Genomic DNA, 55,250 nt, shown 5'->3' with positions numbered 1-55,250 from the left:
TATTGGATGGTACAAATACTTATTTAAAATCTAAGCATTTGAGAAATGCTAAAAAAAATGCTTGAGAGGGTTTTGAAAATGAAGTTATCACAAAAGTTTTGAAAAAAAGAAAAAATTCCAAGCTTCATCTAATTTTCATATTTGAATTCTAATTGTTCCACTTAAATAAGAAGATAACGAAGTATTGTGCAAGGTTATTTGTCAGATGTTAGACATACTTATTAAGTTCAAAAATTACTTTTTCTCTTCATTTTAATGACAAATACATGTACAAGCAAAGTCTGAACATTGTGTTTTATTTATGAAGAAAAAGAACAGACTGCGAAAAGGGGGCCTTTTGTCCTTATGCTTGAAATTAGACTTTGAAATTAAACAATGAAAACGTGTGTGCACATCATAGTAATGATTAACCCTTTCAGTGCGGGAACCGAATTTTGAAGGCCTTTGCAAACAGTTTGGATCCTGATGAGACGCCACAGAACGTGGCGTCTCATCAGGATCCAAACTGTTTGCTATTCTGATAGTATTCTTTGAAAAAAATCGAAGAAAATGCTTATTTTAGAAATTCAGCAGACGACATTTTAGCAGAAGACAAATTACCCAGCATGCAAAGGGTTAAGCATGTACAATGGGAATACCCCTGTCCCACAATTCACTCTATACATTCTCTTCCAAAAAAAATGCAAACTTTGTTTGTTAAATTCTAAAATACAATCATATCAATATTTGCATAATTTGGATTTTTATGCCCCCCTTAGAAAAAAGGGGTAATATTGTCTTGCACATGTCGGTCGGTCTGTTGGTCGGTCCGTCCACCAAATGGTTTCCTGATGATAACTCAAGAACGCTTAGGCCTGGGATCAGGAAAGTTCATAAGTACATTGATTATGACTGGCAGATGACCCCTATTGATTTTCAGGTCACTAGTTTGGTTTTAAACATAGAAATCGTAATTATACTGGATTTGTAGGGTAATGGATAGAGTTGGAACATCTATGTATCTGGCGATTAACACATACGGTAGAGGTAATTAAAATATTCATTGGAATAAATTGGGACTTCAAACTTTGTCTGGGACGTCCAAAATTAAGGGCTTGGAAGTCAGGACTTCCAACATTTGAAAGCTAATGGGAGCACTGCTGCCTGCCTTGTCGAGTTCTCGGTAAGGGAAGTTAGAAGAGGACAGAAGAAAGGATTTGAGAATAGCTCTGTAAGGAATGGAGCTTAATGCATTAACTGTCGTCCCAGGTTAGCCTGTGCAGTCTGCTCAGACCAATCAGGGGAGACGCTTTCAGCTGTATGGAATTTTTTGTTTGGAGACAGTGTTTTCTAATGGAAAATCCTGTTTAAGTGGAAAGTGTCAACCCAGACTATTATGTGTGGACCGTACAGGCTAAACTTGGACAATACAACGCACATGAAGTAAGCCCCTTTTTCCAAGAGCAGGACTCAATTGTGTCTTAGTTCAGAGGTTATCCTACAATGTAAGAAGTTTGAGCAGAGTCACTTAACGAGATCGCCGTGATGTAGTGGATATGGTGTCCTCCTAGCGATTGGGGGGGATATGGGTTCTATCCTCACTGTGGGAGTGTCATCTAGACATCTCCCAAAGACACCAAGTACTGGTTCTACACAGGCCCAAGACTCATTGAATAGTCAAATTGCTTCCATGCTCCAAGGGAGCGCTGCAATTAAAGGGGTAACACTAATTTCACAGACTGAAGTTCCTACTGTGATTTCATCTAGTGCTCTCGCTGGGATAACGATTTCAGTCACGAAATCTAGCGACTGGTAGGTCATGGGTTCGATCCCCATTGTGGGAGCGTTCTTTCGATCTCCCCTATAGACACCATGTACTGGTTCTAGTCCCGGAAAATGGACTTGAAGGCGTTTCAAATAAGCCTTAGGTTTTCTATGCAATCAAGCTAAATGTACACTGCTAAAATAAATAAGTTAAAAATAATATAGGGCTATCAGTTGTACTTATTGGATGAAAATCAGCACACTTAACTATAATATTAATTGTTAAAGTCTTATAGTACTATAAAGTAACAAGAAAGAAAAAAATAATTGAAACCACGACAGAACTTTTGAATTGGACGAAAATATATCGTTTACAGAAATAGAGATGCAAAAAAATTAAAAGGATATGCAATTTAAGAGCCAAATGCAATGCAGGCTTCATTCAAAAGTTAAATCCTTCCACACTTGAAATAATTTTATATAACTTGTTTTTACCCCCATTACAATTGGTAATCGGGGCTATATAGGAGTCACTTTGTCGGTCTGTCTGTCTGTCGGTCTGTCGCCAAAATTTAATTCGATCTTCACCAAACTTGGTCAGAAGTTGTATCTAGGTGATGTCTAGGTCAAGTTTGAATATGGGTCATGCTGGGTCAAAAACTTGGTCACGGGGTCACTAAGTGCGTTTTAAACTGAAAGTTTGTCTGGACCATAACTATGTCATTTATGGTTAGATTTTAAAATGACTTCCTATATTTTTTCACCATCATGGGGTGGTGTGTCATGCGAAAGAAGTACATCGATATCTCCAAGGTCAAGGTCACACTTGGAGTTGCCCATAAATGAGTTTATCCTGGCCATAACTTCGTCATTTATTGTGAGACTTTAAAATCATTTGGCACATTTGTTCACCATCATTGGACGGTGTGTCATGCGAAAGAATTACGTCGATATCTCCAAAGTCAAGTTCACACGTTGAGTTTAAAGGTAAAAAATGGCCATAATTGAGCTTGTCCGGGCCACAAGTATGCCGTTCATTGTGAGATTTTTAAATTACTCGGTAAATTTGTTCACAATCATTGGATAGTGTGTCATGTGAAAAAATCAGTCGATATCTCCAAGGTCAAGGTCACACTTTGAGTTCAAAGGTCAAAAATGGCCAAAAATGATCTTGTCCGATTCATAACTATGTCATTCATTGTGAGATTTTTAAATTACTGGGTACATTTGTTGTACAATCATTGGACAGTGTGTCATGCTAAAGAATTACGTCCATATCTCCAAGGTCAAGGTCACACTTTGAGTTCAAAGGTCAAAAAATGATCATAAATGATCTTGTCCGGGCCATTACTATGGCATTCATTGTGATATTTTAAAATTACTCGGTACATTTGATCACAATCATTAGACAGTGTGTCATGTGAAAGAATTATGTCGATTTCTCACAGATCAATGTCACACTTGGAGTTCAAAAGCAAAAAATGGCCATAAATTAGCTTGTCCAGGCCATAACTACATGTATGTCATTCATTGTGAGATTTTAAAATGACTCGGTACATTAATTTTGTTCAAAGTAATTGGCGTGTCATGCGAAAGAATTCAAGAGTTCAAAGGTCAAAATGGCCATAAATTATAATGGCATAATAATTCTTAAAAATCACCATAAATTAGCTTCTCTTGTTTTGTGAAGACAGCATGCAAAATATTTCTGTGTCAATGCAGCATGTGGGGGTATACATCATGTCTGTGACAATGCTCTAGTTAGTAGCTGTAATTAGCATCTTTTTTCTTTTTATGTCCCCCACTATAGTGGTGGGGGACATATTGTTTTTGCCCTGTCTGTTGGTCTGTTGGTTTGCGCCAACTTTAACATTTGCAATAACTTTTGCAATATTGAAGATAGCAACTTGATATTTGGCATGCATATGTATCTCATGGAGCTGCACATTTTGAGTGGTGAAAGGTCAAGGTCATCCTTCAAGGTCAAATGTCAAATATATGGGTCAAAATCGCTCATTTAATGTACACTTTTGCAATTTTTCAATATTCAAGATAGCAACTTCATATTTGGCATGCATGTGTATCTCATGGAGCTGCACATTTTGAGTGGTGAAAGGTCAAGGTCATCCTTCAAAGTCAAATATATGGGTCAAAATCGCTCATTTAATGTACTATTTTGCAATATTGAATATAGCAACTTGATATTTGGCATGCATGTGTATCTCATGGAGCTGCACATTTTGAGTGGTGAAAGGTCAAGGTTAAATATATGGGTCAAAATTGCTTATGTAATGTCACTTCTGCAATATTGAAGCTAGCAATTTTATATTTGAAATGCATGTGTATCTCATGGAGCTGCACATTTTGAGTGGTGAAGGGTCAAGGTCAAGGTCATCCTTCAAGGTCAAACGTCATATACGGGGACAAAGTGTTTCACAAACATATCTTGTTATTTGATGTATAAGTAAACCACAAGTGACCTTTTGAAACTTGTATAGACAGCCTTTTTGCAGGACATACAACCAGATGCTTGCTTAATAAGATTTAACAAGATGAGTTTGTGAAACAAAGAAGGGACTTACTAAAAAAAAAAAATAAGCGGAAAGTGTCATCCCTGATTATTTAATGTATGCTTTTGATATTGACACACATAGTTGCAATGGCAAAAAATGGATATTCAAGACACACAAACTACCACATCTGTTTAATTTTAGGTGGTTTTCAATGGTCAAGACATACTTATAGACTTAGTTGCGCGGTGGCCAGGGTCAACCCATGACAGCCGGATTCTGAGGGGTTTTCCAATTGTTTTGAGAGTGGACATGTAGCTTGCAAGCACAAATATCTGCTTGGGAATTAGGGTTCGAGTGAGGTTGACTTGAATTGTGTTTGTTTTATTATTATATCATTCACATATTGAAAGGCATTGTCAAAAACTACTTGACTGCAATTGAGTGTTTATAAACACCAAATATATGATGGTATTATGTATTTATCTGTTTTGTTTTTGTTGTCTTTCATTAATTCTTTAATACCTGCTGCCTTAATCCGCTGATTCACTTTGCCCTGCAAACATTTACATGTACTGTGTATGGGAAGGTATTGCTATGAAAATAGTTGGTTTCATAAAGCGTATATTTAAGCTAACAAATGTAGCAAAGTATGCAAATAAATTGGGGTTAAGGTTTCAATAGTTTTTTTATTATAATATTAACTTATTATTCAAAAAGAAATGTATGATGAGATTAGCATGCATTTTTAACAGTTGTGTTTATACAGACAATCAATGAGAGAATGGGAACAAGCATATTTTCACATCAAACTATTCCTTCCATTACTCTAACAAGGAGTTTGATTATTGCAACTTCTTTTAGCCAGGACAAATATTTTACACAGTGATGATTAATGGCACGTGGAATATTTATCTTTTACGAATAACAGTTTATTGTCAAAAAATGTACAGAAACAAATGTATGTTCAATGGTGAAATTGCAAAATCTGCTAGACACAAAACAACATTCACTTTTAATTTGATTACCTTCCGTGAATCTGTGTCTCATCGGACCAGTGTTACTCGATCCATGCAAAAACGCAACACAACAGTCTTCCCCCTTTCTGTTCCCTCTTTATTTGACCCACTGTACTTGTCAACTTGTCGAATGTTTACATTCCGTGTGAAATGTACTATTTTTAGAAACGGGAATTCCAATTCTTGACGAAGATGAATGGTTACAAAATGACATTATCATGAAATAAATATAAAAGCACATTATTCCTAACATACCATTATGCAACCATCCGATTTCTTTTCACGATTGAAGATTGTTTAGACACGTAACATTGTAATGAAGATTGTTTAGACACGTAACATTGTAACAATCGTTCCACATTCGCGCAAAATTCGATGCACATTTGAACTGTTACTCTACTCTGAACGTTTAAGCGATTTCATTATTTTCGGCTTCAATGCGATGAAGATGGAATTACGTCCTAAATTAAATTAAAATAATGTATTTGAAGCCTTAAAACACATTACAATCACGTATTTGCATGACACACTTTGTTCATCGAAGTTGACATTGTTTTGCTTCGCAGTAGTAAACGCGCATGCGCACAACTGCAAAAAGCGCTTTTTTTTTCTGTCGATAATACAAATTTTTTACGAACGAAAATAGTTTTTTTTCTAAGAACGTTTTTTATCTAAGAATGATCTTAGACAAATTCTTAGATGAAAATCTTAGGAAAAAACTTTCTTAGTGAAAATCAAGAATAAGAAAATTCTATTCAAAATATCAAAGAAAGTTTCAAAATACCGAGGTAGCTTTAAAATCAATTGTCACATGACTGGTGCCATTAAAATTTTGTTTGCTGGAAATACATGTATAAACTTGCCAACAAACTTCAAGTTGGTATTTATTTGACTCTTTTAGCTGAACATTATGTTTTTATAGATATTGGACAAAATCTAGATTGGTGTGTTTAGTTTAGTTTAGTAATCTATGAGCCTTAGGATACATGTACCTTATTTATTATTTGAGTTCAATCAAAGATCTTGAGATAAGAAGCTTTAGGTCATAACACACTAAATAATTTCCCTATATAATTCAATGTAAATGCGACAACTTTGAGCGAAAATGAATGCAACATTTTGCACATAGAGACCCCCATAAACATACCTTTTCTTAAAGGCCATTCTAAGCGGAATCGATTTATGCAATAAAAAAGATATGTCATGTTCAATGCAAGAAAGAACTTGACACAAATCAAAATCGACTGTTTTTGCAACTTTTTTTACGGCCGTTTCTTAGTGGAATGTAACCTTTTCTAGTGCAATGGTTTACGATAGTCTTCACGTGTATCATATTTCAGGGATTCAGTAGTGAACACCTATTCATGCCCTACCATTATCACCGCAAGATAACACCCGAATAATGGTAAAAAGTGTAAAACATGCCTTCCTGTCAACTATGATATTTTTTTAGAGAGTACAGCCCTACATGAAGCGATCATTTAGTGTATTGTAACCTATAAGACAACGTTTACTGTTAACATCGCGAAAAATAAGCACTTCTCAATAATTATAAACCTATTTTCTATGTGCATGCCAATTTTCAGACCGATCTTTCACGTAGAAATGCTTGAAAATGCATTTTATTATAACGCCTGATAAGCCATGTGGCTTTCGCGTTCGGAGCTTTGATTTATAACGGGCGTTCAGGCGTAAAACGATTACCCTAAATAATTACAATCGGTCAAAATACTGAAATATTGTTACAAGCTATGTAGAAAAAGAAGTAAACAACTATTAAAACGTGTTCATGAGCTCTTTCAGCACAAATTGTTGCGATTTGAGATGCTCAAGACGAGTTTTTGTACGTTTTTTTTTCTTATTTTCCTCTGAAAACGTATTTTCCTCTTAAAAACTCACGATGCTCCTTAAATTCGTGAAACAAACGCATTTATTCCGTGAAATTTGCCAAAACGCGTCATATCCCACTAAAAAAATGATGATTTTCTGTAAATACAGCTCCTTTGTGACTAGGCCTGGTTTTGCGTATAAGACAACGTTTACTGTTAACATCGCGAAAAATAAGCACTTCTCGATAATTATAAACCTATTTTCTATGTGCATGCCAATTTTCAGGCCGATCTTTCACGTAGAAATGCTTGAAAATGCATTTTATTATAACGCCTGATAAGCCATGTGGCTTTCGCGTTCGGAGCTTTGATTTATAACGGGCGTTCAGGCGTAAAACGATTACCCTAAATAATTACAATCGGTTAAAATACTGGAATATTGTTACAAGCTATGTAGGAAAAGAAGTAAACAACTATTAAAACGTGTTCATGAGCTCTTTCAGCACAAATTGTTGCGATTTGAGATGCTCAAGACGAGTTTTTGTACGTTTTTTTTTCTTATTTTCCTCTGAAAACGTATTTTCTTCTTAAAAACTCACGATGCTCCTTAAATTCATGAAACAAACGCATTTATTCCGTGAAATTTGCCAAAACGCGTCATATCCCACTAAAAAATGATGATTTTCTGTAAATACAGCTCCTTTGTGACTAGGCCTGGTTTTGCGTTTAGGACATAATACACTAAATAATTTCCCTATATAATTCAATGTAAATGCGACAACTTTGAGCGAAAATAAATGCAACATTTTGCACATAGAGACCCCCATAACCATACCTTTTCTTAAAGGCCATTCTAAGCGGAATCGATTTATGCAATAAAAAAGATATGTCATGTACAATGCAAGAAAGAACTTGACACAAATCAAAATCGACTGTTTTTGAAACTTTTTTTTCGGCCGTTTCTTAGTGGAATGTAACCTTTTCTAGTGCAATGGTTTACGATAGTCTTCACGTGTATCATATTTCAGGGATTCAGTAGTGAACACCTATTCATGCCCTACCATTATCACCGCAAGATAACACCCGAATAATGGTAAAAAGTGTAAAACATGCCTTCCTGTCAACTAAGATATTTTTTTTAGAGAGTACAGCCCAACATGAAGCGATCATTTAGTGTATTGTTACCTATAAGACAACGTTTACTGTTAACATCGCGAAAAATAAGCACTTCTCGATAATTATAAACCTATTTTCTATGTGCATGCCAATTTTCAGACCGATCTTTCACGTATAAATGCTTGAAAATGCATTTTATTATAACGCCTGATCAGCCATGTGGCTTTCGCGTTCGGAGCTTTGATTTATAACGGGCGTTCAGGCGTAAAACGATTACCCTAAATAATTACAATCGGTCAAAATACTTGAATATTGTTACAAGCTATGTAGAAAAAGAAGTAAACAACTATTAAAACGTGTTCATGAGCTCTTTCAGCACAAATTGTTGCGATTTGAGATGCTCAAGACGAGTTTTTGTACGTTTTTTTTTTCTTATTTTCCTCTGAAAACGTATTTTCTTCTTAAAAACTCACGATGCTCCTTAAATTCGGGAAACAAACGCATTTATTCCGTGAAATTTGCCAAAACGCGTCATATCCCACTAAAAAAATGATGATTTTCTGTAAATACAGCTCCTTTGTGACTAGGACTGGTTTTGCGTTTAGGTCATAATACACTAAAAAATTTCCCTATATAATTCAATGTAAATGCGACAACTTTGAGCGAAAATAAATGCAACATTTTGCACATAGAGACCCCCATAACCATACCTTTTCTTAAAGGCCATTCTAAGCGGAATCGATTTATGCAATAAAAAAGATATGTCATGTACAATGCAAGAAAGAACTTGACACAAATCAAAATCGACTGTTTTTGCAACTTTTTTTTTCGTCCGTTTCTTAGTGGAATGTAACCTTTTCTAGTGCAATGGTTTACGATAGTCTTCACGTGTATCATATTTCAGGGATTCAGTAGTGAACACCTATTCATGCCCTACCATTATCACTGCAAGATAACACCCGAATAATGGTAAAAAGTGTAAAACATGCCTTCCTGTCAACTATGATATTTTTTTAGAGAGTACAGCCCTACATGAAGCGATCATTTAGTGTATTGTAACCTATAAGACAACGTTTACTGTTAACATCGCGAAAAATAAGCACTTCTCGATAATTATAAACCTATTTTCTATGTGCATGCCAATTTTCAGACCGATCTTTCACGTAGAAATGCTTGAAAATGCATTTTATTATAACGCCTGATAAGCCATTTGGCTTTCGCGTTCGGAGCTTTGATTTATAACGGGCGTTCAGGCGTAAAACGATTACCCTAAATAATTACAATCGGTCAAAATACTGGAATATTGTTACAAGCTATGTAGACAAAGAAGTAAACAACTATTAAAACGTGTTAATGTGCACTTTCAGCACAAATTGTTGCGATTTGAGATGCTCAAGACGAGTTTTTGTATGTTTTTTTTCTTATTTTCCTCTGAAAATGTATTTTCTTCTTAAAAACTCACGATGCTCCTTAAATTCGTGAAACAAACGCATTTATTCCGTGAAATTTACCAAAACGCGTCATATCCCACTAAAAAATGATAATTTTCTGTAAATACAGCTCCTTTGTGACTAGGCCTGGTTTTGCGTGTAGGTCATAATACACTAAATAATTTCCCTATATAATTCAATGTAAATGCGAAATCTTTGAGCGAAAATAAATGCAACATTTTGCACATAGAGACCCCCATAACCATACCTTTTCTTAAAGGCCATTCTAAGCGGAATCGATTTATGCAATAAAAAAGATATGTCATGTACAATGCAAGAAAGAACTTGACACAAATCAAAATCGACTGTTTTTGCAACTTTTTTTTTCGGCCGTTTCTTAGTGGAATGTCTAATGCAATGGTTTACGATAGTCTTCACGTGTATCATATTTCAGGGATTCAGTAGTGAACACCTATTCATGCCCTACCATTATCACCGCAAGATAACACCCGAATAATGGAAAAAAGTGTAAAACATGCCTTTCTGTCAACTATGATATTTGTTTAGAGAGTACAGCCCTACATGAAGCGATCATTTAGTGTATTGTAACCTATAAGACAACGTTTACTGTTAACATCGCGAAAAATAAGCACTTCTCGATAATTATAAACCTATTTTCTATGTGCATGCCAATTTTCAGACCGATCTTTCACGTAGAAATGCTTGAAACTGCATTTTATTATAACGCCTGATAAGCCATGTGGCTTTCGCGTTCGGAGCTTTGATTTATAACGGGCGTTCAGGCGTAAAACGATTACCCTAAATAATTACAATCGGTCAAAATACTGGAATATTGTTACAAGCTATGTAGAAAAAGAAGTAAACAACTATTAAAACGTGTTCATGAGCTCTTTCAGCACAAATTGTTGCGATTTGAGATGCTCAAGACGAGTTTTTGTACGTTTTTTTTCTTATTTTCCTCTGAAAACGTATTTTCTTCTTAAAAACTCACGATGCTCCTTAAATTCGTGAAACAAACGCATTTATTCCGTGAAATTTGCCAAAACGCGTCATATCCCACTAAAAAAAATGATGATTTTCTGTAAATACAGCTCCTTTGTGACTAGGCCTGGTTTTGCGTTTAGGTCATAATACACTAAATAATTTCCCTATATAATTCAATGTAAATGCGACAACTTTGAGCGAAAATAAATGCAACATTTTGCACATAGAGACCCCCATAACCATACCTTTTCTTAAAGGCCATTCTAAGCGGAATCGATTTATGCAATAAAAAAGATATGTCATGTACAATGCAAGAAAGAACTTGACACAAATCAAAATCGACTGTTTTTGCAAATTTTTTTTCGGCCGTTTCTTAGTGGAATGTAACCTTTTCTAGTGCAATGGTTTACGATAGTCTTCACGTGTATCATATTTCAGGGATTTAGTAGTGAACACCTATTCATGCCCTACCATTATCACTGCAAGATAACACCCGAATAATGGTAAAAAGTGTAAAACATGCCTTCCTGTCAACTATGATATTTTTTTAGAGAGTACAGCCCTACATGAAGCGATCATTTAGTGTATTGTAACCTATAAGACAACGTTTACTGTTAACATCGCGAAAAATAAGCACTTCTCGATAATTATAAACCTATTTTCTATGTGCATGCCAATTTTCAGACCGATCTTTCACGTAGAAATGCTTGAAAATGCATTTTATTATAACGCCTGATAAGCCATTTGGCTTTCGCGTTCGGAGCTTTGATTTATAACGGGCGTTCAGGCGTAAAACGATTACCCTAAATAATTACAATCGGTCAAAATACTGGAATATTGTTACAAGCTATGTAGACAAAGAAGTAAACAACTATTTAAACGTGTTCATGAGCACTTTCAGCACAAATTGTTGCGATTTGAGATGCTCAAGACGAGTTTTTGTACGTTTTTTTTCTTATTTTCCTCTGAAAATGTATTTTCTTCTTAAAAACTCACGATGCTCCTTAAATTCGTGAAACAAACGCATTTATTTCGTGAAATTTACCAAAACGCGTCATATCCCACTAAAAAATGATGATTTTCTGTAAATACAGCTCCTTTGTGACTAGGCCTGGTTTTGCGTTTAGGTCATAATACACTAAATAATTTCCCTATATAATTCAATGTAAATGCGACAACTTTGAGCGAAAATAAATGCAACATTTTGCACATAGAGACCCACATAACCATACCTTTTCTTAAAGGCCATTCTAAGCGGAATCGATTTATGCAATAAAAAAGATATGTCATGTACAATGCAAGAAAGAACTTGACACAAATCAAAATCGACTGTTTTTGCAACTTTTTTTTTCGTCCGTTTCTTAGTGGAATGTAACCTTTTCTAGTGCAATGGTTTACGATAGTCTTCACGTGTATCATATTTCAGGGATTCAGTAGTGAACACCTATTCATGCCCTACCATTATCACCGCAAGATAACACCCGAATAATGGTAAAAAGTGTAAAACATGCCTTCCTGTCAACTATGATATTTTTTTAGAGAGTACAGCCCTACATGAAGCGATCATTTAGTGTATTGTAACCTATAAGACAACGTTTACTGTTAACATCGCGAAAAATAAGCACTTCTCGATAATTATAAACCTATTTTCTATGTGCATGCCAATTTTCAGACCGATCTTTCACGTAGAAATGCTTGAAAATGCATTGTATTATAACGCCTGATAAGCCATGTGGCTTTCGCGTTCGGAGCTTTGATTTATAACGGGCGTTCAGGCGTAAAACGATTACCCTAAATAATTACAATCGGTCAAAATACTAGAATATTGTTACAAGCTATGTAGAAAAAGAAGTAAACAACTATTAAAACGTGTTCATGAGCTCTTTCAGCACAAATTGTTGCGATTTGAGATGCTCAAGATGAGTTTTTGTACGTTTTGTTTTCTTATTTTCCTCTGAAAACGTATTTTGTTCTTAAAAACTCACGATGCTCCTTAAATTCGTGAAACAAACGCATTTATTCCGTAAAATTTGCCAAACGCGTCATATCCCACTGAAAAAATGATGATTTTCTGTAAATACAGCTCCTTTGTGACTAGGCCTGGTTTTGCGTTTAGGTCATAACACACTAAATAATTTCCCTATATAATTCAATGTAAATGCGACAACTTTGAGCGAAAATAAATGCAACATTTTGCACATAGAGACCCCCATAACCATACCTTTTCTTAAAGGCCATTCTAAGCGGAATCGATTTATGCAATAAAAAAGATATGTCATGTACAATGCAAGAAAGAACTTGACACAAATCAAAATCGACTGTTTTTGCAACTTTTTTTCGGCCGTTTCTTAGCTGAATGTAACCTTTTCTAGTGCAATGGTTTACGATAGTCTTCACGTGTATCATATTTCAGGGATTCAGTAGTGAACACCTATTCATGCCCTACCATTATCACTGCAAGATAACACCCGAATAATGGTAAAAAGTGTAAAACATGCCTTCCTGTCAACTATGATATTTTTTTAGAGAGTACAGCCCTACATGAAGCGATCATTTAGTGTATTGTAACCTATAAGACAACGTTTACTGTTAACATCGCGAAAAATAAGCACTTCTCGATAATTATAAACCTATTTTCTATGTGCATGCCAATTTTCAGACCGATCTTTCACGTAGAAATGCTTGAAAATGCATTTTATTATAACGCCTGATAAGCCATTTGGCTTTCGCGTTCGGAGCTTTGATTTATAACGGGCGTTCAGGCGTAAAACGATTACCCTAAATAATTGCAATCGGTCAAAATACTGGAATATTGTTACAAGCTATGTAGACAAAGAAGTAAACAACTATTTAAACGTGTTCATGAGCACTTTCAGCACAAATTGTTGCGATTTGAGATGCTCAAGACGAGTTTTTGTACGTTTTTTTTTCTTATTTTCCTCTGAAAACGTATTATCTTCTTAAAAACTCACGATGCTCCTTAAATTCGTGAAACAAACGCATTTATTCCGTGAAATTTGCCCAAACGCCTCATATCCCACTGAAAAAATGATGATTTTCTGTAAATACAGCTCCTTTTTGACTAGGCCTGGTTTTGCGTTTAGGTCATAACACACTAAATAATTTCCCTATATAATTCAATGTAAATGCGACAACTTTGAGCGAAAATAAATGCAACATTTTGCACATAGAGACCCACATAACCATACCTTTTCTTAAAGGCCATTCTAAGCGGAATCGATCTATGCAATAAAAAAGATATGTCATGTACAATGCAAGAAAGAACTTGACACAAATCAAAATCGACTGTTTTTGTAAAATTTTTTTTCGGCCGTTTCTTAGTGGAATGTAACCTTTTCTAGTGCAATGGTTTACGATAGTCTTCACGTGTATCATATTTCAGGGATTCAGTAGTGAACACCTATTCATGCCCTACCATTATCACCGCAAGATAACACCCGAATAATGGTAAAAAGTGTAAAACATGCCTTCCTGTCAACTATGATATTTTTTTAGAGAGTACAGCCCTACATGAAGCGATCATTTAGTGTATTGTAACCTATAAGACAACGTTTACTGTTAACATCGCGAAAAATAAGCACTTCTCGATAATTATAAACCTATTTTCTATGTGCATGCCAATTTTCAGACCGATCTTTCACGTAGAAATGCTTGAAAATGCATTTTATTATAACGCCTGATAAGCCATGTGGCTTTCGCGTTCGGAGCTTTGATTTATAACGGGCGTTCAGGCGTAAAACGATTACCCTAAATAATTACAATCGGTCAAAATACTGGAATATTGTTACAAGCTATGTAGAAAAAGAAGTAAACAACTAATAAAACGTGTTCATGAGCTCTTTCAGCACAAATTGTTGCGATTTGAGATGCTCAAGACGAGTTTTTGTACGTTTTTTTTTTTCTTATTTTCCTCTGAAAACGTATTTTCTTCTTAAAAACTCACGATGCTCCTTAAATTCGTGAAACAAACGCATTTATTCCGTGAAATTTGCCAAAACGCGTCATATCCCACTGAAAAAATGATGATTTTCTGTAAATACAGCTCCTTTGTGACTAGGCCTGGTTTTGCGTTTAGGTCATAACACACTAAATAATTTCCCTATATAATTCAATGTAAATGCGACAACTTTGAGCGAAAATAAATGCAACATTTTGCACATAGAGACCCCCATAACCATACCTTTTCTTAAAGGCCATTCTAAGCGGAATCGATTTATGCAATAAAAAAGATATGTCATGTACAATGCAAGAAAGAACTTGACTCAAATCAAAATCGACTGTTTTTGCAACTTTTTTTTTCGTCCGTTTCTTAGTGGAATGTAACCTTTTCTAGTGCAATGGTTTACGATAGTCTTCACGTGTATCATATTTCAGGGATTCAGTAGTGAACACCTATTCATGCCCTACCATTATCACCGCAAGATAACACCCGAATAATGTTAAAAAGTGTAAAACATGCCTTCCTGTCAACTATGATATTTTTTTAGAGAGTACAGCCCTACATGAAGCGATCATTTAGTGTATTGTAACCTATAAGACAACGTTTACTGTTAACATCGCGAAAAATAAGCACTTCTCGATAATTATAAACCTATTTTCTATGTGCATGCCAATTTTCAGACCGATCTTTCACGTAGAAATGCTTGAAAATGCATTGTATTATAACGCCTGATAAGCCATGTGGCTTTCGCGTTCGGAGCTTTGATTTATAACGGGCGTTCAGGCGTAAAACGATTACCCTAAATAATTACAATCGGTTAAAATACTAGAATATTGTTACAAGCTATGTAGAAAAAGAAGTAAACAACTATTAAAACGTGTTCATGAGCTCTTTCAGCACAAATTGTTGCGATTTGAGATGCTCAAGACGAGTTTTTGTACGTTTTTTTTTCTTATTTTCCTCTGAAAACGTATTTTCTTCTTAAAAACTCACGATGCTCCTTAAATTCGTGAAACAAACGCATTTATTCCGTGAAATTTGCCAAACGCGTCATATCCCACTGAAAAAATGATGATTTTCTGTAAATACAGCTCCTTTGTGACTAGGCCTGGTTTTGCGTTTAGGTCATAACACACTAAATAATTTCCCTATATAATTCAATGTAAATGCGACAACTTTGAGCGAAAATAAATGCAACATTTTGCACATAGAGACCCCCATAACCATACCTTTTCTTAAAGGCCATTCTAAGCGGAATCGATTTATGCAATAAAAAAGATATGTCATGTACAATGCAAGAAAGAACTTGACTCAAATCAAAATCGACTGTTTTTGCAACTTTTTTTTTCGTCCGTTTCTTAGTGGAATGTAACCTTTTCTAGTGCAATGGTTTACGATAGTCTTCACGTGTATCATATTTCAGGGATTCAGTAGTGAACACCTATTCATGCCCTACCATTATCACCGCAAGATAACACCCGAATAATGTTAAAAAGTGTAAAACATGCCTTCCTGTCAACTATGATATTTTTTTAGAGAGTACAGCCCTACATGAAGCGATCATTTAGTGTATTGTAACCTATAAGACAACGTTTACTGTTAACATCGCGAAAAATAAGCACTTCTCGATAATTATAAACCTATTTTCTATGTGCATGCCAATTTTCAGACCGATCTTTCACGTAGAAATGCTTGAAAATGCATTGTATTATAACGCCTGATAAGCCATGTGGCTTTCGCGTTCGGAGCTTTGATTTATAACGGGCGTTCAGGCGTAAAACGATTACCCTAAATAATTACAATCGGTTAAAATACTAGAATATTGTTACAAGCTATGTAGAAAAAGAAGTAAACAACTATTAAAACGTGTTCATGAGCTCTTTCAGCACAAATTGTTGCGATTTGAGATGCTCAAGACGAGTTTTTGTACGTTTTTTTTTCTTATTTTCCTCTGAAAACGTATTTTCTTCTTAAAAACTCACGATGCTCCTTAAATTCGTGAAACAAACGCATTTATTCCGTGAAATTTGCCAAACGCGTCATATCCCACTGAAAAAATGATGATTTTCTGTAAATACAGCTCCTTTGTGACTAGGCCTGGTTTTGCGTTTAGGTCATAACACACTAAATAATTTCCCTATATAATTCAATGTAAATGCGACAACTTTGAGCGAAAATAAATGCAACATTTTGCACATAGAGACCCCCATAACCATACCTTTTCTTAAAGGCCATTGTAAGCGGAATCGATGTATGCAATAAATAAGATATGTCATGTACAATGCAAGAAAGAACTTGACACAAATCAAAATCGACTGTTTTTGCAACTTTTTTTTTCGGCCGTTTCTTAGTGGAATGTAACCTTTTCTAGTGCAATGGTTTACGATAGTCTTCACGTGTATCATATTTCAGGGATTCAGTAGTGAACACCTATTCATGCCCTACCATTATCACCGCAAGATAACACCCGAATAATGGTAAAAAGTGTAAAACATGCCTTCCTGTCAACTATGATATTTTTTTAGAGAGTACAGCCCTACATGAAGCGATCATTTAGTGTATTGTAACCTATAATACAACGTTTACTGTTAACATCGCGAAAAATAAGCACTTCTCGATAATTATAAACCTATTTTCTATGTGCATGCCAATTTTCAGACCGATCTTTCACGTAGAAATGCTTGAAAATGCATTGTATTATAACGCCTGATAAGCCATGTGGCTTTCGCGTTCGGAGCTTTGATTTATAACGGGCGTTCAGGCGTAAAACGATTACCCTAAATAATTACAATCGGTCAAAATACTGATATATTGTTACAAGCTATGTAGAAAAAGAAGTAAACAACTATTAAAACGTGTTCATGAGCTCTTTCAGCACAAATTGTTGCGATTTGAGATGCTCAAGACGAGTTTTTGTACGTTTTTGTTTTCTTATTTTCCTCTGAAAACGTATTTTCTTCTTAAAAACTCACGATGCTCCTTAAATTCGTGAAACAAACGCATTTATTCCGTGAAATTTGCCAAAACGCGTCATATCCCACTGAACAAATGATGATTTTCTGTAAATACAGCTCCTTTGTGACTAGGCCTGGTTTTGCGTTTAGGTCATAACACACTAAATAATTTCCCTATATAATTCAATGTAAATGCGACAACTTTGAGCGAAAATAAATGCAACATTTTGCACATAGAGACCCCCATAACCATACCTTTTCTTAAAGGCCATTCTAAGCGGAATCGATTTATGCAATAAAAAAAATATGTCATGTACAATGCAAGAAAGAACTTGACACAAATCAAAATCGACTGTTTTTGCAACTTTTTTTTTCGGCCGTTTCTTAGTGGAATGTAACCTTTTCTAGTGCAATGGTTTACGATAGTCTTCACGTGTATCATATTTCAGGGATTCAGTAGTGAACACCTATTCATGCCCTACCATTATCATCGCAAGATAACACCCGAATAATGGTAAAAAGTGTAAAACATGCCATCCTGTCAACTATGATATTTTTTTAGAGAGTACAGACCTACATGAAGCGATCATTTAGTGTATTGTAACCTATAAGACAACGTTTACTGTTAACATCGCGAAAAATAAACACTTCTCGATAATTATAAACCTATTTTCTATGTGCATGCCAATTTTCAGACCGATCTTTCACGTAGAAATGCTTGAAAATGCATTTTATTATAACGCCTGATAAGCCATGTGGCTTTCGCGTTCGGAGCTTTGATTTATAACGGGCGTTCAGGCGTAAAACGATTACCCTAAATAATTACAATCGGTCAAAATACTGGAATATTGTTACAAGCTATGTAGAAAAAGAAGTAAACAACTATTAAAACGTGTTCATGAGCTCTTTCAGCACAAATTGTTGCGATTTGAGATGCTCAAGACGAGTTTTTGTACGTTTTTTTTTCTTATTTTCCTCTGAAAACGTATTTTCTTCTTAAAAACTCACGATGCTCCTTAAATTCGTGAAACAAACGCATTTATTCCGTGAAATTTGCCAAACGCGTCATATCCCACTGAAAAAATGATGATTTTCTGTAAATACTGCTCCTTTGTGACTAGGCCTGGTTTTGCGTTTAGGTCATAACACACTAAATAATTTCCCTATATAATTCAATGTAAATGCGACAACTTTGAGCGAAAATTAATGCAACATTTTGCACATAGAGACCCCCATAACCATACCTTTTCTTAAAGGCCATTCTAAGCGGAATCGATTTATGCAATAAAAAAGATATGTCATGTACAATGCAAGAAAGAACTTGACACAAATCAAAATCGACTGTTTTTGCAACTTTTTTTTCGGCCGTTTCTTAGTGGAATGTAACCTTTTCTAGTGCGATGGTTTACGATAGTCTTCACGTGTATCATATTTCAGGGATTCAGTAGTGAACACATATTCATGCCCTCTCATTATCACCGCAAGATAACACCCGAATAATGGTAAAAAGTGTAAAACATGCCTTCCTGTCAACTATGATATTTTTTTAGAGAGTACAGCCCTACATGAAGCGATCATTTAGTGTATTGTAACCTATAAGACAACGTTTACTGTTAACATCGCGAAAAATAAGCACTTCTCGATAATTATAAACCTATTTTCTATGTGCATGCCAATTTTCAGACCGATCTTTCACGTAGAAATGCTTGAAAATGCATTTTATTATAACGCCTGATAAGCCATGTGGCTTTCGCGTTCGGAGCTTTGATTTATAACGGGCGTTCAGGCGTAAAACGATTACCCTAAATAATTATAATCGGTCAAAATACTGGAATATTGTTACAAGCTATGTAGAAAAAGAAGTAAACAACTATTAAAACGTGTTCATGAGCTCTCTCAGCACAAATTGTTGCGATTTGAGTTGCTCAAGACGAGTTTTTGTACGTTTTTTTTTCTTATTTTCCTCTGAAAACGTATTTTCTTCTTAAAAACTCATGATGCTCCTTAAATTCGTGAAACTAACGCATTTATTCCGTGAAATTGCCAAAACGCGTCATATCCCACTGAAAAAAATGATGATTTTCTGTAAATACAGCTCCTTTGTGACTAGGCCTGGTTTTGCGTTTATAAGACAATGTTTACTGTTAACATCGCGAAAAATAAGCACTTCTCGATAATTATAAACCTATTTTCTATGTGCATGCCAATTTTCAGACCGATCTTTCACGTAGAAATGCTTGAAAATGCATTTTATTATAACGCCTGATAAGCCATGTGGCTTTCGCGTTCGGAGCTTTGATTTATAACGGGCGTTCAGGCGTAAAACGATTACCCTAAATAATTACAATCGGTCAAAATACTGGAATATTGTTACAAGCTATGTAGAAAAAGAAGTAAACAACTATTAAAACGTGTTCATGAGCTCTTTCAGCACAAATTGTTGCGATTTGAGATGCTCAAGACGAGTTTTTGTACGTTTTTTTTTTCTTATTTTCCTCTGAAAACGTATTTTCTTCTTAAAAACTCACGATTCTCCTTAAATTCGTGAAACAAACGCATTTATTCCGTGAAATTTGCCAAAACGCGTCATATCCCACTGAAAAAATGATGATTTTCTGTAAATACAGCTCCTTTGTGACTAGGCCTGGTTTTGCGTTTAGGTCATAACACACTAAATAATTTCCCTATATAATTCAATGTAAATGCGACAACTTTGAGCGAAAATAAATGCAACATTTTGCACATAGAGACCCCCATAACCATACCTTTTCTTAAAGGCCATTCTAAGCGGAATCGATTTATGCAATAAAAAAGATATGTCATGTACAATGCAAGAAAGAACTTGACACAAATCAAAATCGACTGTTTTTGCAACTTTTTTTTCGGCCGTTTCTTAGTGGAATGTAACCTTTTCTAGTGCAATGGTTTACGATAGTCTTCACGTGTATCATATTTCAGAGATTCAGTAGTGAACACCTTTTCATGCCCTACCATTATCACCGCAAGATAACACCCGAATAATGGTAAAAAGTGTAAAACATGCCTTCCTGTCAACTATGATATTTTTTTAGAGAGTACAGCCCTACATGAAGCGATCATTTAGTGTATTGTAACCTATAATTCAGTGGTACACAAAATGGCGACCTTTTCACAATCCACCATTGAAAAATCATCTGACATGATCCAAGACTTCTTGTGTTCGACCTGCGAAGAGGAGAAACTGGAAGAATCGGCTGATTATTATTGCGAATCTTGCGTGAAGTTTTACTGCCGAAAATGTATTCACTCGCACGGCCAGCTGTTTAAGAAACATTCTCCTCATGGAAGGAGTGATATGAAGAAATGGCCAGTTGCCAAGAAGGTGGAAGATTTCCTTTTAAAATGTGCTGTTCATAAGGAAGAAAACTTGGCAATGTTTTGCAAAGACCATAGCCAGCTGTGCTGCAATAATTGTGCTTTCCTTAATCACAGGTATTTTATCATTTGTTTCGTAAGCAAATTAAGGAGAAAATATAAAGAAGTGAAACTCCAGCTGCTGTAGCAGTATTGCATTCTAATTAAATACAATTAGTTGTTCCTTTATTTTAGGAGAAAAGGCGTATGACTTTTAACTTCTTTGAAATAAACTTGAAAACATCCAAAAATCAAGTTAATTATATGAATAAAACTAATGTTATTTTAATAAACAGCCATTTAGTGTGCAATTAATATAGTAATTAACTTTCTTTTAAGCAGGATATTTTTTAAGTCTAATCAGGGATTAAAATAGATTTTGAAAATGACATTTTCAGGTGTGAATTTATATTTTCAGGAGTTGAACTATTTAGATTTATTTTGTCTCGGTTTATTTGTCAAAGCCCTGCAAATGTTGTATTGCATAAACTTAATTGAAATACAAGAAAAACCACAATTTCATGATAACAAATATATTTTTTGGAGTTAGCTTCTTGGTAACATTTGTGTCATAATAATGCAAAGGAAATTATTTGTAAGAGTCAAAAGTATGAAAATGTGCGCATCAACAAGCCAGATTCTGCTTCAATTGAAATCACTGTTAATGGACTCAAAACTTGGTGTTAGAATACGAACATGTTAATATACGCTTCAGCTAAGTGAGAGGTAAACCATACCAGTAAGATGGTCCTGCTTTAACTGGTAATATGATAAACTTAAAGCCTTAAAACGTCTCAAATACTTATCAAACAAAGAGATAATAGTAGCCGTGATGTTTGGATAAGTTAATTTATGGTAAAAATTAAATAATTAAAATAAATATTTCAAATAATTATCAAAATACATAATTATAGATAATTCATGTTTTTTAACCTAGACATTAAATTAGAACTTATACATCATGATCATTTATTAATTTTTTTATTTCATTAAAACTGAATCTGTTTTCATACAGGCAATGCAAAACGGTGATGCTTTTATCAGACTTGGTAAAAAATACCTGCACAGACCTCAAACAAGTATCAGTTACTATCCAAACTACTCTGGCAGAACTAAAGAAGCTTCAAGACAAACAGGAGGCTAGCATTCGGTCTGTGCAAATTTCATATGATGAGCAGTTACACAAGATACAGGAAACTCGTCAAAAAATACTTGCAGCCTTAGACATGCTTGAAAAAAAGACACTTCAGGAAATGAAAGATACACTGACCAATCTGTAAGCCTCTCTTAAAAGTGATGTTGACAAATGGTCCACTTTTCGAGATGAATTGAAACAACTTGAAGACGCTATTCAGGACATATGTGATAAAAGCAAACTAGAACTATATCTTATAGCCAGCATTAAAAGCAAGGACAAAATACAGCAGTTTGAAAACTATCAAAACAAGAGCTTTGTTCAAGTAAAATCTTCAATAACTTTTCAGCCTAATAGTGAAATAATGCAGTACCTTTCCCAGTTGTCCGGTCTTGGGAAGATTGAACATGCAGACCAAGTAATGGAGATTGATGGAAAGTCTAAGTATAATATACGCGTACAGGGTGATTCAACTTGCGGTATCAAAGATATATGTGTTCTCCCTAGTGGACAAGTTGTTGTTGTAGACTTGCAAAATAAGAAAGTCAAGCTGCTAAACCAGCAGTACCAGCTGGTGAGTCACTTTAGTGTATCTGATGAGCCTTTAGGCATGTGTCAGATCACACCCTGTGAGGTTGGTGTTACTGTCGGTTCAGAGTTTCAGTTTATCAAAGTCAACAACAACCAGCTGGTGAATGACAGAAAGCTCAACTTTCAACATTTTTGTAACAGTATTGCCTTCCACCAGAAATACCTGTTTTTAACCTCTGGTACTGCCTTGTACAAATACTCCCCGGATGGTAAACTAGTCAGTAAACTTCACGAAGATAACTCAAATAAATGGACAGGTAAGAACCATGGTTATTTTATCTCTTTAAACAAGAACATATTATTATAACATCAAGATATTCCAAATTATGCAGTATTACTCATACAAATAGTTATTAATATATATTGACTGCCACTTCATGACAGGTCTGTGACAAGAAAGTGCATGGCTGTGAAAAAACTAGGGTTGGCATATTGACTGGTCGATTGAGTACTCAGTATTGACCGGGCCGGCGGTCAATACCGGGTTAAAACCGGTCAATACTGGTCATTACTGGTCAATACTGGTCGATTGAAAATTGAAGCATTTAAACATCACAAAGGAGCTATTTTATATTAAATAAATAATTATTCTGTAATTTATAAACTTTTTTGAGTTATTTATTTTAAAAAAATCTTTAAAGCTGTAAAAAATTACTTCTTTATTGTTTATGAAAACAGCCTCAAATACATAAGGACTAAGGCAATATCTTTATCTCAGTGTATTACATCTGTTACTAAAGTATTATTACTAGTGTAGTTACCATAGTATTTCACTGATCTATTGATATATCTATTTGATAAGCATGGACAAACAGAGCTCTTGTGTTTTCTAGGGTCATAAATCTGGCCCCTAAGCCTTAATTGGTAATAAAATGCATGCAGTGTTATGTCTCTGATATTGACAATTAAGCAAATCTGCCTTAAGGCTATTTCATATCACTCACACAAAAGGAGATTACTTGCTATTAATTTAATAGTTTCTTCTAACATGTCTCCTTTCTGTATTAAGAGGGTTTTTTTCTTTCATATTTTTAAGTTCAATTGGTATTCAAATGAATAAGCAATCAAAGTTCTTGATTTTGACAACAAATAATGTTTTCCAATTGTGGGTCTACTCTAGACTCTTCTTTTCAATTATTTTTTTCTTTTAATAATTATTTCTAATTATGTTTTTTATTTTTATATTAATTGGAAATTAAAGATTTTTCACTATTTTGTTTAAAAAGTATTTAAAGATATCTAGGCAAGAATACATTACATTAGTAAGGCTCATGTCAAAAAGGTGCCATTTAAGGCCCTATGATCAGTTTTGGATGCCCGAACCTGTATAGGTGAGAAGACTGTGGGGAAAGTGGGGCATGATGAATAACTCATACACAGTAATTAACAGGTTCTTGTTGAATCAAGCACATGCTTATCTTAGCATTTATAATTCATTAGAATTGAAAAAAAAGTTCAATCAAACAGAAAAATCCAATTGACCAACTTTGACTAATTTGCAAAATGTTGAGAGATTGGCCTACAAATTGCATGAACAGGTATAAAATAGTGGGTATTAATAGCTTAAGAAATTATTGGCAACATGTCTGCTTAATTTATACTATCAATATTGTTTAATTAGGCATGGAATAGTAATCAAAATTGGGGGTAAAGATCAATTGACCAGTATTGACCAGTAATGACCATTTCGGGAGTATTGACTGGGGCGGTTTTAACTGGTAAAAACCGCCGGTTAAAACCGGGGGCGGTCGATTGGTGCCAACCCTGGAAAAAACTGTTGTTGACCTGTTCTTTATATTTCTTTGTTATCAAATAAACATACAAGTTTAATATGGTATGTAATTAAACCAGGGGTGTAAAATAACAGTCGCCCGCTCGCATTGGCGACTGTATTTTAGCCTCGGGCGAATGGAATCTCCAAAATACTCGCCCGACCGGGCGACTGCATAATAAGATCAGCCAGTGCTTTGATTATGTAACAGATGCTAGTCTCGTTGTCATATTAATAAACTTTGCAGTCGTTTAATAACGATATAAATGTTGCGCTTTATGCTGGAACTGTAACCAGTCTGCATTGCGCGTGGGGTTAATGTTTATCGGGATACCGTTTATATTTCCGCATTATGTTGTCGTCGAAACAAATCGACATTCGTAATTGTATAGGAGCGAATAATTGTAAGGATAATTAAGACAGTGATACACCAAAATCTGACCAAGTAAACAAACGAAAGCTAGAACAAGGAAATTACGAGCAGTCAAAAAGAAAACGTCAGGTATATTTGCTAGATCGTAAATCCATGCATGAATGATAATAGGACAATGGGTGAATAAAAGGTGAAAAACTTGGTTATTTTTGGTGATATTGTTATTTACACAAGTCAACACATTGTTAATTTTTACAGACATAATAAGAATAGATTGTCAAGTAAACAATTGTATTAATTATACATATTTGCTATGAAAAAAACAGGGCGACCACAAAATCAGTATGGGCAACCTGTTTTTACAAGCTGGTGGCCCTGGAGGGCGAGCTGCTTTTAGCAAAATTTTACACCCCTGTAAACTTGTTTCTATATATTATATACAATAATTTGTCTTTCATTGCTGCAAACAACAAACAAACAAGAATAAAAAGCAACACTTCATTTATGTGATTATAATTTTAAAAGGTTTCTTTTGTAACTGGTTAAACAGTACTAGACATGAAAATTTCATGATGGCTTGTTTTTTGTCATTTTTAATAATACTGTCCTTAAGTAAAAGTTACAAACACAGCTTAATTAATAATTTTTACACGTACATGTATAGAGTATGTGTTTGTGATTTTCATTCAAAATTATGCTAAAAGATTGAAATCATGTTTTCTGTTTTGCAGTAGCGCACTGTGCATTGAGCCCGACAGGTGACAACTTGTATGTCACAAACTCCCACAAGCACAAGCTTCTCACCTTGGCCAGAGATGGATCAGTCCTTGCCACCTTCACGGACCCTGAATTGAAATGGCCAATAGGTGTACATGTGACACCTGCAGGCCAGGTGCTGGTATGTGGACATGCCTCTTGCACTATCCTACAGGTGGACATTAAGGGTAGTCTGAAGCTGGCCTCTCTGGCTACAAAGAGGGATGGGCTTTGGGGTCCATTGTCAGTCTGCTACAACAGCCACACTGACTCCGTTATTGTGGGACAGGTTGTTAACAAGATCCTGGTGTACAAAGTGAAATAGCTTGTCATTCTTGTATCTTATTTGTGTAATCATGAGTTATAAACATTACAATAAATATAGCTGTTAGTAAGTGCTCTGTTACAAATATATTATATGTTTATTGTGAAGTAATTAGTGATGTAAATGACCATAGCCGTTTGTGTAATAGTTTTATGTTACAATTAATCAATTATTTTGAAATGTGGATACTTATATTTTCTAATAATCATGTAATCACTCTTGATATTGTTAGAATGTGATTTATTAGATGTGTATCAATGAGTTGATTGATTGATTTATTTATTTTCTCTTTCAAGTGTCTTCAGTAGAATTTCGTCAATGGAAGACTAATTGATGGATAATAATAGCCTTTATGTTGTCATTTACAGATAGTTTTCACATTAAAACTAATTTTAAATACGTTGTTGTTTTTGAAGAGTTTGTATGCTTGTTTTGAATCACTTGGCTCTTGCTTTGCTTCTCATAATTGTGTACCTAGTGTCTTGATGATATATAGAATAAGAGAATAACAGGTAACTGACTGTTCATATTGTTATATATCAGGGCGAAGCTGATAATAAAATAGCAGCAAGGCTAAGACAGTTATTGTTTTTTTTTCTGTTTATCATACCTTTACATCTCCATTTTAAAAGAAACAAGAAAATGTTATTGCTACGATGCTGCATTTTTAAGTGGGATGAGTATTATTTGTGACGTTGACTTGTTAATAATGTCTTCACGAGCACTTGCGTTAAATGCTTGTAACATATGTGTTTTGCTGTGTTTGTTAATTTATGTGTCTAAATATATTATATCTTGTTGTCACATTGTTTGTTTTGATGAATCTAATTTTATTATGCCTCTGTTCGAAGAAGAAGGGGTATATTGTTTTGCTTGCTGTCTGTCGGTAGACCAGTCTGAATGTCGGTAGACCAGTTCATTTCTGATCAATAACTTGTCAACGAATTGACTGATTGGCTTGATACTTTACATGTGCATTGGCCTTGGACAGAAGATGGCCCCTATTGAAATTGGGGCCACTAGGTCAAATGTCAAGGTCACTATCACAGTAAGTGTGAAAATAGTTTCCAATCAATAACTCTTCAATGAATAGACTGATTGGCTTGATACTTCACATGTGCATTGTCCTTGGACAGTAGATGACCCCTAATGGAATTAGGGTCACTAGGTCAAAGGTCAAGGTCACTATCCAACTAAGCTTGAAAATCGTTTCCAATCAATTACTTTTCGACGAATTGACCGATTGGCTTGATACTTCACATGTGCATTGGCATTGGACAGTCAATGACCCCTTTTGATATTGGGATCACTAGGTCAAAGGTAAAGGTCACTATCACACTAAGTTTGAAAATCGTTTCCAATCAATTAATCATCAGCAAATTGAATGATTGGCTTGATACTTCACATTTGCATTGGCCTTGGGCAGTAGATGCACCCTATTAAAATTGGGGTCACTTAGTCAAAGGTCAAGGTCACTATCACACTTAGTATGAAAATATTTTCCGATCAATTACTAGTCAACGAATTAACCGATTGGCTTGATACTTCACATGTGCTTTGGCATTGGACAGTAGACGACCCCTTTTGAAATTGGGGTCACTATGTCAAAGGTCAAGAGCACTATCACACTTAGTGTGAAAATCATTTCTGATCAACAACTCGTCAACGAATTGACTAATTGGCTTGATACTTCACATGTGCATTGGGCCTTGGACAGTAGATAACCCCTATTGAAATTGAGGTCACTAGTTCAAATGTCAAGGTCACTATAGTGGTTTCCGATCAAAAACTCGTCAACTAATTGACCAATTGGCTTGAGTGCATTAGCCTTGGACATAAGATGACCCCTATTGAAATTTGGGTCACTAGTTCAAATGTCAAGGTCACTATCACACTAAATGTGAAAACTGTTTCTTATCAATAACTCGTCAACGAATTACCCGATTTGATTGATACTTCACGTGTGAATTGGCCTTGGACAGTAGATGCCACCTATTAAAATTGGGGTCACAAGGTCAAAGGTCAAGGTCACGTCAAACTAAGTGTGAAAATCATTTCCGATCAATAACTTACCAACCAATTGCCTGATTAATTTAATACTTAACATGTGTATTGACCTTTGACTGTAGATAACCCCTATTGAAATTGGGGTCACAAGGTAAAAGGTCAAGGTCACTGATACACATTAAGAATACACTCTGTTCCGATCGATTAGTCGTCAACTGATTCACCAATTGGCTTGATACTTCCCATATAAATTGGCTTTGGACAGTAGATGGCCCCTATAGAAATTGGGGTCACTAGGTCAAGGTCACTGTCTAACTAAGTGTGAAATTGTTTCCCATCAATTACTTGTCAACTGATTCAACAATTAGCTTCATACTTCACATGTGCATTGGCCTTAGACAGTAGATGACCCCTATTGAAATTGGGGTCACTAGGTCAAAGGTCAAGGTCACTGTTACACACTAAGTGTGAAATCTTTTCCGATCAATAACTCGTCAACTGATTCACCGATTAGCTTGATTCTTCTCATGTGCATTGGCCTTGGACAGAAGATGACCCTTAATGAATTTGGGGTCACTAGGTCAAAGGTCATGGTCACTGGCACACTAAGTGGGAAAAGAGTTTCTGATCAATAACTTGTCAACGAATCGACCGATTGGCTTGATACTTCCCATGTGCATTGGTCTTGGACAATAGATGACCCCTATCGAATTTTTGGAATCACCAGGTCAAAAGTCAAGGTCACTGTCTCAATAAGTGTGAAAATTGTTTCCGATCAATAACTCATCAACAAATCGACCGATTGGATTGATACTTCACTTGTGCATTGGCCTTGAATAGTAGATGACCCCTATCGAAATTGGGGACACTAGTTCTAAGCCCTGTTTGGGGGCATATATTTCCGACCACTGAACACTTGTTATAATTCGAATTTGTTATTATTCTTAATAAATCAGATTTATCTTTCATGTAAGTGGTCATGTTAAAAGCTGTTTTATGTAAGCACTATTCCAGTCATATTAGTGAACAACCAAGCCAAGCCTTGTCAAAATGAAAATTGTTTTATGTAAGAATCGCTTCTCAAATAAATATCTTATGAACAATAGAATTGTTCATACAATGTCTTATTGAGGCTAAACATAATTATTTGTTATACAATTATATCAATATTTGAAATGTCAAAGAAATACCCAAAGAATTTGTTCTAATTTAAATTATTTAAATAACAAAAGTGTTTGAATTCCTCCTTTTGACTTTGAATAGTGATTGAATTGAGAAATATCTGTATGTGCCCTTAGCCGAGGTAGTGGTTGAGGACTTTGTTTTTTCCAGTCGTTTGTTAATTGTCTGGGGGCTGTCTAACTTTTTAAAATATACCTGGATATATTAATATTTGTAAAACAAACATTTCAAAATAGTTGTGCATGAAATTGTTCTTTCAGTTAAAAGTCTCACACTTATAATTTAATTTGAAAGCATGTAATTTTTATAGAAAATAGCTCTGCATGGAAATAAAACATTGTCCGAGGCAAGAAACTTAATGTGAGCTTGCTAGCAGTCTTAAACTTATTTTAATATAATGAGTGAATTAGGACATAAGAAGGCGTCTTATTGGCAGGAATAAAGTCTATGATAATCCTCACTGCCCTTATCTTAACTGTTTAATGCACTTTCCGTTTTTATTGATTGTTATGCCCCCGGATCGATTGATCGGAGGTATATTGTTTTTGGCCTGTCTGTCTGTCATTCTGTCCCAAAACTTTAAGGTTACAGTAATGTTTTGCAATAACTTTTCAAATATTGAACATAGCTACTTGATATTTGGCATGCATGTGTATCTCATGGAGCTGCACATTTTGAGTGGTGAAAAGTCAAGGTCTTCCTTCAAGGTCAAAGGTCAAAAATTAAAAAAAATAATATATTAAAGTTTTACAATAACTTTTTGAATATTGAACATAGCAACTTGATATTTGGCATGCATGTGTATCTCATGGAGCTGCACATTTTGAGTGGTGAAAGGTCACGGTCAAGGTCATCCTTCAAGGTCAAAGGTTGAAAATTTAAAACTTAAATATAGTAAAGTTTTGCAATAACTTTTGGAATATTGAACATAGCAACTTGATATTTGGCATGCATGTGTATCTCATGGAGCTGCACATTTTGAGTGGTGAAAGGTCAAGGTCATCCTTCAAGGTCAAAGGTGCATTAGGGGTCATTGTGTTTCTGACAAACACATCTCTTGTTTTGTTATATAGGAATTCTCTTCTAAAAGAAAATCAAGTTTATGCAGAAAGTGTTTCCTGATAAGCCTGTGCAGACTGCTTAGGCTAATCTGGGACGACACTTTACGCACATGCTTTAAGCCCTGTTTTCCTGCAGGTCCCCGGGTGGCACCCCCTTGAAGACCAGCAAGCCCAAGCTGGCAGAGCAGTACGACCCGGCAAGCCTGATGACAGAGGCTCTCAAGAAGAAGTTTGCCAGCCGTATGCTGCACAGCCCACGCAGTCCGGACACAGACAAGGAGAATGACTATGATAGCCCAGACAGTCCCAGAGCACCGGTAAGTAGGGTCTGAACAGTCCAGATACAGACAAGGAGAATGACTATGATAGCCCAGACAGTCCCAGAACACTGGTAAGTAGGGTCTGAACAGTCCAGACACAGACAAGGAGAACGACTATGATAGCCCAGACAGTCCCAGAGCACCGGTAAGTAGGGTCTGAACAGTCCAGATACAGACAAGGAGAATGACTATGATAGCCTAGACAGTCCCAGAGCACCGGTAAGTAGGGTCTGAACAGTCCAGACACAGACAAGGAGAATGACTATGATAGCCCAGACAGTCCCAGAGCAACGGTAAGTAGGGTCTGAACAGTCCAGACACAGACAAGGAGAATGACTATGATAGCCCAGACAGTCCCAGAGCACTGGTAAGTAGGGTCTGAACAGTCCAGACACAGACAAGGAGAATGACTATGATAGCCCAGACAGTCCCAGAGCACCGGTAAGTAGGGTCTGAACAGTCCAGATACAGACAAGGAGAATGACTATGATAGCCCAGACAGTCCCAGAGCAACTGTAAGTAGGGTCTGAACAGTCCAGACACAGACAAGGAGAATGACTATGATAGCCCAGACAGTCCCAGAGCACCGGTTAGTAGGGTCTGAACAGTCCAGATACAGACAAGGAGAAGGACTTTGATAGCCCAGACAGTCCCAGAGCACCGGTAAGTAGGGTCTGAACAGTCCAGATACAGACAAGGAGAATGACTATGATAGCCCAGACAGTCCCAGAGCACCGGTAAGTAGCGTCTGAACAGTCCAGATACAGACAAGGAGAATGACTATGATAGCCGAGACAGTCCCAGAGCACCGGTAAGTAGGGTCTGAACAGTCCAGATACAGACAAGGAGAATGACTATGATAGCCCAGACAGTCCCAGAGCACCGGTAAGTAGGGTCTGAACAGTCTAGACACAGACAAGGAGAATGACTATGATAGCCCAGACAGTCCCAGAGCACTGGTAAGTAGGGTCTGAACAGTCCAGATACAGACAAGGAGAATGACTATGATACCCCAGACAGTCCCAGAGCACCGGTAAGTAGGGTCGCATTTGTCATCATGTCAGCTGAATTTCCTCCTTTTCAATCATGTCTGAATGAATGTCAAACTTATTAGGCAATAAGTAATTTACATTGCTGGGTCTATGTACAAAGCAGAGTTCAATAAAACCTGTGTAAGGAGGTTTGGGCATTTACTCCGCTAAGGTGGTTCTTAAATCACACCCCAGAGTAAGTCCGTCTGTGAAAGTCTTTATAGTTCTAGAGCTGCAGTAAGTCAGTCTGTGAAAGTCATTATAGCTCTAGAGCTGCAGTACGTCAGTCTGTGAAAGTCTTTATAGTTCTAGAGCTGCAGTAAGTCAGTCTGTGAAAGTCTTTATAGTTCTAGAGCTGCAGTAAGTCAGTCTGTGAAAGTCTTTATAGTTCTAGAGCAGCAGTACATCAGTCTGTGAAAGTCTTTATAGTTCGAGAGCTGCAGTAATTCAGTCTGTGAAAGTCTTTATAGTTCGAGAGCTGCAGTAATTCAGTCTGTGAAAGTCTTTATTGTCCTAGAGCTGCAGTATGTCAGTCTGTGAAAGTCTTTATAGTTCGAGAGCTGCAGTAATTCAATCTGTGAAAGTCTTTATAGTTCTAGAGCTGCAGTAAGTCAGTCTGTGAAAGTCTTTATAGTTCTACAGCTGCAGTAAGTCAGTCTGTTAAAGTCTTTATAGTTCTAGAGCTGCAGTACATCAGTCTGTGAAAGTCTTTATAGTTTGAGAGCTGCAGTACGTCAGTCTGTGAAAGTCGTTATAGTTCGAGGGCTGCAATAATTCAGTCTGTGAAAGTCTTTATAGTCCTAGAGCTGCAGTACGTCAGTCTGTGAAAGTCTTTATAGTTCGAGAGCTGCAGTAAGTCAGTCTGTGAAAGACCTTATAGCTCTAGAGCTGCAGTTAGTCAGTCTGTAGGAATCCTGATAAGGGGCCCTTAAGCTCTAGTGAGTTTTGACATTACATAGGTGCCTTGTAATGCCCCAAAAGATCCACTATATTTATACCTATGTTTGACTAGTCACTTTTATTATGCTCCCCCAAAAAAGAGCATATAGTCGCCGCTTTGTCTGTCCGTCCGTGTGTCCGTCCGTGCACAATTCTTGTCCGTGCTATTTCTCAGCAACTAATGACCGGAATTCAATGAAACTTTATGGAAAGCTTCACTAACAAGAGAAGATGTGCATATTATCAGCGGGTTCTGGTCGGATGATTTATCACAGAGTTATGGCCCTTTGAAAAAAATTATAAAAAAATTATTGTCCCCCCAACTACTGTGCCCTCAAGACGTTTCCTTTTATCAGAATATATAGTGCAATTTTGTGACAAAAAAACCTTTGGGGAGCATCACCCGTCTCCGACAGTTTCTTGTTTTACCTCTTGCAACCTCAAGTGAATGTGAAACAAATCAATCAGATATCTGCTCTAGACTTAGTCCATTTACGTTGATACATTTCCAATTAGATTGAAAGTGATGCATATTATCTCCCAATTTACTACTTATGTTACATGTCTCAAATAAGTAGTAAAGACAACTGCTGAATTCATTTTATATGAGCCTGGCTCTGTGAAAAGGGGGTTTAATACACGTGCGTAAAGTGTCGTCCCAGACTGTGGAATCTACACTAGCTGATCAGGGATGACACTTTCCTCTTTTATATTTTGATTTCAAAAATTCTTTGAAAAAATCCTGTTAAAGTGGAAAGTGTCTTTCCTGATAAGCCTGTGTAGACTGCGCAAGCAAATCTGTGACAATACTTCCCACATGCATTTAACCCCCTTTTCACAGAGCTGGTCTCATATTTTTGAGATACATTCACTTACCAATGCACCAATATTTTGTGTTTTCAGTTTGGGCAACATGTGCTGAAAAAGACCAAGAAAAGGTCACTGCTGTTCCATGAGCGCCGTAACAGTGCCAGTCCACTCAGTGAGCGGAACCAGTGAGACATCGGGGGCTGAACAAGTGAGCCACGTTCTGGGAAAACAGGACTTAATGCATGTGCATAAAAGTATCGTCCCTGATTAGCCTGTGCAGCCTTCACAGGTTAATCAGGGATGACAATTTTAAAGGAGGATTCTTCTAAGCAATAATCCAGTCTAGGTGGAAAGTGTCCTCCCTGATTAGCCTGGAATGACAGTTTACCCGCAGGCATTAAGCCCTAACAGAGCGTGGCTCAAGTGATATACTCAAACCTGTGGTCTGGCGTATACTTCTACATAACCAGTTGGCTGGAGAATCTGTGTACCTAGGGAGAAAGCCCAGGTCTGTAGGCCGAAAGCTGTCAGCCAAACTAGCCATACAACCCTCTCTGTTTGAGTTGCAACCATGGTAGTTACCTTGAACGCTTATACAATACAAATTTATGTGTTGTTTTTCCCAAATGTTTGCACTTCTTATTTAAAATAGGTTCCTTCTCTGTCTGTGTCTTAATTCCATACCCTTTAACTGACACATCTCAAGCTCTTATTTCTATTGAATTCGCTGATTCTATTGAAATGTTTAGTTAAGTTTCAAATAACGGCAATATGTACACTGTTCAATGTCAGTTTTTCTTGTTTGTTTAATTTAATTTCTTTAATTATAGGCATATGTTTGTGTTTTGGAAAGTGCTAGCTTGATAAGCTTGATATGTATAGTATTAATAATTGATTAAAAGCATTATAAAATAATGTTCATTAATAAAAAAATAATATATTTCTGTTTTTGAACCTATCACAAATTGTTAGTACAATTTTGATTGATCTAGATACAAAATTGTCTCAACACTCATTGAAGTGATTTAATATCCTTTACAATTACTGGTACTCAAAACATTTTAGTCATATATCTTGGGATATACCTGTTTGGAAAAATATAAACACCACAGATGTGTGTATGTTTGGAAATGGATTCATGTTGGGTCTTGTGATATTTGATGCGTTTTAATGTATTATTATTATTTGTTCCATAGTTCCTTGCTCTTATGCAAATTGTATAATTGTATCAAAGCCTGTGTATAAATAAACGTTACATTCATTGCCATTGCTCTTTCCTGTTTCAGTTAGAGCAGGCATTGCTCAAATAAGAGTTTGCTTGAAATGGTAAGGCTTCGACATACACAAACAACATTTCACTTCATCATTCTTACATTATATGTGAGGCAGTTTTGCCACTCTTAAAATTAAGAGTATATTCAACGAAATTTACTTAACTTTCAGAAACTGCTGAATAGGAGGAAATGTATATAAGCCGTGTTCTGGGATAACAGGACTGTATGCACGTGCGTTAAGTGATGTCCAATATAAGCCATGTTCTGGGATAACAGGACTGTATGCACGTGCGTTAAGTGATGTCCAATATAAGCCTTGTTCTGGGATAACAGGACTGTATGCACGTGCGTTAAGTGATGTCCAATATAAGCCGTGTTCTGGGATAACAGGACTGTATGCACGTGCGTTAAGTGATGTCCAATATAAGACGTGTTCTGGGATAACAGGACTGTATGCACGTGCGTTAAGTGATGTCCAATATAAGCCATGTTCTGGGATAACAGGACTGTATGCACGTGCGTTAAGTGATGTCCAATATAAGCCGTGTTCTGGGATAACAGGACTGTATGCACGTGCGTTAAGTGATGTCCAATATAAGCCATGTTCTGGGATAACAGGACTGTATGCACGTGCGTTAAGTGATGTCCAATATAAGCCGTGTTCTGGGATAACAGGACTGTATGCACGTGCGTTAAGTGATGTCCAATATAAGCCGTGTTATGGGATTACAGGGCTGTATGCACGTGCGTTAAGTTATGTCCAATATAAGCCTGTGCAGTCCGCATAGGCTTATCAGCGACGACACTTTCCACCTAGACTAGATTCTCGCTAAGAAGAGGCGTCCTTTAAATGAAAAATAATATAAAAGCGGAAAAAGTCATTCTTTATCAGCGTGTGCGAACTGCACATGAATTAAGCCCCATTTTCACAGAGCGTTTCTCATACATATTAATTTTGTGATAAATTTAAAACCACGGTAACATATATATAGGCTTACCGGTACATCTTTTTCGGCGTAGCTGTCTGATCCAGGTTTTAATCTTAATTGACCTCTAAAAACAGCCGGAAAAAAATGTTGAAATTTTCCGCTAGTACTTCCGAATGAATAACTGGAATTTTCGCATTTGTAAGAAAACAGCATAAACTAAGCAAAATAGAAAACGTTGCATTGACCTTCGAAAGTGTTAAATTTTCATATGAATAACTGGTTGACCTTCTTTAATGTTCAGAATAGTGTTAAGGGTGTGTACGCCGTTGGGAAATCCCCGCTACTTTTTTAATCTGTTCATACCATACATATGTGGTAGACCCATTTTTTGGTTTTGCAACTTATATGGGTGAACGTATTGGTATCGGCTTTGTACTCGAAATAAGTTCCGGTAAAATTGTAATTATCGGAGCCTAATTTGGTTACACTGCCAGATCGCAAATGTATTAAGGTCTTCTAAGAAACGTTTTAAATTTAAATTTGAAACAAGGCGTACTTAATGACCATATACCGATGTTGATCTGCCACCACCGTCAGACACGGAAACCTTTTGAGTGGCTAAACCAGTTTTAAATTAATATCTGGAGCGCTGAAGTTCTGCGAAGGACGAGAAGAATGATAAATAGCGTGAGACGTTACAAATTCATCCCCAAACTTGTTTTCACAAATACAAGCCTTCATTAGGACGTGTACATTCGCTGAGTAGGTTCTCTTATTATGTTGTAAACTTAGTTCGCCCTTGTTTGATTATGCATGTATGTAGGGCTAGGAATTGTTCCGAAAAAAAAGATCCTCGATATTAGTCATAACTCTTTGGTCTTATTGGTTTAAGTGACGATAGTTTTTACAAAGCAAACAATTGACATCAACACATATCTTATTTAAAAGATATTTTTTGTTTAAGCTTTTGGGCGCGTATGGTCTTTTATCCAAACGGTAAGTCATAACTAGGCGGCAGGTCGCACACATTTTGTACGACCAGTTTCAGTTGCTACGGGCAGTTCTTATCAGGCATTCTATTTGTGCCATATTAGTCGATGGTTAATCTCTTGTTTTGCATACAACCAAACAATTTTTATTTGTCAACCTGTATATTTGTACATGCCCACCATCTTATTATTGCATTTTATTTCAACTAATTCTGAATTACGACGATTTTACCAGTTAATATTATTAATGCATGTACAAATAGCATTTATAGTTCAGATTGCGGTGTGCTTGTTGACCCTTATTACCAGCATTTTGATTTTGTTTTTATTCGGAGTAGCAGTCTTACGCAGGTTTTGACTTGTGTAGACCTATGTTTCCAATTAAGTTTTGAGAAAATTTCCCGTTAATAGGCTCGAATAAATAAATGTCTGTTTTATTTTCGTATTGCTTACAAATAGGATGTTCAAGCGTAAAGGATGTTCAGTTTCGGAAAATCCCTTTTTTGTGCAGACATTCATACGACAAGGTTGGTTCTGAGACGTTTACTAGTAACGTGTCGATATCGGCTTTGTGCTACGCATAATTTTGTCGCTGTGTATATCATTACTCTTGTATTTGTGTGTTTTTTCCTTTTAAAACCTTGGTGTGATCACGGAGTATATATTGACAGGAGATGAATCGAGTATTTGACCCTTACTGTAGTAAATTCAATCTTATGCAAAAACTAATCATCCGATTTTATTGGTTTATACGTTATCGTGTTGCTTATTAATTCCTCTTTCAAAAAATGTAACTTTTAGTATATTCTCGTTGTTTTTAATGGATTTATAGCGAGTTAAACACAAGAAATTCACATTTTATGTTTTACCACCGCGCGTTTTACCGTGTTGTGGCTATCGATCTGTTATAATTAGCGTACAGCGAAGCGCCGAGGTTATACATTTTGATGTACCCACTCACGTCTTTTGTTAAATTATAGTTTCATTTCTCGGCCGATGTTGACAAATTATATATCATTAGAAAGCTTACGTTACGTAGTAAACAGATATATAGATATATATTGAGTTTTTCTTCTGATTTGGGCAGCCCGGCGAGTTATAAATTTAACTTTTGCAAATATCATACCGTTTTGGAGTTTTAGAATCTAGATTTACGGTTGACATGTTCGTACTTAATACCAATTTGTAGCGTTTATATTTGGAGTCCATTTTTAAAAATTACATCTTGCTTAAGACAATAGAATTTCGTATACAATAAAAAAAATGTTTAAAAACAAAAGTAATTAAGGAATGAAGGCGGAAGAAAGTAGCGCGCCTTCCGACCGCACCGAACTGATGCTACGGTCTTGCGATTATGCTTTTGTTTAGATACCGACCATTAAATTTCGTTTGCCATGATTATTATATTATTTATGGAATATATTGAAATGTTTGGTTTACGAGACATATCAATAAAGCTAATAATTAATGAAGCTTAATAAATTAAGAATTTCGGCTCTTGTTTATAACACAGTAAGGGTGTTAATTTTATGACGAGACCACGTATATAGCGGACCCTCTTGATATTTTTCGGCTTTGCATACTTCAAATAAAATGGGTGTCAAAACATTCATCGTTTGTTGTTAATTATCAAAAAGGTAATTATGTATAATTATATATGAAAGGTTATTTACCTTAAATTATCAATTAATTAAAATTATTTTAAGATTCTTGAAAATCACGGTCGGTGTTACGCAGGTCATTTCGTATTTTGACATCAGTGCATCGTGTCCAACTATTCAAAATCGGATATTTTTCACTGGGACGATGACGACTTAGAGGGTATTAAGTTATCCATTTAACAAGTTCCCAAGTTATGGTATATTCAAACAGAAAAAGCTGCGCAGGCAAATATTAATTTAAGAAGAATTTATCGTTTATAACCGTCCTATAAAAACGATATTGATTTTTGGTTGGAAATACTGAAATCACTTTAGGTTAACTCGTGATGTTAAACAGACACACCGAAACACAAAGACTGGATCAATTTTCGATAAATAGCGACACTATGGAAATAACTGTTAAATGTTGTTTTAAAATAGCACCTGTGCTAAGAACCACATTTTACTATGCGAACTCGCAGGTACATTGTATTAATAGGAAGATTTCTAGATACGTAGATTGTTATCGTGTTATTTATTTTCAGAAACATAAGCACGTATCATATGAGTATACTTGCTTCGCTCTCGAAAAACGGGGCTTAACGCATGTGCGTTAAGTGTCGTCCCACATAGTGTTCGCACAGGCTAATCAGGGACGACACTTTCCGCTTCTATATAATTTTACGTTTCGATGAAGTCTCGTCTTATCGAAAATCCAGTTAAGACGGATAGTTATGTCCCTGATTATCATAATTTACGCACAAGTATTTTGCCCCGTTTATTCTAGAGCGAGGCTTATATAAAGGGACAACGTGATGCATTTAGCCCCGTTTTCCTACAATGATGCTCATATGAAGTGATCACGTGACATGTATTTAGCCCCGTTTTCCTAGAGCGAAGCTCATACGAAGTGATCATGTGACATGCATTTAGCCCCGTTTTCCTAGAGTTAGGCTCATATGCAGTGATAACGTGATGCATTTAGCCCCGTTTTCCTACAATGATGCTTATATGAAGTGATCACGTGACATGCATTTAGCCCCGTTTTCCTAGAGTAAGGCTCATATGAAGTGATCACGTGACATGAATATAGCACCGTTTTCCTAGAGCAAGGCTCATATGAAGTGATCACGTGATGCATTTAGCCCCATTTTCCTACAATGATGCTCATACGAAGTGATCACGTGACGTGTATTTAGCCCCGTTTGCCTAGAGTGTGGCTCATATGAAGTGATCACGTGCGGATTTTATGATAAGTTTGTAGCAAACTCATCGACATTTACGCTAGAATATTATTACAAAATCCAAGACTGACCTTATAGCTGTAGCATCCGTACATCTCCAGTCTGAACGCATGCTTGTATGACGTATTCCACGTCAGGGGTACACACGGACGTAACGTGCCGTAATCACGCTCGGCAACGTTTCCATATGAGTTCCCCCATCCGTGTTACCGCTCAGCATCTAGAAAAAAGGTTATAGTAAGAAACATTTAAATATTGAATCAAGGTATTGTAAAACGTAAATTTAAGAACCTAGAACTGTTTTTGTCGTGTCTGAAATACCCTCTGCGTGCCGATTTTCCAGACAGCATATTCACTTCAATTTAAACAATGGTTTCAGTAAAATGCATGGGTCATTCCTCTGTAGTTTTGCCTTTTTACCTCATACTATATGCAATGGACAAAATTTGAGCATTAATATTCACAAGTGTTACTACGGTAACCGTGGATTTATGAAAACAGTATTTCTGGCTAGTGAGCACTGCGCATCCCATATTTAAATAGTTCTACCTATGACATGATACCAGTATATTCTTTACAACTGCGTTTGATGTTAAACCTTACATTCAATTTCGATCGTATATCCTTAGAGCATTTTCAGTCGTACCTGTGTATTTCCGGTATAGTCTGTGTAGTTGTTGAAGTGGTTCCCGTCTAGACTGTTCTGCATGCAGAAGTACTGAGTGCAGTAGTTGACGTCTGCGTACTGCACACCGACTGCGAACACATCCGTCTCGTTGCATACATTAACCTCAATCTTGTTGAACCTTTGTCAGAGTGTTCATCTGGACGATATCTTGAAAGAATTCAAATCTGTGCCACATGCGTCAAAAATTAGATCACCGGGCTAAATCTTAGAAAACCTTCTTTACCAGTCTATAAACACATCATTTAAGACTCAATTTTCATGAAACTTGGTCAGAATATTTATATTGAAAATATCCAGGCCGAGTTCGAATTTGGGTTATGTGCGTCCAAAGCCAGGTCAAATCTTAGAAAAGCCTTGTTACCATTTAAAGGGGTCTTTTCACAGATTTTGGCATATTTTGAAGTTTGTCAATAAATGCTTTATATTGATAAATGTTAACACTGGATCTTAAAAGCTCCAGTAAAAAATCAAGAATAAAATTAAAAAAAGGAAAAATAAGTAGCCGGTACCAGGGCTCGAACCAGTAACCCCCGGAGACCAGGAGTTAGTCTGAAGTAAAAACGCGTTAGCCCTCTCGGCTATTCCGCCGGATATACACATTATAAGTATTTTATACTTTATATAAGCAATCTTCGTAGTTTCGTAAATTTAAACGACAACAACAGAACGCTCCAAATTATTCAATCGTTTCGCGTTGCAACGCTATATATTTTTTAGGTTTTCAAATCGTCAAAAGATACATATAATGGCTATATTGGACTATTGTAAATGTTTAGTCATACTGTTTCCTCACAAATATCATAACTAAAACGAAAATTTGCGAATCAGAAACAACTTTTTTTTCAATTTTGTCAATTTACCAAACCGTGAAAAGATCCCTTTAAGAGGCCACGTCTTTAACTCTATATTGATAAAACTTGGTCAGATTGACTATATGCGCGATGTCTAAGCCAAGTCTGGACCAAGTGCGTTATATTAATTTAAAAAAAACGCGTTACCACTCTTTACGATATTTGTTCAGAATGCGTATGTTTGTGTTTATAAATACCATAATACATCAATACATAGTTTATAAAGTTGTGATCTATAACAATATCCTTGTGTATGCCCTATCTATATAAAATACTAATAGAAATACTATAACTTTAACTTTTACTGGTAATAATATCTTTATTTTCTCCATGTAACACTTTAAGACAAAACATTTAACTTTTAAAACAAACTAAAGTCTATCAAACTGTTTTTTTTTAATGTATCCAACATAAACACAATGCAAGATTATTACCAAATAAGTTGATCTATGATTGTTATCATTTTACTTGGAAACAAGAAATTAAAGAAAAATAATATATATAAACATTCAAACAGAAAATTTTAAAATATTAATTATAATAATGATAATAATCTTCAACTAATTAATTTGGTTTTTAAAACTAACATAAATCCAGATAAGAATAAAAGTTAAATCAAAAGTGAACTTAATATGTTAATACTTAACCTTCTTCAAAAGAGAATTATAGCGATTCCACAGTTTACTTTTTACACGTACTTCTGAATCAAACATTACAGATGCTGTCTATGACGGATATATCGGTATATTTATTAATGTGTGAATTTATATCTGCTATGATTATTTAAAACGATTTTCTTGAATAAAAAACAATTTCTTAAAAAAAGAAGACATATGATCATTATAAATAAACATAAAATTGAATGTTATATTCAGTATACTGTAAAGGCAAGAGTAAAAGAGGTACTAAATGTGACAATATTGAAGCATTACAGAAGTTAATGTTACGATGTACGTGTTATTTCTGTTTACCAGATCTTTTTCCCAGCTTTTCGAACACATATTACTTCAAAATATTAACAAAGTGTATACTTTATAATGAAGCATGACCGCTCCTCATGGATTGCACATAACTTACTTTTAACTCAATAAAGTACGAAATATTCGATACCATCGATGTTCCTTCTCCTATAAGGTTTAATTTGGAATTTCGACGCGGGGATCCACTTTATTATTTTCTCACTACAAATGCGACTTTTTAAAGGCGGCGTGTTATGGGGAAACTATGTGTCTGAAGCTCAAATATAAATGTCATATTTATTGCTAAAATGACAAAATTTGCATATTTCAGATGTAAAGGTGCGTTACTTCTAATCTAATGATATGTCTACGGAGTGTGATATGGTTCCTGCCAATTTTAAAACATGTCTGCAATTAAGGGGTAAAGTTTTCTTATGTGGCAAGGGTTAACCCTCTACAAATCATAATGTCGACCAATGCATAATGATAGTCGCTCACAAAATTAAAGTAATTGCGTAAGTATTACATTTCGGCTGAGTTCGAAAACGACTGTCGTTTGTCTAAAAACATGGCTGCGAGGTATTAGGACAGTTTTCCTCATAAGTCTATTGTGTAACATTGTTATTAATACCTGCTATTAACAGTTAAATTATGTGGCGTCTGAAGTCAGAACATTACTTAATCGAATGAAAGGTCACAGACAAATGATTATAAGGATACCTAAGTGCTTATTGTAAGAATGCTTTATACAGCGATCACACTGTGTTCATCAGTTGGTTCATCCGGAAACATTGTCGAGCTTATTGTGTGTGGTAACATTATACATACTGCACATTTTGATTGTCAAAACTAGTTGATGTCTTTACTAAAATAACATGGTTATTTTAAGGTTGCAAAATAAATGGATATTTATCAAAACACTATTCCCGCTGTATATCTTAACAAACTGTTTTCAGTACGGCCGTCTGCATAACCTTAAAAATACAATACAAGACTTATCATAAATAGCTTTGCACGAGATTATTGTTTTCATACATGCAGATTGCAAGTACCAAGTCTTTATATAAAACAGTTTACCTAAACAACTAAATTATCGTGCACGTAGCCCTGATACACGCGCGAAATAATCGATTTGATTCATTATCACATAAGCATTCTGTCTTGAATATCAATCAGTTGATTTGCAGAACTGACTTTTAAGAACATTCGTTGCGCAACCTGTATCAATAGATAGTACTGGCGTTTCTCAAATATGGATTCCGAGTCATCCACCTCCCCATTATTCTCTTCAATTACAATGGAGCGGATTTCGCCCTCCAGCTGCAGCATCTCTAGCTCCATCCTTGTCTTGCTGAACCACATCATCGGCTCTGGGGACGCGACAATCGCCTTTCTTATCTTCTCCAGTCTCAAGATTACATTGGGCCCTTCCTCTAGCATGTCCGTGATATCTGCTACCCATTTATGTTGCTGGTAATCATGCATACCACAGGCTTCCATAAGATTTCTTTCCGGAATCATGTAATAGCAAAGTCGTTTTTTCTCAATAGCAGTCCTAAGTTTTTTCAGTCCGTCATGCAACCAGTAAAGTAAGCTGCGTGAATGAAACTCTGTCTGTGGAGTATTTTCAGCTTGCCATAATATGATGTTTTTCAACACGTACGATGTTATTTCTTTATTATTTGGTTTTATTATATCTCTGAGGATCATTTTAAGAATGACATATACTTTTGCTTGTGTGTCGTTAAGGTTGTTTACAAGTTCTGCCTCGCCGGTGTTGAAACAAATCCTCCACTCCACGTGCTTGTAATCGCTTCCCTTAAACCCTACCGGAGTAACCAAGGCTCCTAATGATACTACTTTCTGAACTATAGTTGGTGATGGCCAATTACGTCGTCTGTCAGCCCATCTCTGTAGGATGCTGGGGCAGTAACACTGTAGTGCGAATACCTTGTCAACATGAAGTACACCTGTTAATGTTTCAGGAATCGACGGCCCGGCTCGTTCATGATGCTCCACATTTGCATCATGTGTTAATGTACTTTCCGAATATGCATCTAGCAATAAGCTACTACTTAATAGGACGCCCCCATATCCATTATCACACAGAGCCTCGGTAATTATATCATGACGTGCATGAGCAGCTGGTCTCTCTTGTAACAGTCTGCAGTGCCCTGGATATACACGTGTATCCATCGTATCCATCCTAAACACATCTATGTCGTCTGAAATAGTGAGCAGATTGATATCAGCTTCCACACAGAGGACATTCGTCAGCACCCATAATTGGTCCCAGTCGCTTTCCAAATAGCAGGTCAGTCCCTCTGCCTTGCTCCCAGCTGTGATATACATGTATGTAGCTGCGTTTCCTTGTTTTTTCAAATATGGTGCATTCACCAGCCTGTTATACTCCCTGTACTTCTTAACGCGCCACCGTCTCATCATCTCGCCGTACCCAAGCCGGGTCATTATAGTACAGATCTCTATGGACACACTTTCCACATAATTCTGAAAAAAAACACGATTTTAATGTCAGTTAGAGATCAAAAATTTATTTGATTAAAACTATAAACAAATCAAGATACTCATCTGGAAAGTTAGTTTCAATAATTTCCGATCAATGTTAGCATTGTTAATTTAAAAATTATGGCTCTTGATAGACGATTTAAATATATGTTGAATTATTAAATAGTACTATAAATAGAACGAGTACAATTAAATGCATGTATATGTTTGAACATTGAGCTTTACAAGTAGTGTTTGTAAACACACAGACGCGCCACAGTTTTATGGATACTAATAATAATATAAAAAATAATAATAATAATAAAAATAATAAAAATAAATAAAAAATATTTATTATTATTTTATATATTGATATTTTAAACAAAATCAGTAATATATTTGTCGTAATGAAACTCAAAAAGCAATGTCAGCTCTTACGCCTAGTCATTTTTTTAAATCTTTGATTATAAAAAATAAAGTATTGAAAACATGTATCCTTGTTATGAAGAAAATTGCATGTATGTACTTTGTTGAGAGGTGTGTTAATTATAGACAAAGAGCCAGTCTTAAGTAATAGCTTAACAGACTAAAAGTGATTCAGAATAGATTGAAAAGATTAAATATATGTTAGCAAATAATTCGGGATTTACGTTTGAGATTTCATTAAATAGTCGCTTCAAACCCCCACCGAGATATAACATGACGTTTGTTTTGAAAACCCCGGTTAAGATAGCACAAATTGTGAGTTTGAAATGTCATTCTGGGTGATTGTGGAAAGTAGTTTCAATCATATGATACTAGTTAAAGAGTGTATAAACATATTTATAGAACAGAATGCACAGACAACTGCAGAAAGTCATTCTCAAAGTTCCATATTTTAGGGCTATTAATCACAGTCTCGTCGGTCACCACTTTTAAGGCTCATTTCTGAGGGAAGAGTATGAATAAAATAATACGTAAACTGACACATGCGCATTGTAATCTAAATGTGTGGATAATAACGAATGCATTTAAATTATTTAAGTTTATTATCGAAACTTTAAGGACCAGCTAAACTCATTCCATTCAATTATTTAATTGTTTTCATTTTTTGGTTTTCAAATTTAACATCTTTAAATACAAAAATGAACAGGCAGCTGTGTCTCAGAAGGCTCTCCTGACCTACATGAGAGTGAAAATAGTACACGCTGCTGCGTCTGGGAATGCTCTTAATCCTTGAATTATCTAAAAGTGACAACTACATACGCTGCTGCGTTTGGGAACGCTCTCAGTCAAGGACGAACCTGGGAGTGATAACTATACCTGTTTATTCTCGGAACGTTCTCAGTCCTTGACTTTATTGAGAATAACAAATGTACAGGAAGCTTCGTTTTGAAACGCTTCCAGTCTCTGAATTGGCAGAGAGTGAAACCTGTACAGCCTTTTGTGTCTCGGAACGCTTCCAGCCCCTTACTTACCTCAGATCTACGTCTGTACAACCTTCTGTGTCTGGGAACGCTTCCAGCCCCTTACTTACCTCAGATCTACGTCTGTACAACCTTCTGTGCCTGGGAACGCTTCCAGCCCCTTACTTACCTCAGATCTATGTCTGTTCAGACTTCTGTGCCTGGGAACGCTTCCAGCCCCTTACTTACCTCAGATCTACGTCTGTTCAGACTTCTGTGTATGGGAACGCTTCCAGCCCCTTACTTACCTCAGATCTATGTCTGTACGGACTTCTGTGTCTGGGAACGCTTCCAGCCCCTTACTTACCTCAGATCTACGTCTGTACAGCCTTCTGTGTATGGGAACGCTTCCAGCCCCTTACTTACCTCAGATGTACGTCTGTTCAGACTTCTGTGTCTGGGAACTCTTCCAGCCCCTTACTTACCTCAGATCTACGTCTGTACGGACTTCTGTGCCTGGGAACGCTTACAGCCCCTTACTTACCTCAGATCTACGTCTGTACGGACTTTTATGTCTGGGAACGCTTACAGCCCCTTACTCACCTCAGATCTACGTCTGTACAGTCTTCTGTGCCTGGGAACGCTTACAGCCCCTTACTTACCTCAGATCTACGTCTGTACAGCCTTCTGTGTCTGGGAACGCTTCTATCCCCTTACTTACCTCAGATCTACGTCTGTTCAGACTTTTGTGTCTGGAAACGCTTCCAGCCCCTTACTCACCTCAGATCTACGTCTGTACAGCCTTCTGTGTCTGGGAACACTTCCAGCCCCTAACTTACCTAAGATCTACGTCTGTACAGCCTTCTGTGTCTGGGAACGCTTTCAGCCCCTAACTTACCTCAGATCTACGTCTGTACAGTCTTCTGTGTCTGGGAATGCTTCAAGCCCCTTACTTACCTCAGATGTACGTCTGTACAGCCTTCTGTGTTTGGGAACGCTTACATCCCCTTACTTACCTCAGATCTACGTCTGTACAGCCTTCTGTGTCTGGGAACGCTTCCAGTCTCTGATTTGCCAGAGAATGACGACTATTCATGCTGCTGTGTCTTGGAAAACTTTCATCCTCGGACTTACGAGAGGGAGACGACACAAAAGCTGCTGTGTCTGAGATCGCTTAAAGTCTCTGACTTACTCGAGAGTGACGGCTGTACATGCCGCTGTGTCTATGATCGCTTCCAGTCTCTGACCACGTATACACCATGCCTCCTTCTGCCATTTTGAAATCTGGGAGTAAACATACATTTGCTTACAAACGCCGTGCATACATAAAAGAAGGCACTACGAAAGGTAATCCTTAACGTTCATATTTTGTTTAATATAAATATTTGTGTTTTGTCAGAGTTTAAGTTCTGATAGCATCGCATTAAACGTCACCAAAACGATAAAAGCGATCTGTAACCGACTTATGTCTTATCACATTCATGAGGCAATGAACAATATACAAACATACTTGAATATTCAAACGCATTAGAGACTATTCTCCTCCAGGTTCATAATGGGCCTGTGTTAATGAAACACTGAACTTGTACGGTGTATAGTTGGACGTGTCAAGACAGTCCTGGTTGTATCAATGAACCTGGTGGTAAACGACAAACCGAAACTCATGTCGCAAAACCAAGCGGGGATTCTCCTAGTTGCAATAATTTCACTATCATCTTATGAACCTTCTAGTCGCTGAACATCTTGACTCATAAGCGATCAAAGCATTAAAGAAGACGTAGGATCCCCGATAGTGTTGTTTGACATTTTAAAAGAAACAAGTTTGAACCCGCATACGCATATTTCGTTAACAATATTGAAATGTCTAGCACTTTCGATTTCAATATGCAATCAACTTAAGTCTCTGAATTATAAAATCGATGTGTATAAAATTACATTTGCAACTTCCACTAAAAAATCTACTTCCGCGACGAATATAATTATTAGATATGATAATTTAAAATGATATTATAAGTGTATTTTTACCTTGATCAAACGACACAAGCAAACGCACAAAGAAAGTTAGTTGGTTAAGAACAATGCATTCACTTTCGATTTAAAAACATTCGAACCGGATTTCTGAGACGTAAGGTTATACCATTTAATGACTACATACATTTGCAGTTTATATTTATCAATCGTTTTTTTGTGTGTATAAGAAATCTATTTTTTAATACGGAAAAAGATAACCGACAATCTACTTACAGAACAAATGTACTCGAATGAAATTTCACAGGTGTAATAATCTCGCTAAACTACTTCCGCCTACGGTTAAGTGATTTTGATCTACCGGTAGTCATTCTTAAAATAGATATGTTAACGATTTTCCATAACTAGTAAATCAAGAAGCGCTGTAAATGTTAGGTTTAAGTGTTAGATGAAGATTTATAAGCCAAGACTCGAACATAATTTGATAACCAGCAACATTTTTACTGACAGATGTTCTGACGAGTCAGATTAATATGCAGTAAATCGCAGTTAAAGATGCCCGGGGGGGGGGGGTGGTAACTTCCTTTATACGGATATATAGGGGTGTGCCAAAAATATGGGGTGTGTTTTTTGACTAAAAATTATAGATATGGGTATGGTTTGGAGCATCTAAGTATAGATATGGGTTTTGAAATCAGAAATTTGCTTGTATATAAATACGTATAGATTTGAAAATATCAGTATCAAAATGGGTATGATCAATTTCATTCTTGTATATAATGGATAAAGGGGAAATAATTTCTGTAATTTCTGTGAATCCAAAGCTTTTAATAGATGACGTGAAAACGGGTGTTAATGAGGATGTCGAAACTTGGTATGCAATCCCTTCCTTTAAAGTCGACATATTAACAGAAGAGGGACCATAAAGGATTGAAGACACTTTTAGACATTTCAAATGCACGTTTTCTTTTGTTTCACATGTAGATGCCAGGGGCGGATCCAGGATTTCTGGTTGGGGGGGGGGCGGGATATTGAAAGATTTGCTGGGGGAAGGGGCAAAGCCCTGCTAGGGGGTCCAGGGGGAAAAGCCCCCCGTAAGCTCCACGATTGTAGTGATTTTGAAGGCTTTGACTACCACTTCTCGAGCATATCATACCTTATATACTTTCATCAAAATACCTTCTTTTAATGCCCAAAAAGTGCATAGTTTATAGTTTTGGGGGTCCAGGGGACGAAGCCCAACGGAATCTCCACGATTTTAGTGATTTTGAAGTAACATCAAATGAATTGACTTTACTTGGGCGATTTTAGGCGGTGGCGTACGCCGCGTCCGCCCCCCCCCCCCCCTGGGTCTGCTTTTTCAAAAATCTTGTATCAAAATGGGTGTACTTTATCAGAGTTCCTGTATAAAAATGGGTCACATTTCGAAGTCTCAGTGAGACACCCCAACCCTAAAATTTGGGAAGTCATCTCCCCCCCCCCACCCCCCCCCCCACCGGGTAAAGATGACATCAAATATTTCATCAATAATTAAATTGTTTGTTTATCTGTCGAACATTATGCGCTTATTTGCAAAATTATGTTATTATTTACGAATTCAGCTACTTCCAATGTCCTGTTTTGTAAGATTATTTAACTATGTATTTGTATAATAATAATACGTTTTACCCGGTGATTATTTTAGCAGGCGCGGAAACATCAGTAGTAGTTAAACGGCAATGAATAACCTACTCACGTAGTACCACTATACAAATGCAATATTCAATTAATACGACTTTGGTATAGTAAAATTCTCAGTAAAGAAGAAGCGATGAGGGTGATTCTCACCAGAGGCGTGTATTGATAATATTTTTGGCATAATTTTTTTCTGAACGATTTCATCAATATAACATTGTTCTTAGAAAAGATGTATGTTTTCTGCTTGAAAAGATGATATATGCATTTCTTTAATGCATGTTTATATTAAGGTGAAAGCATACACACAAGTTATCTTATACAATTTCCTTCACGTTTCTAACTGGATGTATTTGCGGTAATATTAAGGGTTAAAGTACATATTCGAACACGAAACAAGTGTTTAATTTTAAGCATTTTAGCACTACGTCTTAACGGAGTATGGGTATTAATTTTCGCTTTTTAAAATTTTCTTTTCAATCTACAATAAAACATTTATATTTAAACTTTTAACAAGGGCTGTTTGTAAAACATGCATGCCCCCCATATGGGCTCTCCGTTGTAGTGATAGCTATAGTGTGAATATGTTTTTTCACACTGTGACATTGACCTTTGACCTAGTGACCTGAAAATCAATAGGGGTCATCTGCCAGTCAAGATCAATATACCTATAAAGTTTTATGATCCTAGCCATAAGCATTCTTGAGTTATCATCCGGAAACCATTTTACTATTTCGGGTCACCATGACCTTGACCTTTGACCTAGTGACCTGAAAATCAATAGGGGTCAACTGCCAGTCATGATCAATCTACCCATAAAGTTTCATGATCCTAGGAATAAGCGTTCTTCAGTAAAAATCCGGAAACCATTTTACTATTTCGGGTCACCGTGAACTTGACCTTTAACCTAGTGACCTCAAAATCGATAGGGGTAATCTGCGAGTCATGATCAATGTACCTATGAAGTTTCATGATCCTAGGCATAAGCGTTCTTGAGTTATCATCCGGAAACCATTTTACTATTTCGGGTCACCATGACCTTGACCTTTGACCTAGTGACCTCAAAATCAATAGGGGCCATCTGCAAGTCATGATTAATGTACCTATGAAGTTTCATGATCGTAGCCTTTAGCGTTCTTGAGTTATCATCCGGAAACCATTTTACTATTTCAGGTCACCGTGACCTTGACCTTTGATATAGTGACCTGAAAATCAATAGGGGTCAACTGCGAGTCACGATCAATCTACCTATCAAGTTTCATGATCCTAGGCATAAGCGTTCTTGAGTTATCATCCGGAAACCATTTTACTATTTCGGGTCACCATGACCTTGACCTTTGACCTAGTGACCTCAAAATCAATAGGGATCATCTGCGAGTCATGATCAATGTACCTATGAAGTTTTATGATCCTAGGCATAAGCGTTCTTGAGTTATCATCCGGAAACCTTGTGGACGGACCGACCGACAGACCGACCGACATGTGCAAAGCAATATACCCCCTCTTCTTCGAAGGGGGGCATACATATGAAAGTGTTGTATATAATATTTTGTTCAAATTCATTGGGAATGTGTACAAGATGATATATCGAAGATTTTTAACTTCAGGGGAGCTAACTCGAGGAAAATCAAAGCAATTAAATGAGGTTATCTCCCTTTAAATGATTTGCCGCAAACACTAAAAATAATGCGTCCGTCTCATAATTTGTTATATTGTTAAATGTTTTGCTTTTTAATATTTTATTATTAACATAATAGAATGGCTTCTAACAGATGCGTTGTTCAATGGCCGGTAATTAGTGTTAAAAGGACAGAACTAGTAATAAGTGGGCGACCCTGGAATACGAGGTCCGCTCCGAAGGATCACGTTCACGGAGAATATAGTCATGAAGTGGTCGTGCGTACGAGTTGTGCGCGCGAATTTATGTAATTCGAAATTTACCAGAAACGCGCACGCATGCGCACGCTTACTTAACAGCATTACTAAGGGCCACTTAAGTAGCATGAACCAATGATTTTTTTTCAACATAAATAATTGATGTAAAATGCTTGCGGGAATAATATTTAAGGTTAAAGAAGGCATTTTCTTTTTGTGTTTCTTGGAAAATTATACTTTTTTATGAAAGTTTTAGCAACAAGGAGTTACGAACTCCGCATGATGCGGCGTCTTATCTGGGTCTGCGCTGTTTGCTTAAAGGAATTTCTGTAAGAAATATTCTAAATATAGAAATAAATATACTAGACATCCCTAATTTTGGAAATAAATTGATCCAATTTAGAAGGCTGGGAGAGTCCACTAGGCATAAATGGGTTAAGTAAAGATTATCCAGAATTCACGGAGTTGAAAAAGTAAGAATGTTCACTTACGTTGGGTGTAACGTCCCTTAATGGTGTTTTAATAACTCTTTCTGCAGTTTTATATTGATTCTGGTTTTGATTTTTCATATCGATACTTTCTTGGTTTGAATTAGTTGATACGTTTACTGTCTAATTATGTACAGTTTCTTTTCTAACTTAATTTAATATCCTTCACTTTCTTCAAGTTCCGTCTCGATATGTTTGGTCGATGATTTTTCTCGTTCAGCGACTTGAAGATTGCCGCCTTTTCCGTTAGTATTTCAATAATGTTGTTTCTCTCAGAAAACGAAAGTTCCTCTTCATATATTACTAGTCGTCTGGATACATTCCAACGTTGGCCATCTGGTAGTAAGATTAGCTTATTTAGTACGTTGCGTTTAAGGCTACGCCATTATAATTTCTTTATCTTTTAAGTGAATTTCTCAAAATACTTCGCTGTGGTTCTACCAAACATTTGTTTTTGACTAATGTTAAAATACAACTTGTGTTAGGAAAGCCGCCTAACTTCACGGACCATGCAGTGAAAGGTGTTCTGTTACTGACCCTATTACAAATGAGACTTATTTTCTATTCCGCAGTATTAGAGATTCGCACTACTGCACGGTGAACAACGACAACAACAACAAAATACTACTTATATTTCAACTATTTCTACTTCTAGTAATATTATGGTAAAAAGTGCTACTATAAATGTACAGGCAAACGCTAATTTGATAGCCATGTATGGTAATAAATTTATAAATATCGAGCCATTATTGAGTACAAAATAAAAGTAAGTTAGTAAAACAATTCAAGTACATAAACATTCATTGTAAATTTCAAAATAATTTATGTTTGGAAACCAAAAGCAGTATATCTAACAAATAAATTAAATAATGTTAGTGTTTTTTTTGCAGCGAAATAGCTGGATGACTGTCAACTTTATATTGCATAGTGTTTCATCTTTTAAATCGCCAAAAACATTGCAAATAATGTAAAAGCGGCATAATAGAACATTTGTTCTTTTTTATTTCGCCATTTAATCTGGCGCCTGTCAATACGGGAAACGATTCTTTGCTGCGTTTTCATAATGTTTCGCAAACCATTTCCCTTTGAATTAACGGCTTAATAAAACAAGAATACCCTGTGGCAAAAACATCAAATGACTATTTAAATACCATCTTTTGCGATTCTTTTACACAACCAGAAGTGTGCATTTCTGTGTAAACAAATTTAATGTCGGAAACAAAAAAGTAATAATAAACACATTAATCTTGTTCTGTGAAAACGGGGCTTTATGCATTCACTTTTATGGTAGCTTTAAAAAAAAGAAGTCTCTTCTAAGCGTAAATCCGGTTTAGGCGGAACTTATATTCCCTAATTAGCGGACTGCACAGGCTGATATTGAGCGACACTAAACGCACATGCATTAAGCGCAGTTTTTCCAGTACGTGATTCAAATGAGTCGCGTTCTGAGAAAACTGGGCATTTTGCAAGTGCGTAAAGTGTCGTCCCAGATTAGCGTGTGCAGTCCGCACAGGCTAATCACGGACGACACTTTCCGCCTTCATTGGATTTTTGCTAAGAAGAGACTTCATTTAAACGAAAAATGTCATAAAAGCGGAAAGTGTCGTTCCTCATTAGCCCGTGCGGACTGCACATGCTAATCTGAGATGACACTTTACGCAAATGCATTAAGCGCAGTTATCCCAGAACGCGATTCAAATAATGAAAACACTGTGATGGACTGTTTCCCTTACCATGCGTCCACCGTGGCTTATAGCGTAGGTATCCTGCGATGCCATAGGTTCATTGTATCCTGTTATAGGTTGATCTACCCATGCTTTGTCCGTTAGAATCGAATGTGTTCCATATGAAGAGCCAAGGTTGATCTGCCCACGCTATGTCCGTTAGAGTCGAATGTGTTCCATATGAAGAGCCAAGGTTGATCTACCCATGCTTTGTCCGTTAGAGTCGAATGTGTTCCATATGAAGAGCCAAGGTTGATCTGCCCACGCTATGTCCGTTAGAGTCGAATGTGTTCCATATGATGAGCCAAGGTTGATCTGCCCACGCTATGTCCGTTAGAGTCGAATGTGTTCCATATGAAGAGCCAAGGTTGATCTACCCATGCTTTGTCCGTTAGAGTCGAATGTGTTCCATATAAAGAGCCAAGGGTTGATCTACCCACGCTATGTCCGTTAGAATCGAATGGGTTCCATATGAAGAGCCAAGGGTTCATTGTATCCTGTTATAGGTGTGTTCCATATGAAGAGCCAGGGGTTGTTTCGTGAATAACAGCATAATACAAAGTAAATGTCACTGCATTCTGCCTTTATTCACGAAACAGTATGTCGAATAGTTTCCTCACAAAGATCCGTCTCCGCCTTCATGCCCGTTTACTTCCGGTCGTGAAGAGTACCGCAGATCCCATTTTGTCGGAGATTAGACAAACCAAAACGTGTCTACTTCCGGTGGTGTAGAGCTCCGAAGATCACATTTTGTCGGTCAATAGACAAACCCAAACGTGTCATCTCCCGGTCGTGTATAGTACCACATATCCCATTTTGGTGGACATTAGACAAAGCCAATCGGAATCATTGGCACACTCGTTGAATACATCGGATCTGGACGATTTCACAGATGGCATGTGTAACGGTAATTGAGTCTCATTTTTGGAAAACTGGACTTAATGCAGTCCGTACAGGCTAATCATGGATAACACTTGCCACCTAGCCTTGATTTACGTTTAGAACAAACTCAATTTAAGCTCAAAATTCCATAAAAGCTGAACGTGTCGTTCCTGATTAGCCTGTGTGGCCTATAGAGGCTATTCTGGGATGACAATTCACGCACACGCATTAAGTCCAGTTTTTACAGAACGCGACTCACATAAACTTCGTTTATCGTTCCAAACACCATTATCATCCGGTTCTGTTGACGAAGATGAAGCTGTAAGAACTGTTTAAAGCGTTAAAATATATTATATTGTATGAGTCTCGCTCTGTGAAAAGGGGGGTTAATTCATGTGCGTAAATTATCGCCCCATATTAGCCTGTGCAGTCCGCACAGGCTAATCAGGAACGACACTCTCCGCTTTTATGATATATTTTGTTTCAAGAAAGTCTCTTAGCAAAAATCAAGTTAAGGCGGAAAGTGTCGGGCTGTACAGGGTAATCTATTTACGCACATGCATTAAACTCCCTTTTCACAGAGCGCGGCTCATATAGTTATGAACACATGAGTATGGTTTTAATACCTTTTGTAGAGGACCATTTTATGCAGTAACATGGCTTATATTCCAACACTTGTGATTTCACAGAAATTATTTTGCTATGTATGTCTATAAAAGCCTCGTTCTGTGAAAACTAACAAGTTACTTGGCTTAATGTATGTGCGTTACGTATTATCCACGATTAGCATGTGCCGTCTGCACGCGCTAATCATGGCGAGACTTTAAGCTTTTATAGTATTTTTCGTTAAAAGGAAGCATATTATTGCAGCAAATCCAGTATATGCGGAAATTATCCTACCTGACTAGCCGTTA

The 55,250-nt window shown here is 36.4% G+C and overlaps 1 protein-coding gene and 2 long non-coding RNA genes across 4 annotated transcripts; all 3 read right to left on the bottom strand.

The window, feature by feature from the left end:
* Nucleotides 1–11,017: 11,017 nt before the first annotated feature.
* Nucleotides 11,018–20,177, bottom strand: LOC127850912 (uncharacterized). 2 transcript variants are annotated; one of them, XR_008035559.1, is made up of 3 exons: nt 19,753–20,177; nt 12,097–12,295; nt 11,018–11,108 (listed from the first exon to the last, which is right to left on the bottom strand). It is a non-coding gene; the product is annotated as an uncharacterized LOC127850912 (long non-coding RNA). The 2 variants fall into 2 exon arrangements; XR_008035558.1 differs by lacking the exon at nt 19,753–20,177 and adding an exon at nt 18,234–18,617.
* A 22,801-nt stretch (nt 20,178–42,978) lies between these two features.
* LOC127851216 (uncharacterized) lies at nt 42,979–47,777 on the bottom strand. Its single transcript, XM_052384841.1, has 3 exons — nt 47,751–47,777; nt 46,918–47,009; nt 42,979–44,343 (listed from the first exon to the last, which is right to left on the bottom strand). Exons 2-3 carry the CDS (start codon nt 46,999–47,001, stop codon nt 42,979–42,981), a joined length of 1,449 nt encoding a protein of 482 aa, XP_052240801.1. The 5' UTR covers nt 47,002–47,009; nt 47,751–47,777.
* Nucleotides 45,766–46,565, bottom strand: LOC127850696 (uncharacterized). Its single transcript, XR_008035416.1, has 3 exons — nt 46,506–46,565; nt 46,034–46,151; nt 45,766–45,856 (listed from the first exon to the last, which is right to left on the bottom strand). It is a non-coding gene; the product is annotated as an uncharacterized LOC127850696 (long non-coding RNA).
* Nucleotides 47,778–55,250: the final 7,473 nt, after the last annotated feature.

The sequence above is a fragment of the Dreissena polymorpha genome, chromosome 11, assembly GCF_020536995.1.
Source record: "Dreissena polymorpha isolate Duluth1 chromosome 11, UMN_Dpol_1.0, whole genome shotgun sequence".
Taxonomy (NCBI): Eukaryota; Metazoa; Mollusca; class Bivalvia; order Myida; family Dreissenidae; genus Dreissena; species Dreissena polymorpha.
This window is presented reverse-complemented; position numbering and strand designations above follow the sequence as displayed.

Coding starts and splice junctions, on each gene's coding strand:
- LOC127851216 (XM_052384841.1), bottom strand. CDS start 47,001: ATGGCAGAAGGAGGCATGGTGTATACGTGGTCAGAGACTGGAAGCGAT. Junction 44,344..46,917: donor TGTACAGCCGTCACTCTCGA/GTAAGTCAGAGA, acceptor GTTTTTTTTCAG/AATTATGTGGAAAGTGTGTC.